The following is a 72,089-nucleotide window of genomic DNA, read 5'->3' as shown; positions in this document are numbered from 1 at the left end:
TCGCGCCACTCCGCCATTCCTGTTCCCAACATATTCAACAACTCATATATAACACCATCTTTGAACTTACCAGCACTTGAAAAATGCTTTCTGCAAAGAAGGTACATTGAATTGTAGCGCTCATTATATTTTAATTAAGTTACAGGTCGTCACTTTGAGTCGAACAGTGAGATCATGCTGAGATGTACTGTATATGAACCCTTAACTGTGAACCCTGAACAAGTGCGACAAAATTGATAATCATAACAACTGTAAAATATGGAGTCTGATTGGATTTTCGAATTCCACTTATTCCGAAAGTTGAAAACCTCTGCAGTAAGATAATATCATAGATCTTTTGCGGAAATAATTTTTCGTTTGTTTCACACCAAAAAGCCCCTTTCCTGTAGATGTATCTCGTATAAATATACGGTTTCTATTCAGACAAAGTTAGAAAGCGATTCCGGAGTGGATTTCCTAAAAAGAAAAACATTCACTTGGACAAATTTTCCCAATTAGAGAACTCTAACTTTTAATTCCAACTTTGTATACTGTCTAGTAATAAAAACTAAATTAATCAATATGTACTAAGGTCCAATTTTCGTATGTAAAGTCATAGCGGTTTTGTTTACTCAAACAGTTAACTGGATATTTTCGAGAATGAAATTGTGTTGCGGGAAACAAAGACACGCTTTATTCTCCGTTCTTGACCCGCACTGAAGGCCATTAATTGTTTCCCTGGATTAAGCTGTAGCAATTGCTGCAGACCACAACGGCATGGGATTCGCTCGTACGGGTTTGAAACAGAAGTAGATTGGGTACCACACAAATCAATAGGCCCAAATGAGGATATAGGTCAAGTTGTGGCTCTGTTTCTCTATCTTTTTAATTAGCGAAGGACATGTTAAAGTGTTACATAAATAAAAGGAATACGTTAACAAAGGGGAATTTTTTTTTAAATTAGGGATGGTTCTAGTAGTTACGGTTAGTTAATGTTTCCAGACAAAACTATCTGTATTATTTATTTCTTTTCAATGCTAAATAATTACGGTTGCATAACAAATAATATTTGTCACTCTGTTAGCAGTATGTGTGTCGTCGTTAGAAGGAGCAAATAACACCAGATATAAATAAATTTTTAAAAAATGGTGCAGATTAAGAATAGTCCGTCAAATTTTAAAAAAAAAGCATGTTTCTTTCAAATTTCTTACATTAAGGAATTCTGTAAGGAGTTCTGGACTGTTTTTACACTAACTCATGCCCAAATAATTATGTACAGATTGGTAATATGCATGCTAACTGATATGCACTGGAAATGACTATCCTAGTACCTGCTACCCTAATATATGCAATTATTTCATCACGAAAGTTATTCGCAGTGTTCTAGAAGATTGCTTACGGTAGGAGTGGCATTCATGGGCGCAGATAAGGGATTCCGCTAGCCCCCCAATGGGGTATTTCACCCTCTAAACTTCCAGTAACATCCCGTAAAACTTCGTCCTTGATGCGTCTGAATACGGAATTTTTCAAAATTATGTCATGTTTTGCGCGAAGGAGTCCTATTTGAATATAGAACCCTCAAACGATTGAAAGAAGAACTTTCTTCAAGGGATTTCTAACTGAAACGTTCCTGTGAAGAATATAAATGCATTATATTTTCTAATTTGTCAGCTCTGGCAACAAAACGTGTGCTTCTTCCAATCGGTACCGCTTCAGTGGAGAGATCATCTTCAACAATGAATAAAATTTTAACTTCAGAACGGTGCTGGCTCACTCCAGAACACGTTAATAATTTGATGAAGGTGCCCTTGGAAGGACCTTGTTTACCAGATGTTTGAAGTGAAAATAAAAGTGTTGAGGCTGATTTTAAAAATTTTATAAGTTGTGCATACGATGAATTGTTCAGAAGTCCTATGCGAGTGGCATCGGTTCAGTTGCGCCATAAATGGATCAAAATTTACATTTCAAAGAACATTAAAAACTTGGAAACAGTGATTTTCAATCTCTGTAAGACTGCGCCGCGGTTCACAAATATGCTTCTAAATATATTTCCAATTTTTTCCGCACGCTGTTGCACACGGCTGGTCATATCTAACCTAACCTAACTCTTTTTAGTACATTTCTTACATAAGGTAGTACATTATTGCTGCTTTCGGATTTTCTGGAAAAGTTTTCACACCTCTGTTTTGAAGCTCTAACCTAACCTGATCTAATTAAACCTACTTTAGTAAATTTCTTACTCGATTTAGTACATTTTAGTACTGTTTTTTTATTTTCGTGTGGTCCAACGATACAGCAGCAACGCCGAAAGAAAAATTAATTTTTAAGAATTAATCAGAATTTCAGGACACGGGAATACTATCTCATTAATTATACTGTTAAATTTGACATCTTATTATTATCATAATAAAACGTCCAATGAGAGATGGCGCCATACAACGTATTTGTTTATGATTGGCAGTGGCGTATTTACAATTTTGTTTCGGGAGGGGCTTTGCTAACTTTCGGGGGGGGGGGGGCTTTGCCTGGAAATGTGAAAATTCTGCAAGATATTTCATTTACTTTACTATACTAACTAAGATTTCGGGGGGGCTTAAGCCCGGAAGCCACCCCCCTAAATACGCCACTGATGATTGGTATTATTAGAAAGCAAATAGTTATTTCTGGATTTCTTAAAACAGAATTTATTGAAAGTAATTAAGGTAACAGTATAGAGATGAGGGGCAAAAGTAGCCAAACCTAACCTACCCTACCTTATAATAGCTTAATTTAACGCAGTGAACCATAAAACGACCGAATGTGAGCAGAAAACCGAAAAAAATAGGTGAAAAAACTGGCCCCTCGTAATTAGACAAAGGCAGTAATTAATTACTTTTTAATACGACTAATCGCCTAAGATGTTAAATCAAATAAATCGAGGCTGGGGATCATATCGAAGCTACTTGTATTTAATGTTTCTCTCGAATATATACAGAGGGCAGAAAATTTATTTTCAACTTTGTCACTAAGAATTCGATTAATTTAATGACCTTCCGAATTATCTTTAGTCAGAAAATGGGCAAACATTTATATACATGATTTTTGGAAACATGGCAAGAAAATTTTCTTTGTTATTATTTACCATGAGGTTGTACTTTTTCTGGACTCACGGATAGGAAATTTCTGTTCTACATTATCTTAAGGTATGATGTATTCTTAATAAGTTATTTTAAAATTACATACTCTTTATAAAATGTCGACCTGTAAATTATAGTGTAACTCAGGTATGAAAAAGTATAGTTCAATCTCAAGCAGTGATGCCAAATTGTGAGAGAAATTCCATATCCTGGGAGTGTTTGACCTTATTTTCTTGGAAAGGGATAATAAGCAGCATATATGGGATTTTTCAAGAAGATCGAAATTTACGGCTTATTCATTTAGATGTTGTAAAAAGTGACTAACACAGAGAAATTTAATTTGTAATATTATAGCATACTTTTAATTAGTATAACTTGGGAAATTTACATGTAAAATGGGATTTTTTTTTGCCTCTCGACATGGGATTTCATATTGTTTCAGGTTGGCATCACTGGTCTAAAGGGCATTTCAGAGAACTTCGGTTGAGCATTTCTGCTCATATTTTTCCTAGGATACTTTGCGGTCGGTGACGTCACGTGGAGGCAAGAGCGCCCATGTTGTGGTTTCCAAGGAAGGGGGGGGCAAATATAAGCGAGGTTTCAAATATAGTTTCAAATTTTGCTATAATTAATGTAAAAATTCTATTGGGCTTTCGATATTCCCAGGTACAATTTCCTCTTAGGGGGAGCGAGCGCACCACCTTGCCCCCCCTGATGGTCGCTCTTGCGTCGAGGTATCGCCAAGGATGTTTAAAGAGGACCTGCTCATACCACAAAATCGTGAAGCCATACGTACAAAAATGTCCTATGATTGGTGATTTTCTTACCTGTGAAAAGTTATTCCAGGTAATTTTTTCTCCCTTATATTTGTATACCCATTTGTAACCATTATATAATATAAATCTGAAGTAATAACTTAAAAAAAAATAAATGACAGACACACTACATGTCTACATATGAAGATGGCAATATGAAGATGGGCAATATTTTGAGGCAACATATATGGCGGAAACGAGAGTAACCAATCAGATGTGCCAATGTTAGGTTGTCATTTGGTTTTATTCAGTTAATAGGATGAAGATAAATATGGGTAGATCCTCTATTTTATAACATCCTTGGGCATCGCGAGATATCGTTCAAGAGAACAACTGAAATACTGCTTATGCAATTCTGCTAGTCTGTATGCATATTTTTTTCACACTCGATCCTAGACATAGGAACTAAATACACGTTTCTGATTGGTTGCAGTTTGCGAGTCTCCAAACCTTCCGGTGCATGTATTGTGTATTATGGTAATATAAGGAACTTGTCACTTTGTGTGTTGATAAAAATAAAAAAAATAAAATAGTTTTGGATTACATTTCGTAAAAACATAAGGCATATTTTTTCCAAGCGCTACCCTAAAAAATAATATGCATTTTGATCATAAGGAAGCGGGTAAGGTTCCGAGTTGGGTCACTCGAGTATGACGTAATGTCACGCGATATTATCATGGAGGTAAAGGTGGAACAAAAGGAGCCTTGAGGGGCTTCTAGTCCCCTTCGCTCGCTGACGCTCACTCAACTGTTTCGTAACGTAAATAAATAACGTTTTATGCATTATCTATTGCGTACAAGACAAGTGAGCATTATTGTTATCTTATTTAAATGATAAAAGTGTTATGAAAATTTAAAAAAATAAAATAAAAACTTTCCTTTGGCCTGATTTTTAACCCAAAAGCGATTACTATTATTAATACGTTCGGCCACGAGGGCCCACAGCAGCAGGCTTTTGATTTCTGCTATATTTACGGTACGTGATGACAAATTTCAACCAATCAGAAAGACGTATTTAGCTCCTATAACTAGAGTCGAGCGTGATTTAAAAATATGCAGTTCGTATACTGTTTCAAATTGGATAAAATTCCCTCCACATGACGTCACGGACAGAGAGGTAATCAGAACGCTAACGGCGAACTGGGGCTAAGTGTTCGCGGCCGGGAAAATCGTTCAGCAGTAGTGTCTAGAAAAGGGAAAACATTTCTGAGAAAGCGCCTTAATTTTGAGAAAAATGCGAAAGAGTCAAGCACAGAGGATGAAAACAGCGTATCCTCAGGAGTATCTAAATTGGAGTTTTCCCCGGGAGTTTCCCCATCCAAAGATGATAACGCCTGGTGTATGTTTTGTGATAGGAAATTTTCCGACGATTCTAGAGGAGAACTTTGGGAGATGTGCGTTCTATGTTTTCTGTGGGCTCATGTGGATTGTGCTGGGGCTGAAAACGACGTGTACATCTGTGATTTTTGTCGCTAAAAGATTTAATTCATTTTCATATTTTCTGTGTCTTCATATACACAGATACATGTGTGCTGCATATTTTTATTAAAACTAAACCATGTGTTTGTTTTATTGCACTTATACTTTAAAACTAGATTATGTTTGCTGAGATTTAATACATTTTTCTAATTTTGTTTAGTGTTATTTCGATAATTTTTGCAAGGGGGCCGGTTTTAGCAACTATTTTTCAAATAACCAAAGTGTAATATTTTCGAAAACATTTTTTAAAATAACAATTGTTAATGATTTTTTGTGAAAGTAGAATGTAAATGGTGCATAATCTTATAAAGTAAATATTTCATGTTTTTAAAATAGTTTCCTTAAGTAATTTATATTTTTAAAAAATTATAAACAAAATGGGGGTTCGATTTTGGGTACTTTCCTCTACGTATTAAATCAAAACTGGTGAATAGGTGTCGAACAGGGCGCACCCACCGAGTTGGAATCTTCTCAAAACTTCCAGAGGCGGATCTAGAAAGTGAAAACTTGTGGGGTGGGAAAGTCAGAATCCAGACTTTGCTAGGTATATCATAGAAACCTCAGCGAGTTTACAATACGCTTCCAAAAATATATAAATAATAGCTTAAGTTATTTTTGTCACTTCAAAAACTGGTGCCCTAGATCCCCCTGGCCCCAGACTAGATCCTCCACTGAAAACTTCCTAACTTTTAAAATAATATATTGTGTTTAATCTGAGGCAAAGGCTCACTCACGAGACCTTCACCTCGCCCTGAGCTTCTCTTTCTCTGGACCTTGTTATCTTTACCAGAGAGAGAATATGATTGTTCGTACTACACTGAAGTCTATTTTTTCAGCAAGTTATTACTAAGTAATTACCAAGTAAATGCAGAGAAAACTAAATACATGGAAGTTCGTCGGGACCGGAATACAGCAAATTATGGATGCGTTAAAATATTAAATAATGCTTTTGATAAAGTGGATAGTTTCAAAAATCTAGAATCAGTATTAACAGAGGAAAATCATATTCACGAAGAAATTAAATGTCGACTAAAAGCAGGGAATTCGTGTTACTATTCGGTTCAAAATCTCTTGTCGTCGCGAATTCTGTCAAGGAATTTGAAGCTTAAAATATACAAAACGATAATCATACCTGTTGTTTTGTATGGCTGCGAAACATGGTCACTTACTCTGAAGGAGGAACACAGACTGAAAGTATTTGAGAACAAGATCCTGAGACGAATATTCGGACCTAAGAGGAACAGGAATGGGGAATGGCGGAAACTTCATAACGAGGAACTACATAATTTATACGGTTTACCCAACATTGTTAGGGTCGTCAAGTCTAGGAGGCTTAGGTGGGCAGGTCATGTAGCTAGAATGGAAGAAAGTAGAAACGCTTTCAAAGTCTTGACTGGAAGACCAATCGGAAAACGACCATTAGGAATACCTAGGCGCAGATGGGAGGACAATATTAAGATGGATCTCGCAGAGATTGGAATACAAAGTAGAAACTGGATTTAGTTAGCTAAAGATAGAAGTCAGTGGAGAGCTTTTGTGAACGCGGCATTGAACCTCCGGGTTTCGTAGGCCATAGAGTTAGCTAGTTAGTTAATTATCAACGATTGAAGCTAGAAGTTTTTAAAAATTGTTGGAATTGTTAGAATGAGACAAGGGAACTGTGGCGTGACGACAAGTAAACGTTCTGCAAAACGACGTTACATTTTGCAATTTTATTTCCATAAAGGCGCAAATCCTACGCAGGTCCGTGAAGAAATTTGTGTGGTTTATGGGTAAGATCCATTATCAAAAGCCAACAGCCAAAAGATGGTTCAGTTGTTTTTGTTTCGAAAATTGCGATATCCAAGATACTCCTGGTAGCATGCAACCAATCACAGCAAAGGCGGATGATATTCTGACAAAAGACGAGCAAGAACGCCATGTAAACAGTTATCACATCACCAACGACAAACATCGATCACCAAGCAGTGTTAATTCATCTTTAAAAAAAAGTAGCTACAAAAAGAAGCTTGAGGTTTGGGTCCCACATGAATTGACTCAAAAATACTTACCCGAACGAGGTTTAGAATTTAGGATTTAGATTTCTAGGCTTCGGGCATCTATGACCATGTACGGTAGCCCGTCAGGTTTGAGAGATGACGTCCCTCGGCGAGCATACTATACGGGGAAAGGAAAAAAAAGAAAGAATTAGGAAAGGAAGGAAGCGACCTGGGACCTAGAAGTTAGTTACCATCCCGGCATTTGCCTGGTGTGAATGAGGGAAAAACCTATGAAAACCTCATTCACGGTGGCTGGTCTGAGAAAGGATTTTACACTTTTTGGACCGAGTGCCCCCACAGAGAATCGAAGCCGAGACTGCTTGCACCGAAGGCGATAGCGTTAGCGATTACGCTACGTGCATCCACATTTACCCTATCGAATTTGTATCTGCAAATCTCTACTGTAACATAACGAATTCGAGACATTTTTGAAGCAGCTGGTCACAAGTGCTGAAAATTGATAAATTAAACTACATTGTGCAAACAGATCAACTGAGTTAACCGATAATTTGAGTTTTTCTACACTGTATGTAGGTCTTCAGATATTAAGGCCTACAAGAAAATTTTTGATTGAAATATATTGGATCTTTTGATTAAAAAAAAAACGACCGGAACTGGTCAACAGAAAGGTAATCAAATACCACGCTAACAATTCCAGATCGCGTACATGTTCAACGATTCGTCAGAAATTGAGAGAGCTTGACTGGGAAGTTTTAATGCATCCACCGTATATTACAGACCTGACACCGTTAGATTATTACTTGATTCAGTGCCTGCAAAAACCCTCTGAATGTTGTTAAGGTAATTTCAAAAGAGGCCTGTAAAAGTCACAAATACGTAGTTTGGGTTGTATAAGCAACAGGAGATAGATAAATAAAGCAAAATACAGTATAGCCCGGTTTTTCCGGATTAATTGGGACCAAAGGCAATCCGGAAAATAGAAAATCTGGATAATCCGAGTAATACGGGTAATAAGCAAAAGAAAATCTGGATAATCCGAGTAATACGGGTAATAAGCAAAAGAAAATCTGGATAATCCAAGTAATACGGGTAATAAGCAAAAGAAAATCTGGATAATCCAAGTAATACGGATAATACGCAAAAGAAAATCTGGTTAATTCAAGTAATACGGGTAATAAGCAAAAGAAAATTTGGATAATCCGAGTAATACGGGTGAAAAGCAAAAGAAAATCTGGTTAATCCAAGTAATACGGATAATAAGCAAAAGAAAATCTGGATAATCCGAGTAATACGGGTAATAAGCAAAAGAAAATCTGGTTAATCCAAGTAATACGGATAATAAGCAAAAGAAAATCTGGATAATCCGAGTAATACGGGTAATAAGCAAAAGAAATCCTCAAATAACCAGACTTCCGTTTATTACGATAACTTTTTCACATCATTTCTTAACAAAGAATCGATCCACTATCTCCTGTTTCAAACACGTGTGGTGTTTGAATGAAACACCCCACCCAACCAGGTACATTCTAGGAACGTGCCATTTAAGTTCCATATGTACCGTTTACGTACTTGGTACTTGAAAAATGTACATTTCATATGCATAGCACGTGTCGCTAGGTACGTGCCTTTCGAGGAATTTCTGACACTTGAAAGGTACTTTTACATGCTTCACTGGAATGTGAGGAATGTGAATGGCACATACCCCATGTACCATGGCATGGTTGTGCGTAAGTTGCTTCGTATTGCGACTAGGGTTGCAAATTTAGCCACTTTGTGATGAGATCTGGCCATTTTGAGAACGTCGTTAGTCACATAATTTCCAAAGAGCCAATAGTGGCTTTTTAGCCATATGCTTTTCACTTCTATAGCCACTTTCTGTGTTTAGCCACATTGTAATATATTGTGTGTGTCATTTTGCAATTTTCTGACGTTTGATGCGTTCTCTAGGTTGTAACATTCTAAACCCCACTGGCAGAATTGTCCTCATAAAATTAGCATTGATGGTTATATTGTGACGTTACACAGCAGAGAATTAGTTCAAAACCTGTACGTTAAAACTAGACGTTAAATAAAATTTTCGGGAAGACGTAAGTTTAAGTATAAACTAACTCCTTAAAGAAATTCAGCCTGATAATATAGACATCCTTCAGGAAATGGTTATCCTTCCTTTTCCATTATTATTTGGCTATGAAACAAATGCCGGAGACATATACAACCGCTATATACAACAGTGTGGTGTTGGAATGTGTAATGATTAGGATGTGATGTTTTATTTTATTTTTGTGGAAGTTCAACACTTCCAATGTACCCGTAAAAATGTACTAAAGAAATAGTGCCCATGTTTTTTAAATATTCAATTAGAACTGGACAATCTACATGAAATTTGCAATCGATCAGTGAAAACGTCATCTTTCTAGAGCCTGTAGTTTCTGAGATCTCATTGTCGAGAAACATATATGTGTATTTTAAAAGAGCTCCAAAGATGGCAGCACAATTCATTTGCATGTATTTCGGAGAAGGCTTACTAAAGGCAAAGGCCTTTGAACAATAATTTAAAAGGATAAACTTTGTGAAAAATATTTATTTCAGTAATTTATTTAAACTACACTCTTTTAAAAATATTTGTCTTTGTTATAAACGTGAAATCACAAATAACCGTAAATCAAAGGTTTGAATGCTAAGATTATAGGTTAGAGCTCGGTCGCTCGTAAAGGCATGGCATATTCTGCTCCAGATCAGGCTGAACTCTTCGCGGCTCATTGGGAAGGCACGTTCGAGGAACATCAGATCCAACCGGATCCAGCCACCTTAGAAGCAGTAGAGGAAAGCCTCCAGCTCATCCAACGACCAACCCAATGCCCAGCAGACCAACTGACCACGCCAAGAGAGGTTCAGCAACTGATCAGAAGAATCCACCCCAAGCGAGCAGCCGGAGCAGACAGGATACCTCCTCTAGCAATCAAGCATGCCCCACGGAAAGTGATAGTCCTCCTATGTAGAATTATCAACGGTATCCTTCAAACAGGCCATTACCCTTCCTGCTGGAAGGAAGCCAGGCTGATCATGATACCGAAAGGAAAAGGATCAAGATCAGAAATCAAGAACCACAGGCCAATAAGCCTCCTGTCACATATCAGCAAGGTGGCCGAAAGGGTCATCCAGCGAAGACTTCTTCAGCAGACAGAAGAATTGAACATTGTGCCGCAGCACCAATTTGGATTCAGATCTGGCCATAGCACGACCCTGCAACTGGTCAGAGTAACAGAAAATATCACGCACCAGTTCAACGCCGGAGGCCACACTCTGGGAATTTTCCTCGACATCGAGAAAGCCTTCGATAGAGTGTGGCACTCCGGACTCATCCACAAACTCCGGATAGCAGGAATTTCGCCATACCTAGTCAAAGTGATCCACAGCTACCTCCAACATCGCACCTTTAAAGTGCACCATGCTGGGGCAACTGCAGCAGCAAGACAGATTAGAGCAGGGGTCCCTCAAGGATCATGCATATCCCCCTTGCTCTACAGTATATACACAGCCGACCTCCCAACGACTGTGCGCACAATGACGGCCACCTTTGCTGATGACACTGCGATCTTCGCGAGTAACCACAACCGGAGGTATGCAGAAGTGGCACTCCAGAGGCACCTGAACTACATAGAGGACTGGACCAAGAAGTGGAAAATCAAAATCAACCCAGTGAAGACAGCGCTCGTCGACTTCGGGAAGCACCGCAAGAGGAGGGACTACCACCTGACGCTGCACGGTACCCATCTCGATCAGCAACCACAGGCCAAATACTTAGGAGTCATCCTAGACAGCAAGTTGACGTTTGCCCAACACATCAACGAAACGACAGCAGCTGCCACAAGAAGATTCAAAGCACTCCTTCCGATTCTCCTCAGTCCCCAACTATCCCATGAAGCACGAAGAAATGTGTACGTGATGTGCATTCGTCCCCTTCTGCTGTACGCGCACCCAGCCTGGCAGCATGCAGCGCAATCCCACCTTCGGCACCTCCAGACACTACAAAACCGAGCAGCAAGAGCGATAACTGGCCATTCCCTGGACACATCAATAGTGCAAATACATGAAGACTTGGAACTGCCTCTCCTCAGCGAGGTAAGGCAAACGCTTTCGACAAGATTCTGGGACAATGTCCGCACACAAACAAATCCAGCAGTCGCCCAGATTGGAAACAGACCACCACCGCCAAGACGAACTTATCCAATGCCAGGCCCGCGTTAGGCTAGAAAGAAGAGAACCCAAAGGACTCGCGACAGTTGCAGTCCTTCAGAACACTTACGTCTGCATCCAGCTGCCAAGTCAATAACACACATGGAAGGCAGGAGCTTCGGCTCGAAACTTCACGCAGAAAACCGTCAAGAAATCTCAATAGCTCAATAGCTCGTAAATGTTACTGTAGTATTTTAATAGATAGTTAAGTTGCCACACAGATGCCGGAGGAGGGCATATATTTTCAGAGTTAGTTGCTTGGCTTTTTTTTTAAAAGTACAAGCTTCTAAATTCGAACGTAAAAATGAAGCGTTAAGGGTTTAGTATTTAAGTACTCGCACCCCCAGTTGCATAGCACTGCCCTAAGGAACATTACTGACATGCCTAGTACATTCCTGGCACATGCCAATGCCAAGTAAATGTGTCAAGTACATACACGGTACGTGATATACACATAATAGATACATTCCTCGGTATGTGTCATGCACGTACTTTTGGGCGGAAGTAACCTTATTCCTTACATGTGTATTTCACATGATTGCTCTATTCACGTACCTATCATGTACATTCCAATGTACCTCGAGGAACATTCTTTACATATGATCAGTATGTACTTGTGTTGGGTGGGACGGTCACGCAAAAGCTTTAGACCTATTATTAATAGTTCAACTGGAGTGGTGTTGGGCTCACGCTTCAAGTACGCAATGATATTTGTCAGCTTGTGATTGTGAGCAGTATCTGCATGTGTACTCTGCTGTTGCGCTGTGATCGCTAACTCCTCGTCCAGGTCAAAATTATTATCTATGTGAACATTAAATCTTAAAAAAAAAAATGTTTACAAATCTGATCCGGATTATCTGGACATCCGGATCAATGAGGACCGGATAAAGGAGGTTGTACTGTAATGAAATCTTTGAGTTTTACGTCCCACGGTTATGCCGGTTACACTAAAGGAGACGGTGATGATGAGAGATGAGTGAAATGGTGGAATGAAGAAAGTGGGAGGAAACGGGAGAACCCCGAGAAAACCCACGAGCGGTGTTTGTCCACCACAAAGTTCACTTGGCGAGGGCTGGGATCGACCCGGGACCACACGCACCAGAGGTGAACGCTTTACCACTGAGCCACCGCGCCCCCCGTACTGTAATTAATTTCACACTAGAGCGATAAGGTGCAGCAAACAATATGTGCTAGTTGTATTTGTTATCGAGTTTACACATGTCTACAAAATTTCAGTGAGTAAAATTTGAGTTATAAGATTTGATTCTAACGAATAAACAAACCGGAAACTAATCTACTAAAATCATTCTAGAAACAACGTTCTAATGTTTGTTCCAATGTGAACGCTGTGGAAATTCCAGTATAAAGTTGTTTTAACGCATTGTTATATGACCATTTGTCAATTAGCTCTTGGAATTTGCATCTCACAATACGTGTTGTCATAGCACTGGAAAATATTTTCTGCGATGTGCAAAAAGCCTGTTTGATTGTTTTCTTTTCTCACTGTCCAATAGGTGGCAGAGAAAGGCCAATGGTAAACACGTTTCTCAGTGGCCATTACAAATAACACAAACATTAAGGTACTTTCGGAACAGATTAGTTTACTCAGTGGCTAGTTAAGCACGATTTAATTACGTGTTTTGTCTCGCGCTGGACGTGTTTTTGGGGGAGCTGGTTGTTGAAAACTAGACGACATTTCCATACGTTTTACAACGACTATGTACTATATATTCGTCCGCACTGAATAAACAGTTTTGCTTAAAATTGAAAATTGTCTTTGAAACTTGACATAAAATCATACTACAGTACAGGAAATGAATATTTTGTTCTAATTTTGATTGAGCATAGAAATAAGTATAATATTTTCGTAGATTGGATTGAGATTGATTGTAATCTTTTTCAGCACCAAATCCATATAAAACGTGGATCTACAGTTTAAGGGGGAATCCGAAACACCATAATACATTGAAATTTAAAGGCTCTCACACCATGAATCAAACCCACGACCCCGTGCACCGAAGACTGCGCTACATACTAGACCAAAAAGGAGAGAAAGTGCAACATTCTATGAGAAAACTTGTATCTTTTATAGCAGTCTTATTTAGGATTGACTGTAGGTCTGCCAAAAAAAATGGTGTTCCTTTCTCATTGTAGGGAGATTTTTATTTTATTTTTTTAATGACAAAAAATGAAATGAAATGAAATCTGTATGTCTCACGGTTACGTCGGCTAGACTAAAGGACACTATGATGAGAAATGAATGGAATGGTGGAATGAAGAAAGTGGGAGGAAACGGGGAGAACCCCGAGAAAACCCATGCACACGGTGCTTGACCACTATAAGGTTCACTTGCAGTAGATCGAACCAGGCGCCCATGCACCTGAGGTGAACCCTCTACCACTAAGCCACCGCGGCCCCTTTAAATAGCAAATACGATACAAAATACATTGGGAACATAGGAGATTATTCTCTGATTATTCGACTTGTCTTTGGGCATAATCAGAGAACAACATTGGTCTCTTGAATGTCATTGAATTACTTTGAACATTTGTCGCTTTTTATAAAATACATTACAAAGATAGGTATAACATCTTGTCAATTATTGGTTATTATCGCTACTTTAAACTTTCCATAATCTATCTTCGTCAAACTCTGACTGTTATCTATGGTGCATAGGGTCCCTGGCCTAAGTGAATTTTGTGGTGGACAAACACCATGTGTATGGGTTTCCTCAGGGCTCACCCATTTCCTCCCACTTTCTCTCATTCCAACATTTCATTCATTTCTCATTATCACTGTCTCCTTTAGCCTGCCCGACATAACCGTGGGACCTATAACTCAAAGACTTCATTTCATTTTTTCTGACGGTCATCTTGATAGTAGAACATCAAATGATACAAATTGATATCCCGAGCAATTCCGTGCTGTCCATTAAACAATGGCATTAGTACTATACACAGCACAAATTATTTCGCAGCTCCTGCAACATTTAGCCCTCGATTAAACTTGTTAAATCCAACAACAACAATAATAATAATAATAATAATAATAATAATAATAATAATAATAATAATAATAATAATAATAATAATAATAATAATAAAGGTTAATTCACATAGTGTGTCGTGCCCCTGCCATTCGCCTGCCATGCTTCGTCCATGCCACGGTGGCGACCATTCACACATTCCTTGATATGCCTTGTCCTGCCGCAACTGCTTATTTCCGTTGGTTCTGGTCAACTTCGTGTCACTTCGTGTGCTCCGATGATAATCGAATGATCAAGGTCGACGAGCCATGACCAGGCTAGTTTCTCTTCGAAGCGACCTGTCGGGACATGGCACAGGCAAGGCACGTCATGTGGAAATTAAAAAAAGATAACTCCATTAATTTTTAGTGTCAAAGTCCGTAAAGAAACTTTGTATTCCGCGGCACGCGATGGGAACGGGACACTATGTGTGAATTAACCTTAACAGCGCCCGAGACATTCGCCTTTTAGTTGCAAACGTACCAAGCGTAGAACGAAGTAAAATATTACTGATTCGCGTTGAGAGTTCTACCACTGAGTCAGTGGCAGATCTAGCCCGGGACCGTGGGTCCTTGTCCCCCAGTTTTTTTAATGACAAAAATAATTTAAGCTATTATTTAAATATTTCTGAAATGTTATAGTAATCTCATGATATACTTATTATAGTCTGTGTTCTGGCTGTCCCCCTAGTTTTTCTGCCACTGCATCCGCCACTGCACTGAGCCACCCTTAAACGTACTCTTGCCATGATATTTTTTAATAAATTACTTCATTTTTTGGTAAGCCCATGTAAATCGCAGTTTAACCTTGAAGATGGAGCTACAAGTATCTACGTACAAACACAGTTTAAGTCTGCATGTTTTTGATCCTAAACGTTTAAAATTATTGATTTTGTATTTTCGTTTTTAAACAATATTCCACGTGATTACATCATACACGTGTATACAGTTTTATAATTAATGAATTGCACACAACATATCGTGGGAATACATAGCTTAAAGCCATAAGCTGTGCTGAGGGGAGATTATTTTTCCTCTAATGTTTCACGAGTTCATCTAATTGCAGTTGAAAAATAAAAATAAAAAAAAAACGTTTTTTCATATAATTCTCTTTTAAATCTGATTTTCCAAGAGTTTCTGAAAGGTAGTGATCAATTTAAAACGTATGTAAAACATGCGCTGCGTATGAATCATGTATTAATTTTTAAAGGATTATAAGTATACAAAACAGACGAAAGTTAAAAGCAATAAGATTAAAACGTTTTTATCTTCGCGATTAAACTTAAATCTAGTCATGTTACGTATTACTCTGGTTATTTGTATTGAGTTCAATCTTCTAAGTGAACGGTTCCAAACCCAGTGGGGATCTAGCCCGGGGACGGGGAGCTTAGGCCCCCAGTTTTTTGAGCGAAAAAAAATTGAAGATATTATTTATATATTTTTGAAAGTTTCGATAGTAAACTCATAATATATCTATCCTAGTCTGTTTTCTGGCTGTCCTCTCAGTCTTTACTTTCTACATTCGCCACTGTCCTAACATGTATGCATATCATGAGCTGGATAAGTTGTCTTTACTTAACTTCTCTAAAACAGCGGTTCCCAACCTGTAGTATATGTACTCCTGGGTAAGTAAACTGTGTTGAACCATAGCCGTCTTTAGCGAGCCATAGCAACGCTGTTTCCCACACCACTCGACGTCCATCGCGAGCAATACCAGGACAAATATTTTTCTGCAGATTGTTTTTTTTTTTCACTTCCTTTTGTCAATTTTTTGTGATAGTTTTGTCCAATAAACAAATGGAATATTCTTGTTGAATGTAATAAGCAAGAGCGAAGGCTACCTAAGTTAGTAATAAGTAATCAAAGCGTGATTGACTAATACAATATAATTAGTAAGATACGTTTAAAATATAAGGATCATGACAACAAATTGACTAAAATAATATAAAATCCATTCATAAAATAAGATTACAAAATATATTGAAAGATGTAAGTCAAAGCAAGAAAGAATAAACGAACAGTACGATAGGCTTCTATAACTAAATTGACAATTAAATTGAAATTTAGCGTCCTTTTCAGCACTGAGGCTATCCATATGAGTGACGATATATGCATAAATTCCTATTCTAGTTTTATATACGTTTACATAAGTATTCATAAAACACGCGCACGAAGGTGGGGCAGGGGTCCGGTGTCCCCTGGTTCACGAAAATTTGTATTATAACAACAACTTAAATTTCTTAAGAGGCCGCGATGGCTCAGTGGTTGAGCGTTCATCTCTGGTGTTTGGGGTTCTAGGTTCGATCTCAGCTCGCACCAAGTGAACTTTGTGAAGGACAAACACCGTGTGCGTGAGTTTTCTCGGGGTTCTCCCGTTTCCTCCCACTTTCTTCATTCCACCATTTCATTCATTAGATATCATCACCGTCTCCTTTAGCCTAACCGGCATAAACATGGGACGTAAAACTCAGATTTCATATCATTTCATTTTCGATTGCCCCATTGCTTCATTCTGAGAAATTTACTTACAGGAAAGAAACATTTGTTTCCGAAACAAATATACATGTATTGTAGTTACTCATCCGAAATGTAATGCAAAAAAGTGACGCAAATTAGGTACGTAACTTAAAAAAATTGTAACGCGTTACTGTTACAGTTACTTTGGAAAAAATGTAACACGTTATACTGGGAAACGTTACTTAAAAATAATGCGTTACTTCCGTTACGTTACTTCCCAAGATTGCTTTAAACTTAATCTATTATGTCAGTAGTTTCCAATATAAGGTACTCACAAGGCAGGATTACTTGTGTTCAGTGGCGTATTTACGATTTTGTTTCGGGGGGGCTCTGCTAACTTTCGGGAGGGGCTTTGCCTGAAAATGTGAAAATTCTACAAGATATTTCATATACTTTACTATAGTAAGTGAGATTTCGGGGGAGGGGTTTAAGCCCGGAAGACTCCCCCTAAATACGCCACTGGTTGTGTTTAATTGAAAAATGAAATGAAATCTTCCAGTTGTACGTCCCACGATTGTGTCGGCTAGCCTAAAAAAAATGGTGCTGATGAGAAATGAGTTCGATAGTGGAATGAATAAAGTGGAAGGAAACGGGAGAACCCCGAGAAAACTCACGCAAAAAGTGTTTGTCAAACACGAAGTCCACTTGGTGCGAGCTGGGATCGAACCAGGACCCTGCACACCAGAGCCATTGCGATCCCTTTGTGTTTAACTAAATCCCCTAAATTAACGTTTCCCAATCTAGGGCACATGTTCCTTTATGCATACGCGTTAAACCGTTCATGACTCGGAAAATACTTAGGGCTAGTGCTTTTTCTGGCGGTTCGCAACGGTATACAGTTCTGGCACCTGTTTCTTAACTTGATTATATATTTATGAAATGAAAATTATTCTAGGAATTTACGTACTAATGAAATAAATGTGTGTTTATGACATCATGTTGTTAATTTAAATCGATTTGACGGCTGAAACAACTGTACATTATATATACATTTAAAAAGTGTTTTACAGAGTGTCAACTTTTTCAAACTTGAGATTCCAAAATAACTGAGGTAATAATCATCTGACGGAAATCATGTTTGAAACAAGAATTTTGTGAATTATAAAAAAATACATAAAAAATTTGGGATCTTGGGCGATAATTAGTTTTTGGATCAGCGAACACAAAATTTTTGAAGGACCCCTAAATCGAGTTTTTGTATTTTCTACGAATTAAGCACATCATACTGAATTAAGTAATAATTTGAGATTGGTTTGTACATTATGTAGTTCTCTCGATATAAGGGTTACAAGAAAATTTTTGTTGAAATATTGAACCTTTTGATCCAATTGGATCAGGATCCACAAAATTTTAGAACGGCGACCAAATCGAGTTTTTCTTCGGAATAAGCACATCACACTAAGTTAAGTGATAGTTTGGGTTTGGCCACAATATATGTATGTAGCTCTCCAGATATAAGGCCTACAAGAAATTTTTTACCTGAAATGTGTTGAATCTTTTGATCCAATAAAAAGGTATTATGGAGTAGGAAATGTTTCTGTGATAAAATATCCCGCCCCGCCAACGGAGAAAGAATTTGAAAACTTAAATTGGAAACCCCCATTTTTTAATAGCAGATTCAGATTCAACGGGAAAAATAATTTCAATCATCTTTTCGATTCCATATATGGGGCCGCGGTGACTCAGTGGTAGAGCGTTCACCTCTGGTGCTTGGGGTCCTGGGTTCGATCTCAGCCCCCGCCAAGTAAACTTTGTGGTGGACAAACACCGTGTGCGTGGGTTTTCTCGGGGTTCTCCCGTTTCCTCCCATTTTCTTCATTCCACCATTTCATTCATTAGACACCATCACCGTCTCCTTTAGCCTAACCGGCATAACCGTGGGACGTAAAACTCAGATTTCATTTCACTTCATTTTCGATTCCGTATAGATGGCGCTGAATCTGTACAACTAGTTTCATTAAGATTTCTTCAATTAGGAGGCGACATGTTTCATTCCAGAATAAACCTGCGATACTTTTAATGAAGTGTCTATGTACGCAGTTTAATCTTTCTAACTTGACGAACTTGTAAGATACTAAACTTTTCGTAAATTATGATTCGCGCTCCTCCCTTAGTATATGAGACTTTATAAAAGTAAGATAATAATAACGCAGCCAGGACAAAAACACTCTCTCAACAGCTAGACGTACCATACGTCACGAGCTGTATTTTGTACCAAGCCTAGCCTAGCTGAGAATCGTTAACGTGCTTTCGAGGACATTGTGTAGCATACGCACAATAGAGACCAGCACGCATACGCTCTCTCTGGGATTGACAGTACTTTTCAGTGCTGGAGGGTAAAACCTATCATCATCGTTGTACACCGTTTCATCATATCATCGACATCATCCTGACTGATCATTGTTATTCACTTCTCATATTGTACTGGCTTCGGCCACTCCGCAGTCTTCGCGATCCGTGGGTGTGTCCCCTGTGAACTCGATGGAGTGCAAGGGGGCCAAACCCAGAACGGGTCCCAATTCCCAAAAACGATCAGGTGAAACACTACAATCACAAAATCAGAAAAAGCAACCTCGTCCTCGATCAAGATCTCCTGTCAGTCAGGCTTCCGAAAGTGACCTATATGATCTAGCTATGGACATCGCTTCAAACCAACCTCCAGCAACCTTCAATTATCTTCTCACTAATGCTGACAACAAATACTCTAATCCAAAACACATTCTAATTCAACTTATGAAATACTATCCGCGAGCTAATGTTTCAGAAATCATCTTCACTAGAAACGGAATAATTATAAAATCTCCAGATCAAAACTTCCTTACTACAATAAGAAACAAAGCAGGATTTCACATCTTTGGCGACAAAGCTAACATCCAAGCTCTCTCTCCAACCAGAAAAAAGCAACCACCGCCACCTCGACGCCAACCCATGTTTTCAGTGGTGATAAAAGGCGTTCCACCAGCATATTCCGATGAAGAAATCCTTGACGAATTAAGACTCGAATGTTATGAAGTTCACAAATGCATTCGCATCAAGTGTCAGTCCGGTCCCACCTATCTCGTTCGAGTTCTTACAACATCCAAGGAAACAGTAGACGATCTGCTGCAAAACGGTGCTTATATCTATCGCAGACGTCATAGAGTAGAACCATCCCGCACTTCACCACCACTCCCAATCCGCTGCGAAAGATGCCAAACATATGCCTCACATCTGACTAAAAACTGTCCAAACTCACCCCGCTGTGGACACTGCAATGAGGACCATTCCACTAACAACTGTCCTAACCTGAAAAAACCACCTCTATGCAATACCTGCCATCAACAACACCCAACCTATAGTTATAAATGCCATCAAAAACCTGCTCCACCTACTGATAAACCTGAACTATCCGTTCCCATCCGCACCACCGATTCCGCTACACCACCTGCTAACTCCTTACGAGAACCCATCACAGCTGAGGACTTGCTCCGTTTCACCACTCTTGTTCTTCAAAATATCCAGCCCTTCTTACGCCCACACATTCTTATGCAGGTCGATCACATAGCCCAACAATTATTTGGCCTACAACTTTCTGCCACTTACACCGGTCCACATGCCCACTTTTCCATCACATCTACTAAAACAGATCCAGAATGGCCATCTCTATAATTTACAACCATCGCCCAACAACTTCTAAAACACTATCAATCTTCATGGCAGTCACTTTCCTCTTCATTAATATCCGATCTCTTCTCACTCACAAAGCAGTTTTTGAACAACTCCTAAGGGAGAAACAAATACAGGCTTTTGCGTTGAACGAAACCTATCTCAAACCTACACATCATGTCCGTTTTCCACAGTTTCAACTACACCGTCATGATTGCTCTAGACCATACCAACGAGCAAATGGAGGCACTGCAATTGGAACATATCACAATATCCCTGTACGCACTCACTATTTTCCAAAGCCACATAACCTTCCCGAATATTCCATAGTCACACTATATTTTCGCACCAAAATCATCACTCTATGCACTATCTACATTCGACCAGGCCACCCCATACCATATGAATTTTTTCAATACATTGACAATACTTTTCGGCATTACATCATCATGGCAGACATAAATATTCATTGCCGCCCGCAGGCTGAGAAACAACAGTTTCACAACTACATATCTAATATCATTGCCGCCGATTTTCATCATCTCCCATCGCCATCTCGCCCCATCAGCAACACTTCCCCAGATATAGTTATCAGCTCTGCGTCTCTGAATATTCAAAATCTTAGGGTTCTCCCACCTTTCGGCAGCGATCATGCTCCGATACTTCTCGATATTATTCTCACCCATTCAGCTCAAACACAACCACCGCCCATTCACTACTTTGATTATAAGCATGCAAATTGGGCTAATTTCCAAGCGGATCTTACAAATTCGATACAGCATCTTCCAGAGCCTACCTCAGAGCACGAACTCTATGACCTTGTTGACCAACTCACAGCATCTCTTGACACAGCCACCCACAATAACATACCCTTACGTATACGTCATCCACACAAACCTCCGATCCCTCCACAATACCTTTCCATCCTTGCTGCTTCTCGTCGCTCTTTCCGTGACTTTCAACGTACTCATAATCCTATATCCTTAGCACAGCATCGTCGTTGGACCCGCATGCTTCATAATTACCTTACTGCCTATAAAAGAAAACGTTGGATCTCCACCTGCAACTCCCTCTCAACTACATCACATCCTACCAAATTCTGGCAAAAATTCCATCAGTTAACTGGTCAAACTCGACATACATCATACCCTATCATCTCTCATCATCATCCTCTCCAAACCGATACTGATAAAGCAAATGCTTTTGCCTCCTTCTTCCAAGAAATATTTACCCCTACCGTACAACTACCACATCCAACTATCACCCGACGTGTCGAACGCCTTGCAAATCCGCACTCCCCCCTCCTACAACCCAACATTCACCATCAACTCACCGATTCACCTCTTAATGATCCCATTACTCCTGCAGATATCTCAGCCTCCATCAAATCGAAACGTACCACGGCGCCTGGATTTGACCATATTACTTATAAACTCATAAAAGCCTCTCCTCCCGTCTTATATACACTTCTTGCAGCCATATACAACTTCATTCTCCGCACCGGCTTTTATCCACCGCAATGGAAAGTCTCAAAAACTCTACTTTTCACCAAACCCAATAAATCTCCTACAGAACTCTCATCATACCGTCCTATACAACTGACATCAGTACTCAGCAAAATCTTTGAACGCATTCTTGTCAGTCGCCTTCATAACCATCTTTCTGAACGAAACCTCATTCCTCTTCATCAAGCTGGTTTTCGCCCAAACATCAGTATTTCCGATCAACTCTTACGCCTCACGACTGCCATAACTAATCATTACAATACCTCCAAACCTTCCTGCCTGTTACTGTTCGATCTTGAAAAAGCTTTTGACAAAGTTTGGCATGCCGGCCTCATCGCAAAACTTCTCTCTTTTCATCTTCCTTTCTCCTACATCAGATGTATCCATTCTTTCCTTTCAAATCGTATGACTTACATTACCGTCAACCAATCACTTTCACATCCGATCTTTCTTCACTGTGGTGTTCCTCAAGGCTCTGTTCTTTCACCCCTTCTTTATGTATTATACGTAGCAGACATGCCCCCTCTACCACCAAATGTCTCATTATATCAATATGCCGACGATACAGCTTTTTTCACCACAGCCAACACTGTTCAACAGATAAATCGAACACTTCAACAAGCAATTGATGCCTTCAGTTCCTGGTGTGACAAGTGGCGCCTAACAATAAATCCCCTCAAAACACAGGCTATCATTTTTCTTCCACCTCGCTGCCGATCACGAATTCATCGCAATCCTGCTCTTCTTCATATTCACGTCAATGGCACTTTCATACGCCCATCATCACAAGCAACATACCTCGGAATCATCTTTGACTCAAAACTCAGCTGGAAACCTCACTTACAGAAAATCCGATCACAGGCTACAAATCGATTAAACCTTCTCCGGCGGCTAGTGGGCACCACTTGGGGCTTACATACTGACACTGTTATTAAGACTTATAAGGTTTTCCTTCGACCTGCTCTCACACATGGCCATATATGCTGGATCTCTGCCCCTGACACACTATATACTAGACTTGCAATATCCGAACGTCATGCTCTCCGCCTTGCCTATCGCATAAGACTACCAGCACCAACTGCCGATCTCTATCGCCGTATCAACTTTCCCACCATCTTACAACACTTGGAAACACTCCGCACAAAATACATAACAAAAGTCATTGCCGAAGGTAATCCGCTCTTCCTCGACACCTTTCACCAGGACATCATTCATGATACCCCTCCTCAACATCAAGCCACACCTCTTCAACATCTTCTTACTCTGTACCATACGACTTTAGACGATAATGACCCCCACAAGGCCGATTTTGCTATATACCGTCCACCTCATCTTAGTCCATGCATTTATCCATCTCTGCACTAGTGTTCCATCAATGTTGCTAGCAGCGGGCTTCATCTGTCCTCATCAGCCCTGTGACGCCCCAGGGCAGAAGATAACCATTCACTCGTCCATACTAACATTACCCTCGTGTTTGTGACGTCCATCAGCACTTCACCTCATCTCTCATAAAAAAAAAAAAAAATAAAAATAAAAAAAAAAAAAAAAAATAAATAAATAAAAAAAAAAAAATAAAAATAAAAAAAAAAAAATAAAATAAAAAAATAAATAAATAAAAAATAATAAAAAATAAAAAAAAAAGATGCCCACAAATAAGAATGAAATGAAATAAAATAAAATAATGCTCCTAACCCTCAATGCCCCCCTATAAATAAAGAAAATTCCCCATACCTATAACTCTCGTCCCGAAGAAAGGGCATAACCCTTTGACCGGCTTAACCCTTAAAAAAAAAAAAAAAAAAAAAAAAAAAAAAAAAAAAAAAAAACGCAGCCAGGAATAATTTATAACGATATCTGAAAGCTCACTTCAAACGATTAAGTGATTTGCTTGTAATTCGATCACATGCAAGGTAACGTTTTCATAATGTATACGGGAGTTTCAAAAAGAATGACATTATTTGACATCTCAATAACGTTAGTGAAAACCAAGAAAAACAATCGAGCAAGTCACTGGCGTCGTTAGCTTTTGAAATCTGGGAGGGGTCAGATGAAACAAAATCAAAATCCTCTTTCAGACAAAAGTTATATATACTAAGTTGTTTTAGTTTCTTTAAATACATTTGACTAAAACCTGGGGGGCGCGTCCCCCCGACTCCCATCCCCGCTGTCGATGTCCATAGAGCCAAGCGTAGAATAATCACAAAACATCAATTTTTTATACAACTATACAAAAATATCTTTATCGCCACGAGATGGCTCTGACTTGGATCCTGACATTCAAGATCTCCAGATAAAGAGCCGGACCTTGCTCGGGGCAGAGGAACGTACCCCCAGCTTTTAAGTGACAAAAACAATTTAAGCTATTATGTATACAGTTTTGAAATTTTATAATAAACTCATGGTATACTCATCATACGCCCCCACTGGGTAGCCCCCACTTTTTACCTTCGAGATCCGCCACTGTCCAGACATTACCGGTACCCTTTCTGGCTTTATCTTGTAGTGTTACGCCAAAGACTGTGTTGTTGTGCGACAGCTACCAACGGAGCTCGCCGAAATGCATGATAGGATCTCAGTAGCTGTGAATTCCATTGATGCCAATACCTTGGTCATGGTGAACTCCTCCGTGGCCAAGCAGTTAGCATACGCGCCTTTGGGCGCGATGGGAGATCCGAGTTCGATTCCTGGCGGGAGCTCACGTGGTTCGGATTCCACGTTAATCAGTAGGTCCAAGTCTCATGTAGCCTCGCGGCTGAACAAAACGTTAAACTCAACTCAACTCAACCTTGGTCACGGAAGATTTATCTCTCGTATTCATGTTATCCGTGCTTCTGGCGGTGGACACATAGAACATTTATGATAATACTGCTGAAACTTCGCTACTTTTTGAGCATACTGTTCTTTGTTCGACTTTTGAGGCCGCGGTTGCTCAGTGGTAGAGTTTTTACATCTGTGCATGGGGTCCCTGGTTCGATCCCAGCTCGATCCAAGTGAACTTTGTGATGAACAAACACCGGTGCGAGGGTTCTCCAACTTTCTTCATTCCACCATTTCATTCATTTCTTATCACCATTTTCTTTAGCCTGCCCAGCATAATTGTGTGTCGTAAAATTCAAAGATTTCATTTCATTTGGTCAACATTTCCTTGGTTTTTATTTATAGTTATTAGAATTTCAAACTGGGGCCCTTTTTCTTGAAACATCCTGTATATAAGATCAGTATACATAATTTTGCAGCTTATTGTGTGTTTTGATATGTATATTATAAATGTTTATTTGTCATAATTATTATTGATAAATAAGCACAACGTTTTGCTTGTAATTCAAATTAGCTAATGTAAACAAAATGTAGCTGCACACACACACACACACACACACACACACACACACACACACACGCGCGCGCGCGCGCGCGCGCGCGGGCGAGGAAGGGAGAGAGAGAGAGACAATATTCAGAAACAATAAATCTCATGAAATATGCTTTGAACAACAGAACTACATAAACTACTATACTTTTCATAACATGTTCAAGCTAGTAGGGTTGCCAATCGTCCGGTATTTTACCTAACAGTTCGGCTTTTGACCGGTGTCCGGTACGACCTTAAAACCGGATGTTAAATAAATGTTCTTTAATTTTTCCTCTTTCTAGTTTTATTCTCTGTTTTATTCAGATTATTTTGGGGTGACGAAAGGAATCCAGGGGGCGTCATTTAGGTGGGGCAGAGAGGGGCACTTGCCCCCCCCCTGAGTTTGAGATTTATATAGATTTTATCAATAAATAGTAGTAAATCAGTGAAAAACGCGAATTTTTACTTATAGGAAGGGGTCTTGAACCCCCCTCCCCCCCGAAGCAAAATCTGAAATGACGCTCCTGGAGGAATCATTTCTCGATTAACATGGTTAAAGGAGAGCTTATTATTTACTTTGATATCAACCTGTCGTGCGCGGATTTAGCTGAAGGGAAGAAGATTGGAAAATTTACTGAAATTATCAAAACTACTAAAGGTGAACAAAAGTATATTTTGAAGAGCGCAGCTAACACTGCTTCATCTTCAGCTACATCTTCCAGTTAAACAGTGTATCCAGATCCCGTAAAAGTATGTAAGCATTATGAAAGATTACCAGCGAAACGTATGGCAAGATGCCCACCACTTTAGAAAATTGAAACAATGACTAGGTCATTCGTTTGTACTACGTTTGTACCGGTTTGTACCGAAAATATTTTCGTTTGTACCATTTTCCTTATAGGGTTACTCGAGAGGTCAACTGGGGGGGTTATCTTGGCGCCAAGATAGCCCCCCGTATCACAGCACAAAAAATTGAAATACACCATTCAAAAGCAAATCGTTTGTAACCGTTTGTACTCAACAAAGTTTTGTTTGTACCCTGATAGTTTTCGAGAAACAGGGGATGACATTTGCGGGGGGGCTATCTTGGCGCCAAGATAGCCCTCTCTCCAGTTAACCACTCAAGTAACCCTATAAGGAAAATGATACAAACGAAAATATTTTCGGTACAAACCGGTACAAACGTAGTACAAACGAATGACCTAGTCATTGTTTCAATTTTCTAAAGTCAAGGGGGGGGGAGCTATCTTGCCAGACGTTCCAGCGAAGCTAGTAAGACTTATTTTTTCAAGTATATTTTCTGCTACCATAATTATATTGGCAATTATATTTGCTATTCTGTTTTAAATATGATGTATTATTGATGGTAGAATACAAAAATTATATGCGTCGACTGAAATAAAACTGGAATAAGCAAATTTAATAAGTGTTTCAAAAGTAAATAAAATTTTTAAATTCGAACTCTGAATCGATCAATTTTATGTGAAGTAACAATCTTCAGTTTGTTGACCTCTTTGAAGAGCAATGATGTCACCGTCTTAAGAGTATATGTACTCCAGGATGGTGTCCGTATTTCCATTATCAGCAGTTGGCAACCCTACAAGCTAGGAGTAATGTAAACAATAACAAGCCTACAGAACAGATCAGGTGAGAAATGAACAATTGTTTGTAGCACAATAACACTATTAATCTTTCCTCCAGCAACGAAAAATCTCATCCAGTCTCACTGCTTTCTTCCCATCCTGATGCTGATAAATCTTCCTGTTGTTCCTGGCGTTAAAGTACGTATACCTTAGGCAATTGATGGGAACTAGACTATTTGTTGTTCGTTCTTACTAGTGAGCATATTATGTTGTTTAAATATAAATGTAGATACTAAATTGACATTTAAGTATCTTCTCCAGGATTCTTCCCTCCCCGCCTCCTCCTCTAATTAAAATACACTAAAATGTGTTTTCAAACACTGATAAAGAGTTTATGTAAATATAAACTCTTTACATTCTAATTTCTCCCATACGAGGGTCTCTACAAAAGTTTTGAGATACGAATTGTTATGGCACAGTATTTGAATTCAAACAATTGCGTTCGGTAGTGGTATCAACACTTGAAGAAAAAGACTGGCAACAGTGCTTCCAAAAGTGGTTTTCGAAGATGCAAAAGAGTGTAGAGTGTAATGGTGAATACTTTGAGAAAATGTAAGTGTTAAACTGATTTTAAGTATGTAGGTTATTTCACATCTGAAAACTTTCGTAGTGGCCCTCGTATTTTAAACCAATTTTTAGAATAAAGGCATTCTAAGTTTTCCTCATGGATCCCTTTATGACTTTTACCTTACAGAATTCTAGAATGTCCCAAGTGATAACTGTAAATAGACTCATATTTGCCTAGGTACGTGTAATATGTACACTGTAAGTCCATGGAATGAAATGAAATCTTTCAGTTTTACGTCCCATGGTTATGCGGGTTAGGCGAAAGGAGACGATGACGATGAGAAATGAATGAAATAGTGGAATGAAGAAAGTGGGAGGAAACGGGAGAGCACCGAGAAAATCCACGTACAAGGTCTTTGTCCAACACAAAGCTCACTTGACGTGACGCCAGGAATATCACGCATCAGAGGTGAACGCTGTATAATTGAGACACCACGACCTCCTAAGTCCAAGAATTATTTGAAGTTTGATAAGTGAGAAAATGGTCATCACTCAGACTATCCAGACTATACCCTTCCTTTTCTGTAAAATGTCCTAATAATCTAAAATGTTCATAAATTTGAAATTTGATTATGATAGAAAACTACGCATACTTACCCTAGAGCAAACTCAGGAGAGGGGGCTATTGCCCTTCATGGCCTCCGTAAGTGACGCTCCAGCTTCGCAACGACTGAAAATCAGCTTAAATGGAAGAGAAGCAGTTCGTGGTTCCCCTCAGCATATTCAGGAAGTTAACGCTCCTGGCATACTGTTTCTTCTAAAGCACACTTTGGTTGCAATTACAATATTTTCCAGCCAGTGTTAACAGCGAATTCTTCTCAGATAAACTTTATAGCGAATTTCTCCTAAGTGATTATACTTAGGAGAAATTTTGCATTTGTTGTAGGACCTCCTCGCACACAGTATTAAGTCTTATCTCAAGTTTCTAAAATTTTTTACTTGTCTCGTCTCGATACTCGGGAAAATTTTCTCGTTTCGCCCTCGTCTCGTTTTTTTTTTAAAAATATGTTAACGAATTTATGCCCTGTTTATTTTCTGAATTTCATTCAGAAGTTATCAGAACTATTCCACGCCAAGAGAAGTTTCACAATGGGTAAGATATAATTAAGGACGCCAATCCTGGGAGGACGAGGGGGCCGGGCCCCTCCAAAGCACATGTGAGCCCCTCTATGGTATTTATGAATATACAATATTTGGCATAATTTGAATGCAATTTGTCTTAAAATCCTAATATATATATACCTTCTGCATCTGAAAGCCTCCCCCAAATTTACAAAGAAATCGGCGCCCTTGGATATAACCACATATAAACCATATTTATTATTGGAGAATATTGCGTAACGAGATGCGTTATCATTAAACGTTAAGAAATATTCTTCATGGTGTTCGTAGAATCACTTTGTCAATTTCTTGTGTTATGATTGGAATCATTGATTGGAGCGAGCTGGGATCGACCCAAGGAACCCATGCACCAGAAGTGAACTCTCTACCACTGAGGCACCACGTCCTTTAGCTTCGAAAACGAGAAAAAAAATAATTATCACGTTTCTTGTCTGATCTTGTATTTAAAAATGTACTTCTAAGAGATGATCAAATCTTCATGCCTCATCAGCTAGACAAGTATACTGTTTACTAAGAAAGTGTACAACTATAGACTATATTGAGTTTTAAAGGGGGTTTCAGACCAGGTGGTCACCCGTGTTGGTGCCGCTCCCCTGTCAAGGACATTGTATATAGTACAATTTGAAACGAATTTATCCAATGTGAATCAAACTTGGTATGATGGAAGATTATCACTTGCTATAGAGGCACGTGAAATATCTTGATGTGGCTGGCTTACGAGATATGGGCCACATCAAACGTGGCATTTGAATTTGATTTTGTTTGCAAAAATATTTTAATAAAGATTTCCTTATTCGCGTTATTGATAAATGAAATGAAATGAAATCTTTGAGTTTTACGTCCCACGATTATACCGGTTAGGCTAAAGGAGACGGTGATGATGAGTAATGAATGAAATGGTGCACTGAGAGAAATGCATACTCCAGTCGGCATGTAAATGCTGTTTTTACCAGGTTACGCGCGTCACCTCATTAAGTAATGTTGTTTCATCCGTAGTACTGTCTACACCACCGTCCAGCGAAAATTTTGTATTGTAGGACCACCATTTCAAATCTAGAATTAACGCCATACCCATTCCGAAGGTGGTAACTTACGTATATAGTGTTGTTACCACCTTCCTACGATTGTTCCCTCCTGCTTCTTTCTAAATCTGTGACTCCCTACCTTACGAGAGTAATAGTTTTTAACACGAAACCAATCATGTGAATAAAATTATCCAATCACAGTGAGTCTAGTTCGACGCCGAACTCCAGACTAAGCATGGTGTTCCCACTTGCTGTACTTTTATACATGAAATTACATTACTTAAGGAGCGCACACGCGTAAATACGATGTATCCACACGGAAATCCTAGTCCTTTTTTTCCCAGTGTGGAATGAAGAAAGTGGGAGGAAACGGGAGAACCACGAGGAAACCCACGCACACGGTGTTTGTCCACCACAAAGTTCACTTGGTGGAGGCTGGGATCGAACCCGGGACCCCAAGCACCAGAACGCGTTATTGAATGAAAGAGTGATTGAGAAATAAAACTGTTCTGCATAAATAAACATACATTTTGTACCACCACTAACAAATTTACAATATATATATATATCTCAAGGAGCCCAGTGGCGGATCCATCCTGGGACCGAGGGGCCTAGGCCCCCAGTTTTTGGTGCAATAAAAATAATTTAAGCTATTATTTATATATTTTTGGGAACTATGATATATCTATCATAGTTTGGATGGTTGCTAGTCACCTCAGTTCTTACCTTCTAGATTCTTCACTGGAGGAGCCAACAAGACTAGTTTTCTGACAGGTCACAGCGGCGTTGTTACTACTCACGTGTCATGGCATCTTTGGTGCATCTGTAATAGCAGTATTCTTAATGATGTAAAAGAGAGTGACCATGGTTGGGTCACTCTGTTTTACACTAGCAGAATTTTCCCTTCGAACATGGTAAGAAATTTTAAAAACCACCTCCTGATGGCCTCTTACAGTAAAATTCGATTATATTAGACATTAGTAAGCAGTGTGTAATGATCTGTTACAATGGTAACACGATTTTGTATCTAAATTATTTCGGTACGGAGTATCTTGCTCAATATTTCAACTTAGAACAACTAAAATATTGATACGGACATTGTAATGCAATTCTCAATTATAATTATTGTGCTCTTTTAATACATAAGTTTAGTGAAGAAAACAACTACATAGTTTGTTGAAATAGACTAATTTTCATTTCACGTTCCTTATAAAAAATGTGGTAGAGACATCTATTGCGAAAATTTAAGTATTGTTATGTTATACTTCCCTGCTAGACTTCGAAGTTAGTTGGGTTGTATTAGGTGTAATGTTCGTGACTGTACAAGTGTGTTCATTGGCATTATTCATGTCAAATTGCAAGATGTTCTTTTCTGCAAGTTTCAGGTGATACAGAGCAGTTTTTTTTTTTTTTTTTTTTGTTTTAATTTCTCAGCTCCGACACCAATGAACTAACTACTAAAGATAGTGTCCTACTTGTATGGTTATTTTCTCTGTACACATTAAGTTATTTTTCTACGAGTTGTTTTAAACATTTATCATAGCGTTCGACGTTGTACGTTATGCTAGGGATCACGTGACACTAAAAATATGCTAGAAATGTAAGGCATGAGTGAGCTGATGTTACTCATAGATTCGAGTAATATCTGCTCTACTCGCTAAAACGAGAAAGGAATCATTGTAATGTTTCTTGTGTTCGTCCTGCATTTAAAAGTGTACTTCGCTACTGGACGAGACGAAAAGTTCCTCGCCTCATAGGTTAACCTTTTGATCTTATTGGCTGTTCTGACGTAGCAACTCTGTAGTTAATTACCATAAACAAGGAAACAATTTAGAGACTACAGAAGGTACGTCGGAAGAAAGTTAAAAGTACGGCCGCTGCTGGACTAACATATTCATACTTGTTACAGGCACCTTTTCTTCGAAAAGTATATCTAAAAAACAGTGCAAACGGGAAAGAGGTTTAACTTTTGTTTACTTTGTAAACAATGTATAATCATTAGAAGTAGGCTTAAAAAGTTTCAATGCAGAACAAAATCTACTGAAACTTTAAAAAGGATCACGCGAAAACGTATATTTGTTTCTAATTCTCGAAGTTCAACTTCGTTCGATAGATGTCACCGGTTAGAGGATGTTTGATGCCATTTAAGGTGTAATATGCATTTTCTAGTAATCAGTGTTCTAGAATCACACATCTTTGTTTCAACAGTGGAAAGTGGGATATGAATAGCAACCGTTACACCTGAAAATGTTAAAGAATTCACTTCACTAACGACCCCCGCCGAGACAATCGATCAAGATTTCTAGTGCAAAAGCAAATTTTAAAAAAATCGCTTTTGTTCGATAGTTTTCGTGTACAGTAACACTCATCAGCATTGTCAGATCTAGCATAATGATGCTAGATCTAGCATAATTTGCATGTCTCTAGCATCTAGCATCTTGCTTTTAGCATCCTGTCCAAATCTAGCATAATTTCAGCAAGTTTATCAAAAAGCCGTAAAACCTGGAGATGAGAAAGGAGATCGTTGTGGGAAGAAAAAGAACGGCACAAATGTATCCTCTTCCATTAATTCATACAGTCGGTAAACCATACAGGCAGTCAGTCTTATTTTCCGAAGTAGGTTAGAAACGTCTTTGGGCTTTTTTTTTTTTTTTTGGCTCCACTGCGAGGCATGGCGGAGCTATGGGGGCTGGGGGCCATTCTTCCCCCAACTTTTTGACAACTTCACCATCTTTATTTCTGACTTCATGCCCATCTTTATTCCTGAAATGAAAGGTCCGAGACCGACCAAAAATCTCACCCCCCCTCCCTCAGCAGACAATTCCCAACTTCGCTTATGCTGCGAGGTAATTTTCTTTTTAAAATATGTAAAGAAACACTTTGCATTCATTTATACGATATATACGCCATTGAGTCTGGCAACGATTGCACTAGTTTAGTTGAGTTAAAGCTTTGGTGCGTGAAGTATTGAGTTCTATCCACGCATTCTTGCGCTTGGCGTATTTTAAGTTACGTTATCGTATCTCAACTAGTTTTTTTTTTTTTCTTTTTAAAACTCCTGAATTAGTAATTATGAGGATCTAGCATAATTTGACCGAATCTAGCATAATTTCGATCAGGTTTTGGAATAATTCCGAACTGTGAGTCTGGCAACGCTGACACTCATCATTACAGTCTTCGTTCTCTACTAACATGTTAAAGGACCAACTCTATTTAAGTACTCGGTCAAGATGTCTCTAGTCTTCTGTTCCAAGAAACAGAATTCATCAATTCATTTTCGTTCATGAATTATCCTGTAGATTAACTGATATACATACGTATTATATACATACTAATATTAACTAACTAACTCTATGGCCTATGGAACCCGGAGGTTCAATGCTCTGTATTCCAATCTCTGCGAGATCCATTTAATATTGTCCTCTCATCTACACCTAGGTCTTCCTAATGGTCGTTTCCCAATTGGTCTTCCAGTTAAGACTTTGAAAGCGTTTCTACTTTCTTCCATCATAGATACATAACCTGCCCACCTAAACCTCCTAGACTTGATGACCCTAACAATGTTTGGTAAACCGTATAAATTATGTAGTTCCTCTTCACACATACTTTCATATGTTATATTTAGAACAATAATTCACAATGGTTTTCATTCACCTGTGATTTGTTTTTCTAAAACTATCAAGAACACTATTTATATCGCATGAGTTCAATCGAAACGAAACTTAGCATCATGCTAGAGACACGTGAAATACTGTGTGTGTTTAGTTTACGAGATATGTGCCAGATCAAGCACTAAGTGATTTTTCTTTTCTGCAAAAATATTTTAATACTGACTTGGTTCTCCGTGTTATTGAATGAAATGATAATTGAGGAACAAAAACTGTTGTACATAAATAAATGTACATAATTTTAAAACTACTTACAAATCCACGAAAATCAGTAAAAATTAAATAACGTTATTAACTGAAATCAGCAATTGGTAGTTGCCTGTTGCAAATGTTTTCTTTAACGTAACTTCATCCCCATGATTCAGAAGGTAAAGCCTTGAGTATTTATTTGTTTGTAGTTTGCGTTGGAAGATGGATTAAAGGATCCATTCATTGATCGATTTTGGTTGTTTACAACATAAAATTGCAAAATACAAAAGTACAGAACAGTACAACTAAAACAAGAAAACGCTTTCTACCAGCAATGAAGCGCTGATGTGGTGCATAGTGTTGAAGTTCTGAAAAGGCTTTCCTTCTCTACGGTAATAGTTCAGAGCGCTGAAGCGCAGAAGTACTGAAACGGCTTCTTGACTTTACAGTAATAGTTCAGAAAAGAAATCCGTGAGTACGGTGAATTTTATGAGCAGATCTGGGACGGCTTTCAGCTTTGAGATGTAGGTGCGTAGCGTGTGTACTATGTTAGTCAGGTTTAAATCCTTCAGAAGTGAAGATTTTTTTATAATATTTTGAATGGTGTCTTCAGAGAATGAGTTATCATCAGGGGACGTCTTCGGTATTGAAGCTTCGACAGTAGGTAATATTGTAGGCTCAGGTCTTAAAACGGATGTGGCAGCGGTGTCTTGAAGAGGACTGGACGTGAGATTATGCTTGCTGGTGTGGTTTTCCTTTTTGCATGTAGAATTTGTTGTATTCATGGACATCCGGAATAATTAGTAGGATGAGCGCTTTTACAGTGACACATTTCGTTCGTGTGTCTCTGGTCTTCTTTTCGCATTGGTACGTCCAATGAGAGCCAGCGAATTTAACGCTCTAAGGCACACCTTGGTAAGTTGCTTCCGAATGCCCACATCTTTGGCATTTGAAGCATTGCAAATAATGTTTCTTTTGCAGTAGTTCTATGATAACTTTCATGTGTAGCAATAAGTTTTATTTGAAGATTCTGGTAGCTTGTAGAGTTTTATTCAATGTAATTAAAAATAGTAGGATGGGGAGCTTTCCTTTTCTCATTTTCACGATTCTGGGTTCGCATTTGTGAAATGGAGAATATTGGGTAATCGTTCTTTTTAAGTGCTGTTGTGATGTCTTCAATACTGTTATTAATTGGAAGATGGCGAATAACTGCTTCGATGGTCTTAGTTTTCTTCTTGATTTCGGTGGCATATTCTAGTTTGTTGTAGGAACAAAAGTTTTGCACGACTTTGTAATCTTCCTGAAGCTCGCCCTTAATTTTTGTGTATCCTTTCATGAATAGTAAAGTAAGTTATTTGCTGCAATCTTCAGGTATTACTTGTAATTTATAACTCAGAGTAGGAGAGAAATCGTATATGTATCTCCAAGTATTGATAACAACGGAGGTAGTCTTCATATAATCTATTTTCTTATCGTTCTCAAGTTCAGTGTTTGGAGTGGAAGCTTTTTCTGCGTCATCCGGCATATAGCCTGTTGTGTTGACAATAAATAAATAAATAAATAAATAAATAAATGAAAATACCTCATAGGTAGTTGATGTTGGTATAGGTGCAGGCGTCTGTGATGGTCTCGAGTTTATTCTTGATTTTGGTGACATATTGTAGTTCATTGTAAGAATAAATCTTTTTAAACCTTCCTTCCTTCTTCTTCGGTATACATATTTTTTGATTATTAGTAAATTTAGTTCTTAAGTAAACTACAGGAGCATACAGATATACTTTTTATTGCTTAGTAAATCTAATTATGTATCTAGAATTCTTTCATTCAACAGAATTTTGACATTTAATTTGCATATTCCTTGTGTTCAACCATACAAATATATTCGGCATGACGTCACCATTCTCTCTGCCTGTCTTTGCCCATTGTATTTTTTTTTAAGAAACTGGGGGGACGCCGTACATATTTATTCGAAGTAGGGAGACGACGTCAGCCCGCGTTCCCCTTCACTTTTACCCATGATTGTACTACGATTGTGTATTTAAACTATTTTCTAGCGGTGTATCTTGCCAAATGTTTTACCTTAAAAAAAAAACAACTTAAATATTAATACGCAAGTTATACAACAAATCTCACTTTTAATTGTCTGCAATTTTAATATTTCAGTATAGTGAAGAAAATAATTACATAGTTTGTTGAAAGCTGTACATAAGTTTTACGTTCCTCACAAAAAAAAAAAAAAAAAAAAAAAGTGAAATAGAGACATCTGTTGCGAAAATATAAAGTATTTGCGTATGTTATACTTCCCTGCTATACTTTGAAGTTGGTTGGGTTGTATACAGTGTGCAAGTGTATCCGTACACATTATTCGTATATATTTACAAGGTGTTCTTTTTTTTTTTTTTTTTAAAAAAAAAAAAGTTTCAGGTAACAGAGCAGTATTTCATAAAAAATTCTGAGTTCCGATAGCAATGAACTAACTACGAGGGTTACTTATTAAGTAAGATCCTATTTGTCAATAGATGCAAAGCTAGTAAAGATGTTATCATACATTTTTGGTTATGTCCTTTTTACATACTAAGCTACTTTTCTACATTACATAGTTATCATATTTACTGAAATATTTTACATAGCACTCGACAAGTTTTTGTACACCAAGGTCGTAAAAGTCACCCTGGCTGTGACCGAAGCCAATTTTGAACCGTTGTTTTCACTATGACTATTGACTACTGGCCATGAGACGACATCGGTTGTAATCGTAGCGTCATTGTATATGGTTCAGTATGGGCAGTTGAAATATTTCTTCAAATCGAGCATCCAGCAAAATCTTCTACCAAATCGTTTGGTTGAGAGTTACTGTACCACGCACCGTACAGCTTAGACCTTGCGCCAAGCTATTATCATCTGTTGACGTACCTGAAGCAGTTTTTCACTTTGAGACCGATGAAGAACTGAAAACAACGGCTGAAGATTGGCTTCGTTCACAGGCGTGTGATTTCTACGACATACAAAAACATGTTGAGCGTTATGATAAATGCTTAAAGAAACATGATAGCTATACAGAGAAAATAACCAGAAATGTATGGCACTATCTTCACTAGCTTTATTTCTATTGACAATCGGATCGTACTTAAAAAATAGTCCTCGTACGTCTTGTGTCTCAGTAGAGCCAGGCAGAATAACGTTTGCGTACTAAATCGATCTGTGGTCGACTTGTCCATTAAATGGTGTTTATCATTTTAGCTCTTCCTCTTTCCCTTTATGTTTCAGGTTACGTAAAGTCTGTATTTTATGGCTGGATTACATATAAGATTTCGTTGCCAATATTCCATGAATAGATTGACTGAAAAAAAACACCAAGAGTTAGCGGTGAACTAGATATTTCCTCACTTTCTTAAAGTCAAAGTGAAACCTGGATAGAGGATGAAATATTAAACATTGAAGATGCAGGACACAGACTGTGAATTTTACTGAGATTATCCGTTATGTGCATTGTCGCGTGGCAATGTAACCTTGTAATTCTAAAAGTAAAATTACATTTAGAATTACAAGATTACATTGTCAAGCTGTCATTGTGTATGGCACGAAAAGGAATTTGATTTGTCACAGAACATGGAAATCGAAGATTGAATTTCTTAACGGCTCAACAACAGAAGTTCCCCTGCTGTTGTATACACGCTAACAATATTCTGCGTTCCTTCCTGTCCATTACTCATCACACAAAAACTATGATATACTTAAAGATGAGAATTGAGGCTGCAGTACAAATACAAACTGACGCCCTCTTCAGTCTAGTCTCAACAATGCATTTCTCTTCACTCTAGATTCCATACTCAGAAAGTTTAGTGTTGTCATGGCAACCGATCTTTATTATATTATAATTAATCTTTAGTAATGGTGTTATAGGGAATAATACAGTTTCTGTGGATGAGTTGTTTCCAGCAATTTCAAACATACAACATATTTATCAATCAACCAGTTTTGATGAAAGAAAGCGATCGGTACCGTAATGCGTCACTTCCGGTACAAAGTACCTAACACAGTTTCCGTAGGTGGACTTATACGTGAATATATATATAAATGAACTCGTCTTGATGGAAGAAATTCTTCGGTATCTGCCTGTATGTTGCGAGGTGAAATCGATGGAAGTACCCAATCCTCGGTAACTGTATTAGGTACTGTTTATTGGAAGTGATCACTTCGGGTACCGATTGCTTTCTTTCGTCAAGATGAATTGATTGACACATATGTTGTATGTATGAAATCGCTAGAAACATCCCACATCCAGAAACTGTATTAGATACTGTGTGCCGGAAATGGTTGACCAGAAGTGACCAATTATGTTATCAATCACTCCCTTTAGTCCAGATTAGTTAATTGTTATACTGTATATGTTGCTTGTGTGCAATCATTGGAAATACCCCCCCCCCCGCGGAAACTGTATTATTTCCGTCTGATATTTTCTGTGCAAAATAAAGCTACAGTGAATTTGTGAAATCGGATCGATCACTTGTAAGAGTCATGTAATAAAAATAACAGAAACAGTTGCCTGTGTGGTAGACAGAAGTGTGAGAACTGTTATTAAAATTGGCATATTTTATCCAACCAAATGTATGCATAAATCCACACCGTAGAGATGGCATAGAAAAGAAGCTGATGCGCTTAAGCCGAGCCAAGTTCTGTCAGCATACTGACGTCACAAATTGATTCTGCTAATATGCAGCATATTGCATTTGTGATTTATTTGCAATAATTGTAAAAAAAAAAAAAGTATGCGTTCCAAAATTATCGTATATTCACCTATTACTGCAAAGGTATTATCATATATAGCATTGAGGTTTAAATTATCGCATATCACAACAAATTATCATATAGTTGGAAAGCCTGGTTGATTCTGAAAACGCGTATCTGTCGTATAATAATACATTTCCTTTAAATAAACTATTGTTGACGTATAAAGATTGCAGTGATATAGTTTACATAAATCAAAATGAAATGAAATCTTCAAGTTTTACGTCCCACGTTTATACCGGCTAGCCTAAAGGAGACGGCGATGATGAAAAATGAATGAAATGGTGGCATGAAGAAAGTAGGAGGAAACGGGAGAACCCAGAGAAAACTCACGTACACGGTCATTGTCCACCATAAAATTAACTTAGTGTGAGCTTCCTGGGATCGAACCAAGGACCGCATGCACCAGAAGTGAACGCTCTACCACTGAGCCACCGGCGGCCCTTTTACATAAATCAAGTTTATCGCAGTGATGGGAAAACAGAGTAATTAACATTTCAACAATAGATGAAAAAAAACTACTATATATTTCGTTTGTACCTCTTTTCCTATGAATTTTGGATTCCTTTCTGAGCAATAGAGAGCCGAAAACAAAATTAAAACTGCCCTCGCAATGACAAAAGAATGCCAACAATACCTTTTATATTTCTTTCCTTTCACTTCTTTTAGCTGAACTGGCTTCGTAGAAAATTCTTTTCGCTGGAAATAGAACAGCGGAATGCGAGACATGTGAAAGGTCAAAATGAGGATATTTTCTAAGAACCTTGCTGGTTGGAGTTCTTCTTGCTGTAGAGAACAAAAGTTGCATAATTTTCTATATAAAACAGTAGGGACAAGGACATAGTGGGTCAGTTAAAGTCCAGTACCCTCTAAAACTGGTTCCCCAACTTATTTTATATCAGGAACCCTATTTATCACAATATCTTGACAGCTATATCCATAAGTAATTTTTAGTTTCTAATAAGTTTTTTTTTTTTATTATCCCTGTTTATAGTTCATTTGTGTAAGCCTTATACACATACATACAACTATCCTAAGAATAATGTAAAAAAATGTTCTAAACAAAAGCATCCCATTTCCAGTTGTAGACGAAATAATAATTTGTCCACTGTCAGTGGGGTATTTACGGGGGGGCTTCCGGGCTTAAGCCCCCCCGAAATATTACTTACTTAGTAAAGTATATGAAATATCATGCAGAATTTTCACAATTTCAGGCAAAGCCCCCCCCCCGAAAGTTAGCAAAGCCCCTCCCGAAACAAAATCGTAAATACGCCATTGTCCACTGTTGATATATTTTCAAAAGCACATTTATTTAGTCTTTGTAATTTCCTTCGGCACTGCCGAGAAAATAATACATTTTTCAATTATATTTCTCACCTCTCGTCGTGACCCCCATTTATTTCTCTCGCAACCACCTAGGGATCCACCTCAGGTTGAGCAATCTCCTCTAGAAGGTAAGTTTCTTGGTTATATGCTACTCCATGAATTTTGTTGTGCTGTTTTGAACCAAAGACTCCATGCACCAGAAATAAGATCTATACTACTGAGTCACCGTGCCCCTTCTTTCGTTTAAAACTTATTGTGTGGAGTAACGGATAAACGGACAGGCATATTAATATGAGAATCTTCTAAGGACCCATAGCGTGACTCTAATAACTAGTCATTAAAGAATAACAGGCACTAAATTATTATACTTAAGAAATCAAATCAAATGAGGCAATATATAAAGAGCTTGTCGTTAGCTGCAGTCTGATTACCTTTGAGCGCTGATCTCATATTCATGTTTTTAAATGAACTATTGGCAATCCTGTTGGCCAACGGTTTTCTGTAGATCGGTTCTTACATTGAGGAGCCCTTATATCCATTGAAAAAATGAAATGAAATCTTTGAGTTTCACGTCCCACGTTTATGCCGGTTAGGCTAAAGGAGACGGTGATGATGAATAATGAATGAAATGGTGGAATGAAGAAAGTGGAAGGACCCCGAGAAAATCCACGCACACGGTGTTTGTCTACCACAAAGCTCACTTGGCGGGGACTGGGGTCGAACCCGGGACCCCAAGCACCAGAGGTGAACGTTCTACCACTGAACCTCCGCGGCCCCGTTATACCAATTGATCTCGTCCTTTTCTGCTTATAGCGGAATCTAATTCCTTGAGCATACCCGCATCATACTGAGGTATATGTTGGCAACACCGTAGCACCTTATATAATTATGCCTCATGCGATACATTAAATCTTGCAGAACATTAGTGTGCAGCGGGACACTGCTGAAGAAACCTGAATTAGGGAAAAATACCACGATATCTTTCCCAATAGTTCACAGCATCAAAATGGAAACCATTAAACCAGCGTTTCCCAACCGGTGTGCCGCGAGAAAATCGAAACAAAATTATTAATTCTATAGCAACCAAATTGCAAGACATAGGAAAAAAATGTATATTTTTGTATTTCCCATTACTATGAATTTCTACCATGGAAAAAATTAATGTAATTGTAATATATTGTTCTACATCCATTACTGTGTAGCAGACAGTATTTCGGCTCGTACACATTTCCACGGTTAGCTGCTATGTTACGCTTCAATTGAGAGTCATACTAACACCGAGAAATGGAAGCAATGGTACGGTACGCGTCAAGTGAACGTTCGTAGAACACTCATTCGCACGTGAATAACAGAACAACACTTTGTTCAACAGCTGTGTTTTAACTTTGACGCATCCCGAGCTGTGTCATTGCAATAATATGCACCGGTTTTGGTTAAAACAACAAAGTTAAAAGTACAAGACATTTGTTTGTTCATTCGTTATTTAGTGATCTTTGTTCTTAGTGAAAGGTTGGATACAGATTTCGAAAAAAAAAGAACGTATTTTTAAAAATCTGAGTCCTATATTTCATTGCAATTGTTTTCTATTTTAAAATTAGAATAAAAAATAAGCATAATGAATTAGCGCAGGGGAAAACCAGTGATCGAGCTTTCATCTCTGTGAGAAGGAGATCAGTAATCACAGAAAAAAATTACCATGGTATTTTATATTTTCAAATAATAATAATAATAATATCTATGAGTGTGTCGCGAGAATTCAAGTTACACTCGTAGTGTGCCGCAAGTTGAAAAAGGTTGGGAAATGCTGCATTAGACATTCAAAATAATGAAACGAAAACAAATTAGCAACTATTCGATTTTCTCACATGTTTATCCTTATTTTATGCTGTTGCTAGGATCTTTGTGATCGCACCATGTTATTCGGCAACTAATAACTAGTGCTTCAAACGAGCGAGACGAGAAATAACTTTTATAAATTTGTGAGTCTTTTCTAGTAGACATCTTGTTTCGTCTTGATTCTGGAGAAGCATTTCTCGACTCGGCCCAAAAGTTGTTCGTCTCGTTTATGCGCAAATATGCCTTGATTTTTTCTCTAATTTTATCTAGGAGTTATAAAGAAGCTCTCCGTGTCATAAGAGTTCAGCGAAGGTTGTGATATAGCTAGGTAACAACTTTTAAACCACCTTTAATATTGGATATAACAACTTTTAAACCAGCTGAATTGTGTAATAACTTCTTCATCTTCAAACGTTGAGAAATGTCCTTCATTATGTTCGTACAATTACTTCATCAGTTACCAGATATATCTATATCTATCTACCTATCTATATCTATCTACCTATCTATATCTATCTACCTATCTATATCTATATCTATATCTCTATATATATACAGGGTATTTCAAAGCAACACCGAAACGTTTGGAACGTGATTCCTGATATCAAGGTAACACAAAACGTATAGACCAACCTGGGTGCACAAATGCTTCCTTTCGGAGTTACAGGCTGTAGAAAACATGAAAAAAGGAATTTTAAGAGTCCATTCACTATGGAACCTACCGTAGTCGGGTCAAGAATTCACTTAGGAACTAATATGTGCGTTATCCAAAACTACAAATTTTCAGAATCCTACAGTACTCACACAATAATTTTTATAGAGAGAGCTTGGTTGCAGATATACTGTATAATTTGAAGTACTCATCAACTACCTCCCCCCCCCCTCTCTCTCTCTCTCTAAGACTTAAACAGTGCTTGAAATCTAGGATTCGAATGAACTATTGTTGCCCACGACACCTGTCAAATTTCTTATCTCTTGTATAAAGCGAGATGAAAATTTGTTGTATTTCTTGCATTGTCTTGAATTTAAACATGTATGATACTTCTCGTCTTGACTTGTTTCATGGGAAACAATGTTAGTCTGTTAAAAAAAAAAAAAGGTACATTTAAAGTATTTATTTCTAAAGAACGACAACAGAAATGAAAAATGAAATCTTTGAGTTTTACGTCCCACGGTTATGCCGGTTAGGCTAAAGGAGACCGTGATGATGAGTAATGAATGAAATGGTGGAATGAAGAAAGTGGGAGGAAACGGGAGAACCCCGAGAAAACCCACGCACAAACGACAATAGATATACACACTTACAATACATTATTGGATAGAGGAACGTTCAAAGCTTTGTTTTGTTCTTTTAACATGAGTATCATTTGTTACGCGAGAAACATCGAATTGGTAGTAAATTTCCTACTACACAGGAATTAACTGGTCACGGGTTATTGCACTCGCTCACGGGTTATTGCAGTAACAATTAGATCTCGCAGAACTTGACGAACAGCAGGCACAGGTGGTACATACCTGCTGCCTTTTATGTACCTCTCCTACAGATAAAAATCGCAGATTACAAGAGATGGTGACCTTGGAGACCACTTAAGATAAACAAGATAATGTTGTACACCTTTTCCAATCCATCGTTTTGGGCCGTACTACGTGGTGGAAGTGAGGTGGAGCGCCGTCTTACATAAAGATAAAATCATCTCAATCTTGTTGGATTTGTAGAAAGAACCAGTCTTGGAGCATGTCCAGATATGAGAATCCAGACACAGTTTTTTCCATAAAAAGAGAAAGGGCCATAAACATTGTTGATGGAAATCGCGCAAAAAGCATTCAGTTTTGGAGAGTCTCTTTCATGTTTGATAGCTATGCCGGGATTTTCATTCTTCCAAATTCTGACATTGTGGCGATTCACTTTACCAGAGATGTGAATGTTGATTCATCGGGAAAAATTAGCCTTTCAGAAAAAATATCATCTTTCAAATCTACCAAAATTGTAGTGCAATATTCTAATCTTTTTTCCGTAATCGTTACGATATAATGATTGGAGTAAAATGTAACATATACATCTTAGGATGCAGATGTTTTCTAGGCACATGTCTTACCGTTGGTTGTGAATTCCAAGTTCTCTGCTTCCTCGGCTTGTGGATTTGATAGGGCTACGTTCGAAAGCAATTTGGATAAGTTCAATAATTTCATTTGACGTGTGAGGACGACCAGTATTTAACTTTTGCATATGCAACCATCTTCTACGAATTTCTTATACTAATTGTAAATCTGTTTATAATGAGACAGTTCTTTGTTGAATTTACGATGAAATGCACTCTGCACTGCTACAATGGAATCCTCTTTGCATACAGCAGCACACAAAATGACTTTTCTTTGTGCGTCGCCATGTTCTCGTAAACTAACCATAACACCGCGCTGTAGGCATTGAATGGAACTAATAGATTGTGGCAGTGGCGTATTTATGATTTTGTTTCGGGAGGGGCTTTCCTAACTTTATTCCTCGAAAATATGAAAATTCTGCAAGATATTTCATTTACTTTAAAATAGTAAATAACATTTCGGAGGGGGCTTAAGCCACCCCCTTAAATACGCCAATTTGTTGTGGTTTAAAAATTTGAACTTTCTTCTGCCTAATGATGTATAGTGTCTTTATCTATTGTCGCCCATTAGAAATGAACACTTTAAATTTATTTATTTTTATTTTTTTTAATAAGACGGTACTAATAACCTTCTAAGAAGTCAAAGATTTCGTTGAATGTTGTTTTATAGATTTGGAAGTATATTCATGCATACTTATATCAACTGTTAACTGCATTTTTAAGTATTGTGTAGAATTTAATTGTTATTATAATAATTATTAGTCTTAATCATTATTAATTTTAAAATTCTATTTAAACTATTTTTCGTTTCCTTTTAGGTAAGACCGAGTTAAATTCTGGGCAAGAAAAAAAATCCTTGTGTATTGCCATTCACACTTAACAAGCTAAGGTAAGTCCTTTACTAGGAATATACTAACTAATTTGTCATGAACATAGATAGATGTATGAAGGAATTCGTAACATAATAATAATTATTTCTATTTAAAAGAAAGAATACGTAAACGAGTTTTGGAGAATGAATTAGAATTTCCCTACATAAGCTCTGCTCAGAATCCAATAGTGTGGCACTGGGTGGATAACGTCTTTGTGGAAATTCTGTGCCACCTATGTTTAAAGTGATTCACCACAGGCATGATGCCATCAATAATAATCGAGACATCTTAAGTGGAAGTGCTTATTTAATTCTTGAATTAAGAAAAATTTGCTGGGTGTGAAATCCCGGAAATACGCAAGGTGAGAATGAAGTCGAAGTGCAAAGTGGATAAATGATTAGGCAGCGATTATAACAAGTGGAGAACTGGAGAGAAATCCCACCTGGAGCAACGATAACCCTCTTCCAAGACCATATTTCCAATTGTGTTCATTGTGAATCCCCGATATTTTCGCTTTGCTAGTTTTTGGAAATAATTGAAAATTTTTATTTTAGTGATATTGTTAAATACAGTAGAGCGTCGTTTATCCGAAGTAATTGGGGGACATGGGTGTTCGGAAAACTGGTTTGTTCGGATAATCGAACTGTACTGTACTGTACTTCTACAGCCAGTGCCAAACCGACAGAAGTGTGCTGATTGTTGAAACACAGCGACTGGCGGCTTGGCCGGTCAGCAGCGCCTTATGAAGGCTCCATTAGAAGCAATGTTCCGCCAGCGGTGGCTCAGTGCGGCGACTACTGTGGGAAACTTGGTTTGGGAGTGAGGGGGATGATGGACGGTAGGGTGGGAGACTAACAGGTGCGAGCGAGTACACAGTTCGGTTAAGCGGTCGTTCGGTTGACCGACGTTCGGATAATCGGCGCTCTACTGTAGTCTTAAAAAAAAGGTAGAAGCATACCAAATTTCAAGTTAGTTTGTGATGGACAACATATCCATGGTTTTCCTCGGGTACTCTCGCTTCCTCCCACATTAACATTACATAAATTCTACCAACATCATTCCATTGCCTTATTATTCATCTTCCTTAGTCTAAAGGGCCAAAATGTGTGATGTTAAACTCAAAGATTTCGTTTCACTTCATTTAGGATACGGAAAATTTACAGGAAGAAATCTCAAAAAAAAAAAAAAAAAAAAAAAAAAAATGAACAGAATTTGGATACAGGATTTAGATTTCTGGGCTTTCCGCATTTATGGCAAATGTAAGCCCGTCACTAGAATTAGGATTAGGAATTAGATTTCTGGGCTTTCGGCTTCTGTGGTCATGTTAGCCCGTCACTAGGGTTAGGATTAGGAATTAGATTTCTGGGCTTTCGGCTTCTGTGGTCATGTTAGCCCGTCACTAGGATTAGGATTAGGAATTAAATTTCTGGGCTTTCAGCATCTATGGCCATGTTAGCCCGTCACTAGGATTAGGATTAGGAATTAGATTTCTGGGCTTTCAGCATCTGTGGCCATGTTAGCCCGTCACTAGGATTAGGATTAGGAATTAGATTTCTGTACTTTCGGCATTTATGGCCATGTTAGCCCGTCACTAGGATTAGGATTAGGAATTAGATTTCTGGGCTTTCGGCATCTGTGGCCATGTTAGCCCGTCACTAGGATTAGGATTAGGAATTAATTTCTGTGTTTTCCGCATCTATGGCCATGTTAGCCCGTCACGTATGAGGGATGTCGTCCCTCGGCGATCACACTATCCGAGCAAAGGGAAGGAAGGAGACGGCCTGGGAAATGTATGTTAGGTATCATCCCGGCATTTATCTGGTGCGAATGAGGAAAAAAAACAGGAATACCTCACTCAGGATGGCTGACCTGAAAAAGCATTTTACACTTTTTCGGCCGAGTGCCCCCAATGGAAATCGAACCCTGGATCGCTCGCACCGAATGTGAGAGTGTTAGCGACTACGGTACGTCGGGCCATCGAATTTGGAAAACACTTGGACAGTTATCAGATTATCACGTCTGCTATTGAGCTACCTTTGTCTAATTACATAATATTACAAATTATCAATTTGCATATACATAATTATCAAAATCCGCATATTCTCGGATGAATGAGTTTGTCGTTTGAAATGTTTAATGAACGGCACAGCCTTATTCACAATGTAACCCAATCCCACGCTTCAGAACTTAAAAGTATTCATGTATTTGGAAAATTTTAAATGCACGATATTCACGGTAACAGCTAATAAATAATCCAGCACCCAGCTTCCTAACTCCAGCAGTTGACGAAAATAAACGCCACACTATTTCTAGCGCCATCTAATGGCTTTCTCATGTAGCAATCACATGTAATGTCCACTGCACTCTGTACTAAGCACTTCGAGTGTCAGGTGTTAGAATTTCTCATCTCGGGTAATAGAATTTTTAAGTGACCCAAGGTGGGAAGCTCGGTTAGATTTTTATGTACTTTTTTTGGTAACCTTTTGCATGTTTAATTACCAAATCTCAGTAAGTAAAAAGAAAAAGGTTTCGTTCGCAGTAACATTCATTTTCTGAGAATTATTTTACAGCAGTTTTTCGACCCAAACATCTCTTCGATCGATAATCAATATATAAATGTCTTGGGTGTGGGATCCTCCCATCTGTCCATCTTCATGTTAATCAATCATTCGAAGGGAGTTTCTTTTAGCCAAATAAACGATCATGTTATAAATAGAAGCTATGCCATTTATGTATCCCTGGCTTTGTATCGTTATTTCATATTCGTGTTTCTCTTAACTACAAGATGTTTTTATAAGTCTGAAATTAGAGACTTCCAAATGTTATTGTGTAAGCATCTAAGTCGTCATTAGTGCGACATTTGGTTATATTTGATTAGATTACATTACCTTACGTCAGTAATTCTCACACAGTGCAAATCACACAAACCAACCTGTGCTAGGTGGCCACAAAAATGCATGAATGCTATCTAACCTAGTCAGGGCAGGCCAAAGCTGGTTGGACCGTGAAATAGCGTCGGGTTGCGTTCGAAGGGAACAGGCGCGTCAACGGCGGTGAGTATGAGCGTGAGCGACGGTAGTGAAAAAGGTGGGTTTTAACAATGATACGAGTTTCAATAGCACTTGTAGTCGTTTCATACTAGTGTCCTGTAAACAGTGCCCGTGTCTTTCACACAATTTGAACAATTGACGCTCTCTCTCTCTCTCTCTCTCTTTTTTTTTTTTTTTTTTTTTTTTTTGTATAATTCTATGAAGCTCAAACACGATTTGTCACAATCTTGACTTACGCGCCATTTACACACTGCCTTTCTCACTACTAATCATAAAAAAGTGTACGTCTCCGCCAAATAGTCCCTTTCTCCTCCATATACAGTGCCTCTTACTACATCAAATACAGCCTACAATAACCACTTTATTAACTTCTGTTATTCCCCTCACTTCACTATTCCTTACAAACCAAAATAAATTCTCCAATTCACCTGGTAAATTTTCAAAAATTGGTTTGGCGACAGGCCGGTAGCGAGCCCAAAAATTTAGGGGGCCCCGGCTGAACTTAGGGGGGGGGGCGATCCAACAATATTATAGTTCATCACCATATTATAATTCATTTGCAAGCCTACCGTGAAAAATTTAGAGGGAGCCAGCAAAAATTTAGGGGGGGCCGCCCTCTAGACCCCTCTGGATACGGGCCTGTCTGGAGATACTGCACTTGACCCTCGAAGTTTTATAGAACGGTCACGTACGTCATTGTGTTCATCGGCAGATACCAGATGAAAAACTGGTAAAAGATAGTGTTTTATTCTTTTTGTTCTTGAAATCGATTCAGCGACCCAAGAATATGACCCAACTCACCCCTTTAACCTTCTAGTCAAACCGGAACTGATGCAAATAGACTCTTTTCAGTTTTAACGTTGATTCTTATAGAGGAAAAGACGGTAACAAACAAAAAGTGGTTTCTGCAATAGAGATTCAGAATCTGAAGAAAATATTTTGACTCCACCTTTATCTTCCTACTAGAACCGGAAATGATATAAATCCATTACAATTTCCGGTTTCAATAGTGAGAGCGTTCTTTTTTTATATTTGGATACTAACTAACTATGGCCTATGTAATCCGAAGTTTCAATGCCGTGTTCACAAAAGTTCTCCTTTGACGTCTGTCCTCACCCAACTGGATCCAGTTTCTACTTTGTATTTCTATTTCTGCGAGATCTATCTTAATATTGTCTGCCCAACTGCGCCTAGACATTCTTAATGGTCGCTTTCCGATTGGACTTCAAGTCCAAATTTTCAAAGCGTTCCTACTTTCTTCCATTTTGGCTACATGACCTGCCTACCTAAGACTCCTAGATTTGATGACCCTAACAATGTTTAGTAAACGGTATATTTTATGCAATTCCTCGTTATGAAATTTTATATTTATACAGTAATGCAGAAATACTTTCTTTTTAATTTCCCTATTCCAACTGAAAGTGGCAGAAATTTACTACCAGCTCTGTAGGGTTGCCATAATTTTTTGATTTAAAATACAGACAAGTCTTAAAATGACGATCCATCAAAGAAACACAGAATAAATATTTTGAAATTTCTTACCTAAAAATCACTTTTTTTTTTTAGGTTATCACGCAATTGCTTACTGCAATACTTAAAACACTATTGGAAACTAACATGTTTTATAATTTTTTTTCATTACACGAATATAATAAATCATGCCATTAAGTTTACGAATATTAAATCTAATCAAAAGAACCTTGGAATGGAAAAATGATACATTTATTAAAACATAACCTGCTTTATTAATAGTAACTAAAATATAAGTTACCGGTATATTATGAAAATCCAATTCTTTTCGCCCGAGATTTTAGTGATTCCCGACTCAGAAATTTTCGGTCAGCTCTAAAAGCTGTCAAATACGGACATTTTCCTATTTCATGGTTTGTGCGATACAGACACGGACACGGACCAAAAATACAAACAGTCCATACAAAATACGGACATATGGCAAGACTATAGCTTTGGCTTCAATATTGATCTCCACAAAGAAAAGCGGTAGAAGATAGCTTCTAATGGGCATTCGTGCGAAGAATAAATTTCGTCTGGATATTTTATCCCTTCACTCAAACCAGAACTGGTAGAAACCGGTTCGAGCACTGATCGTCATGCTGATAAAAGGGTAATAGATAACACTAAAGCAGATTTTTATATGTCTTCAGTACCGCATGGATAGGTTTCATCTGTGACGTTATTCTTGTATAGAAACCGGAAGTGATAGAATCCGCTACCACATCCTGTTTCAGTATTCAGTTTGTACAATCTTTGAAAGTCTACCGAGTTTCGCAATGTGAAACCAAGCTCATTTGTTATAATAAAATGAATTTTCTGAAAAATATGCGTTCAAGGAGCGCTGAAGTATTCTGGGGCAAAGCATTCGTTTAATAGAGGTTTTCTGAGGTCTGGAAGAGTTTTGAAACTGAGTGACAAGCCACAATCCTCCTTCACAAGACGTTTTACATATGATTAATGGGGTTGAGCTCCAGAGAACGATCAGGACACGGAATCCGTCCAGCATTCTATTTTTCCAAAAAATCATCCATTAACTATGAAAAATGGGGACAAGAGTTATTGACCATAACCCAGAACGTGATACATCTGTCGTAAAGCTGTTTTTCCTAATGCATTTAAATGAACTTCACAGAGATACTATTTTTACTGCTGTGCTGAATGATTTCCCTTTAATTTATCTGTATGTTCATCAATGTTACCCTCAACCCAGTGAATTGTTTTTGGCCGAAAACAGTATTTGTTCTCAGGGAGATGTAGAACAAGATGATTCCCTGCACCCAGCACTCTTTGCTATAACTATTCATTCCTTAGTTATAATCATTTGACATCCAATTAACCATTTGCTACTTACAAACGTTGAAACAATTGACGGTATATTTAAGGTGGTTCTTTAGTCCTTAATACAAATAAATGAAAATGCATCTGTTCTTGGCTTACATCTTAATTTTTCTAAATGCGAGGTTGGTTGTCTTGAGCCAGATGAGACCATATTCGAGAGAATCTTTAGAAGATTTAATTTTTCTAAATACAAGGCTGGTTGTATTGTCAGATGAGACCATATTCGACAGAATCTTTAGAAGGTTTAATGAGGTTGCTCCAGGCATATGTCTTTTAATAACTCTGAATACTTCTCTTCTGGCTGCTGCTCTCACCTCGGAGGCACCTACTAATGCGCTATTGAATAAAATTCTAATTTAGAATTGTTCTTGTCTCGACTTCCCTCAATTTCAGCCCATTCAGCCTTTTACAGTCGTTTTTGTCATTCCTTTGCTTAACCTATTTTTTTTACAATGCTTTTCATCTAGGTAGCACACTTAACCTACATGGATCCCTTATACTTCTGCAATGTACCGTTGTTCGGACGTATATAACATATAGCTAACATGTGTAACATACGTATACGTGTGGAATATGCGGAGGATTGTGAGATGACAGACATTCTGCAGCTGCATAATGTAACATGTAAACGGGAAAAAGACAGTACGTATGTAGCATATGGATAACGTATGCTCCTCACACATTTCCGTAGTAAACTTATGGATCCCTTATATTTGTGCAATGTACCGCTGTCTGGATAACGGATTTTTTTTCAATGTGCCCACACAGAGAAAAAATGTAGGTGGCGTACTTAAAAAGATGGGTTACATGCGTAATTCCTGTAGTTTTTGGACTTAACGTACAGCACACGTATAACTGAAAACGCATGTTTTATAATATTTTCTGTATAAGTGTTCCATCTATACGTACTTTCCGCATGAAACAATGTAGGCGGTCAGGATCTCACATACAAATGGACGTATATAACATATAGCTAGAAGTGAAGTCTTTCTGACGAAGGGACTTCTACATGTCAGACATCCTGCAACGGCATTATGTAACATCTAAGGGCAGTGCCTATGTAGCATACGGATAACGTATGCTCCGTATTGATTTCTATAGTAAGCAAGAGGATACCGTATATTTGTACAATATAGTATACCGCTGTCTGGAGAACGAATGTTCTCTGTGCATTCGAATATGATTAGTTCCAGGCCCGCAACCAGCCTCAGAGGTTTGGGGGGGGGGGGGGCATGAATATGTTAGGAAGGGCCAAGTCATTAAAAATTATCCTACAAATTATTATTTTTTTTTTGTATTAATAATAGCATTTTGTATTGAGGTCTGGATGGGCCACGAAAAGTCTAGGAGGGAGGCAGGCCCTCCTCTGGTTGCAGGCCTGATTGGTTCTTTCCCAAACTGAGAATCAAATCCAATAATCAAGTGACTTAGTTCGTTAGTTGACAAAGATTTGGGTACGTGTTAACAAGTGTACAATAATTTGTGATCATATTGGCTTATATAATCTGTGAGTATGACACTTAAAGTATTAAGAATAGTACAATTAATTTAGATGTATTTATTTTTGACATGCGAAAATGGTAGATTGACCTCTTAACAGAAATATTTCAAGCTTTCTAACTGAAATATCTTTTGCACTGTTAATTTTTTGTACGTTATTTTATTTTGTTGTTGGTTTAGAATAGAACTATTAATACAGATGTTAAAAACTGGATTCTCCATTACAGAGATACCAGCATCAGTTCTGAATTAAATTTTAATATTTCAGATGCTTATCTCCCGTTTATAGATCCACTCTAGCGACCTTTGATTAGAGTATCAGTTCACTTCTTCTGAACTGTTATTTGGAGATGTGGGTTTTCATTCTGTTAAAAATAAAACTTAGTGTTGCACCATCGCAAATAGTGTCTGCATAGCACTGAAGGTAACCTAAAAAAAAAGTAAGAAAATCGTTGCCCAACAGATTGGGGATGTTGTCTCCACCACCAGCTTTTATGAAAACCTGGAAACATGAATAACTAAATTGTGTAATTCATTCATGAAATGCAAAAGATGCTAAATTCATGATGTAGCTTTAACAGAGCTAATATTGTAATTATAAATGAAATACACAAAATATATATTTCAAAAGATGCAGCAGAATTTCGGTAGGTAAACTAGAATGTTAGGTCTGTAAAACTGTAATGATTTTGTAATGTAAAGCCCCTTCAATATCTCAGCTGATTACAATACCTTCAAGTATTGAAGTAGCTCAACCACCTATCGTCCAATGAAGCTTCTCCTTCAAAATCTTATTAACACTTCCCCGACAAACTCGGTGTTCGTGGTTTTATTCAAAGTCTGGTTTTACAAAATCGAACCCCTTTTCTTCTTCTGTCCATAAAAGGTAACAAAACTTCAAATGTTCGGGAACACCTATAATCACATTGTCTTGACGTAAAATCGAAAGTTCTAGAAGGTTTAGGACAAAAACCTCCAATGTTCAGTACCACAAGCATTACCCTCAAGCGACCTCACAGGAGGAGGCATCGTCCAACGTAAACTTACCAATATAGCTGATAAAGTAGAACATAAGTATTCCCACAATGAAATAATGTCCTAATAAATCACTTCACTCACTAGAAAGAGCATAATCTGGCATGTTAGTCAATATCAAAATATTGACTCAACAAAGTGACAAAACAAAATATAGCTGGCTGATTATTTTGCAAAAGAAGAAATAAGTCCCGCAGAAATGATGCAGGAATCCCTGCTTCTGAGATATAGTTTTGCACAGAACGTTCACCAGCAACGATGACACGTTCCTTGGGCTTCCAATAGAAATGTCTGTGCAACGTGGGCACCGACCAGTGGCGTATTTAGGGGGGTGGCTTCCGAGCTTAAGCCCCCCCCCGAAATCTTACTTACTATGTTAAAGTATATGAAATATCTTACAGAATTTTCACATTTTTAGGCAAGCCCCCCCCCCCGAAAGTTAGCAAAGCCCCTCCCGAAACAAAATCGTAAATACGCCACTGGCACCGACAAATACGTATTAGTTTTCACGCTGAGAAAGGTGTAGCGCCGAACAAAGTTGGGAGCCAAAACAAAGATAGAAATTTGAGATGAATCAGCAATAACTAGTATCTTTGTTGTTATCGCCACACTGGGAACTGGTTTTGTTCACAAGATGAGAGGAGACGAGAAATAAGGTTTGTAGACATTTTGCCTCGTCTCGATTATTGTAAAGCTTTTTTCCTCTACTTTTGTAAATTTATGCACAAAATTTATGAACTTCTTGATTTGATCTAAATGTTTTCATAATCCTTCCCCGTCTCGGAAAGTTCACGAAGGATGTGAAGGGCTACTGTATAACAACATTTACTCAAAATTTATTATTCCAGTGTACTGTGTAATGACTTTAAACGTTGATAAATGCTTTTCATTGTATTTATACAAACAGTTAATTAATTTATAGTTATGATTTGATACTAATTTCAAGAGTAAAAATGACTGTTAATTTGGAGTTGAGCGGTCCGCTAAGCACCGAGACTATGTGAGACGTAGACCTGCAGCTAGACATGGGATCTGAACCACAAAATCTCCCACCGGGAATCGAGTTCAGAGCAGGCCCGTATTCACGGGGGGCAAGAGGAGGACCTCCCCCGTAAATTTTGGATGGCCCCCATAAAATTTCACGGTAGGCTTGCAAATGAACTATAATATGGTGATGAAGTATAATATGATTGGGTCGGGCCCCCCTAACTTCTACCGCCCCCCCCCAAAAAATTTTGGGCTGTCTACGGGCCTGGTTCAGAGGTACACTAATCATATAACCTCGAGAGGGTTCAGTCCTTCAGTAGATATTTGCTCTATGCTTTTATTTTTATCACTATTTTGCGCGTTCGATATTGCGTGTCTAGCACCAATTTCACCACTTTATTCCTTTCACATTCACGAGAACAAAAGAAATTGAGTAAAGCGTAGGCGTCTACAGGTGGAGATGGTCTTTTACGTGTTTTCGTTTGAGACAGTAGAACTCTCGTTTCACTGGAATGCCTTTGAAACACGTTATCCGTTGAGAATTGGAGCCACACATCGACCGACTGAGCTTTTAACACCTGTAGAGTTTCAAGATTTTTTCCGTGCTGACATCGTTTTAAATTGATAATGGTTTACATACTAGAGGATCTAAAGCTTTACTTGAGATCCGAACCACCTGAACTCCCACTGGAATTCGAATTCAGGTCTCCCAATATTTTTCATGTGCGTATGTGTGTGTGTGTGCGTGTGTAGGGGAGGAGAAAATCATTACGATTTGCGTTGTTATTTGTATATTATATTGTGTATATAATATCTTTGAGGGCGTCCATTTTCAGTATATAAATTTGGTTAGCGGTACGATACATTCCTGGTTTTAAGATTACCGATAAAAGCATAACTCCTCTATATAGAAGGCTCCCGTTAGCAATCAATTAGATGAAGAAATATTTGATCTAGAAACTCAAAACTAATTGAAGCCTATATGCTAATTATAACACAATTCAGTTCATCAAAATTTTTTGATTTACTACATAGCGCCGTGTTTGCGACTTTTTCTTGGGAGCATGGAAGGGGGAGGAGGAAAAGCATTCATATTTCAGCCCCGTAGAAATACGCATGTTTCACGCTTATATGTGAAAAATATCGTGACAAATTATATCGCACGAGGAATCCTGGAGTTGACGGTTCCTAACACTTCGGACCTCCTGTCTAAGCATTCCGTGTCTAAGTTTTGTTGTCAAAGCATAGCTTTTATGTACTTTGGGTGCACCTTAAAATCTGAGCGTATCTGAGAATTCTATTAAGAGCATGCCTCCGAATTATACTCTGCATTGAATCCTTTACACATCCATTGCACATTGATGAAATATGCATTTTTGGATGGTGTGTGTATGTGTGACTTCCTTTACGCTGATTTGAACCGGATTCTATGATTTCTCAAATTCGAAATAGCGGGTATTGAAATTTCGCTTTTCCACGGTTTTGGATAGCCATATCTTTGTAACTATGAAACCCCCCCCCCCCCATATGTTTAAATGAACTTTTTCTCTTATTTTGACGTCATGAACCACCTCGCACAGTTTGACGGTATATATATAAGGAGTGTTTCAAAACAACACCAACAACGTTTGAGAGACGATTCCTGACACCAAGATAAGACAAAAAATATAGACCAACCTGGGTGCACAAATGCTTCCTTTCGGAGTTATAGGCTGCCAAAACCATGAAAAAATGAGTTTTAAAGGTCCATAGCTCCAACACTATGGAAACTACCGTAGTCAGGTTAAGACTTCACTTAGGAACTCGTATGTGTCCTATCCAAGTATTCAAGTTTCAGAATCCTGCGGTACTTCCGCAACAATTTTTATAGAGGTAGTTGATGGGTACTTCAAATTATATGCTCGTAGTTAAACTGCCTCCATAAAAATTGCTTAGTGAGTACCTTAGGATTCTGAAACGTGTATTTTTGGAATGTTCACATGGAGTCTTGACACGACTACGGTAGGTTTCATAGTTTTGAAGCTATGGACCTTTAAAGTTCATTTTTTTTTTATTTTTGGGCAACCTATGACTTCGAAAAGGAAACATTTGTGTACCAAGGTTGGTCTATACTTTTTTGTTTTATCTTGGTGTCAGGAATCAGCTCCCAAACTTTGTAGGTGTTGTTTTGAAGAAATACTACACACACACACACACACACACACATATATATATATATATATATATATATATATATATATATATATATATATATATATATATATATATATATATATATATATATATATAGAGAGAGAGAGAGAGAGAGAGAGAGAGAGAGAGAGAGAGAGAGAAGGAAAGAAAGAAAGAGACGCACTTTTTCTCCAAAACATGTCCATCTATTTTTAATGAAGAGTTTCATTAAATTTTGACTCCCCCCACATGCTTCTCCCTTAGAATACCCATTTTAACAAAGTAACATGGTAAAATACTAAGTAAAGGTATAGTCCACTCTGTACCAAAAATCATCAAAACCGGATCTAGGTTACTTTTATTTTTATTTATGTAAATTATTCTATGATTTCAGAAACAACATTGAATTTTCATGTCTTCAATGATAATAACAGTAATAATAATAATACAATTCGTGAGTAAGCCATTTTAACTTTGTAAAATGACATGATGAGATACATAAAACCATTGCGGTTGAACCAAAAATGCAGAATTATTTATTGATGTACCGGTACTATATGATAGAGTTCAGATCTTATTTAACTGAGTTTTGTGGCCAAGAGTGGAAACGTCAGATGTTCATAAGCTATATCGATGAAAAGAGGGGGGTAGTTGTGGTGGGGGAGTGTAGGAGGAATTCAAGTTCCCCGCCCCTCTCTTATACAGTAGGTACCTGCCCACTTTTGCGTTCGCTTGCCTTTTCAATTCTATTCAACGGTTTATTGATTAATTGGGTTTTTGCAACAGCAGAGAGGTTGCTTGCAACAGATTAAATCAGAGAGCTTTATCTTTCATTTTAATAAAGAAAAAGGACGGTCGCAAGAAGGGAATGCAAACAATAAACTGAGAGAAGACATGAGTTGTTTTTTTTTTTTTTAACATGATTTCCAGGTAATATTCAATTCTTAAAACTTACATTAATTCTGGAAATGAATGCTAAACCGAATTTTACAGCTGTGTTAACAAGAATTTTAGGAATGATTCAAAAATGGATCAAAATATTGCAACCTCACCAATAATTAGTTTTTGGATGACTTCCAAATCGTGTTTTCGTATTTTCTACTGAATAAGCACATCATACTCAGTTAAGTGATATTTTTTGTTTGGGTAGACTATATGTAGTTCTCCAGATATAAGACCTAGAAGAAAATTTTTGATTTGAATATATTGAATCTTAGATCAGGGTCCACAAAATGTTTGAACGGCCCCTAAATCGAATTTCCGTACTTTTATTGAATAAGTGCATCATAATGAGTTAAGTGATAGTTTCGGTTGGGGAACACTGTTTGATTAAACTAGTGTTTCCTAACCGGGAGCACGGGGGAAGGAGGGAGGGAAGAGCTAGTAAAGAATGATAGAAATAAGCTAAAAGCATAAATTATAAATAAAGCATCACTTAGAATAACCATTTACAATGTAGCTATGATATGCACTACATGTTTGAGATTTTGCCTTTTCTAAGCGACCCATCTTGGCTCTGTGGTTAGCGAATGCGTTTCAGTTTGAAAGACTCGGGTTTGATTCGCAGCAGGAGATCATGTGGTTCTGATCTGACATTTAGTTGTATATCCATGTCTGCTGCTGACAGTCTTTTGATGCTGACAGAGATGCTTAACTTCAATATGCTATAATTTTGCCTTTGTTATCTCTATTCAAGATTAGTACATTACTGAAAACTAACAATGCTAATTAATCTTCTTTCCAAATTATACAATCATCATCATCATCATAAGTATTCTGCCATTATTGGCAGGTCACTTGCCGCAACTGAGAAGCTTCCACGCTCCACGGTCTTCCGCTAACCTCTTCGTGTTTACATACGATTATTTTGTTTTGATATCGTCCATTAATTGTAAATCTCCTTCGACCCCTTCACCTTTTTTCCTGCCACCATATACTCTCTAGCATGTCACTCATGATACAGTTCCTTCTTAGCCAATGTCCTAACCAGTTTCTCTTCCTCTTCTTAATAATATCTAAAATTTTCTTTTCTTCCCTACCATTTCTAACACATTCTCTTTGGTTTTTTCCGGTCGACCCAGTTAATTATCTCCATTCTCCTCCACACCCACATTTCAAAAGCTTCCACTCATTTTTCATCATTTTTGTGTAATGTGCACGTTTATGACAGTACAGTAGCTACAATAGGCCACATAAAATAGTACAAAATGCTATCTCAGTGTAGTCCACTTCAAGAACTCTTTTATTATTATTATTATTATTATTATTATTATTATTATTATTATTATTATTATTATTATTATTATTATTATTATTGAATATTTGACAATTGAAAGCTGCATCTGAAATCGTAAAATTGGGCCAGCCAAAAATCACGTGTAACCAACGAAGGAGAAAGAAAGGGTGTGAATTATGCAGGGTTTACGAAAGGAGCAGGCCCGTATCCAGGGGGGGTTACATGCGTAGGATCGAAACTGCGTAGCGTCGAAACTGCGTACGATCGAAACTGCGTACGATCGAAACTGCGTACGACCGAAACTGCGTACGATCGAAACTGCGTACGATCGAAACTGCGTACGATCGAAACTAAAACCGGCGTAGGATCGAAAACAGATAAGGTCATATGATCAAGCAATAAAAAAACAATTATTTTATAATCACAGAATATTAAGTAATAGTAATTTTTTGAAGTTATATAGGGAAAAACCGGAGTAGGATCAAAACTGTATACGACCGAAACTGCGTAGCGTCGAAACTGCGTAGGATCGAAACTGCGTACGGTCGAAACTGCGTACGGTCGAAACTGCGTAGGATCGAAACTGCGTACGATCGAAACTGCGTAGCGTCGAAACTGCGTAGGATCGAAACTGCGTACGATCGAAACTGCATAGAAACGAAACTGACAAATAAAATAGTGACAAATATAATTAAATAATCATACAGGGGTGTACCCAGGAAGTTTTTCTTGGGGGACTATGACTTATTCAGGAGGACCAAAAAAGCTAAGTCTTGTCTCAGCAGGGAGAAAGGAGAAGCCTCCCCCCAAAAGCCACTACTTCTGATCAAGTTGGCAAATTCCTTGTTCAGAAGATTGCCGTTAAGTTCAATTGACTTAGCTTAACATTTTCTTAGTTACCTAGTTGCTGTGAATTGTCACTTCTTTTATAGACTTTGCAGGTGGCACAATCGAAGGTTCATGTAATTAGTTCAAGTTTTTGCTAGTTTGGGCTTCGTCCCAAATTTACTAACTTCCAGGGTTGTTTTGTTTAAAACAAAATATTTAAAACAAATGATTAAAACTTTTTTTTAAACAATTGATTTTGTTTAAAACAAATTTTGTTTATGTTTTAAACATTTTGTTTTAAACACGTGTATTTTGAAGACTTGTCTTAAACATATGTTTATTTGCATTTTATTTTATGTTCGTAAAAAAAAAAAAAATCTTCCAGAGCAAGAGAACTGTCCAAAAGTGCTCCCCAATCAGAAGACTATTTTCTTCCCATGTGAATGGTTTGATTTCTCGTGGCTACAGCAGGTCAATGTGGTGATCTACAATTTATTTTGTCTCTTTTCCTCCTTATTTTTAACGTATATTGTATTGTTTAAATGCTTCTCAGTTAACTTGCGAGAAAGTGTAGTAGTCAAAGGTTGGACTACTTATAGAACTGATATTAAAAAATAAATAAAATAGTTATCACGGAAACAAACTGTTGTGTTATATTCATTGCGACGTTGAGGTTCTGAAATTAAAATATCGCAAGCATTCGTTTGTACAGTACATGTTAGTTCTGTCTCCGTACAACATGGAATCGTTTAACATGGGTTATACGTGAAGAAAAGGACATGATTTGGTACAAATTTATTAGAGTAACTCAAACTCAATCAGGTAAGTAAACGATCAAACGAGTTTGTTGCAAAACGTGTAAGAAAGAAATGGGTGGTTTAGCTCCAAGAACGAAAATCATTATGAAAAATACAATGCTTGGTAAAAATGGAAACCCAAACAAATGGTAAAAATGTTGATCCGAAAATTGCTTCTGATGAATCTAACGTCAGTGGTGTGGCTGAGATGCAACTAGAAACTTCAGGTAACAATTAATTTTGTATCAACAATATCTTTCACATTATATTATGAAAATTTTATTTCGTACCTCTTCCCCACCACAGTTCTAAATTTTCTTTGAAACTTTACAACTTGGCATAGCTTGTATGAAGAGACCAGGTGAGAAACGCAAGGTATGGCAGTCGATCGTGTAACTAACCAAGTGTGATACTTATTATAACGTTAGTGCTGAACGTCAAGGTCTGGGACAATTTGATCTCAATTTGTTTGTTTGTATGTATGTACCACGCTACAGGGTGCAATATTCAGTCTTTTAACATTAATTTTTGAGGATAGAGACACGAGGCGTCGGAATTTGCTGTATAGATTTTGACTGCGATCCCACGTAAAATTTCAAAATTAGTGGGTCAGATCCCACTTTAAACAAAAAGCCCTGTCTCATATAGCCTTGCTACTGATGCAAGTTGTAATCAATCAAACTAAACAAACTAATTTTATATGTTTCTAACAAACTTGGGTTGCAGGATAAATTTGGCTTCAACTCAACATTTAGAGCACAAGGGATCCAAGTTCATTTTCAGAAAGGTTCACTTTTGCTCAGCAAACGTAATATCTTCGTAGCATAGGGTATGAAATAAATGAAACAAAAACCACGGGAAAGCGTATGGACTAGAGTTTCATAGGACAACCGCTAGACAAGGGCGTTGACGGAATGGGGAGGAGGGCTAATTTTCCCTTCCCCCTCCTTGCTCATACATTTAAGATATTAACATTATACTTGTATTGTGTATGTTGCAGCGTTGGAATGATTAACAAGTCAAGCTCCGAATGTCATAGTCAATGATGCATAATTACGTTACATAAATGCAGAATGTGTTCAAAAGAATACATCGACGTAAAATGTCATATTTTCACAACCACGAATCCGAGATGAAAGAAAGAAAAACTACCTGAAAAAAAGGAATCTAGAATTTTGTATGATTGCCGCTAGATAGGGGCGTTCGTTTAGAAATCATCCGTCTTCTACCCTGAATTTCAGATTTTTGGGGGCAGTAATGCAGATTTAGAAACATTTTGCTTAGCAAAGTCCAACATTTAAAAATTGAAGTCCTTGCACCGAATAAATACGGATTTTGATCATTGGCCGTAAGGAGCTATAGGCCTATATTGCTTTCTTGTATATTTTTTTTACCCAAGGATTTCAAAGGTAGCTCTACTTTCGAGTTTCGGGCCTGCTTAAAATTCAGGAAATTGGACCTAAGCAACTTCCCAGTTTTAATCATCTGTATGTTCTTCGTATTTATTCGGTGTAATTACCTCAGGCTTATTCTGTTGGATTTTGCTTATCAAAAGATTTCTAAAACTGTCTTACCGTCCCCAAAATCTGAAATGCAGGGTGCGGATGAGGGTGGTTGCCCTCCTGTTCCACTGACGCCCTTACTAGCGGCTGTCATATGAAACTATCCCACGCCTTTTCGCATGGTTTTAGTTACATTTGTTTTGGATTCTTGACTGCGAAGTATTATTTTTTGAAATAGAATTCATTTGCTGAGGAAAACTGAAGTTTATTGAAAATGGATTTGGATCTATTGTGCTCTGAACGTCCCATATATTACCTTTCGTCAATAAATTTTTGACTCAAAAAACAACCAATTACATAGACTTGCAGAAAATATAAAGTTAGCACAATATGAAGTGTGCTTCAAACATTACTTTTCGAAAACGTAGCCCTAGTATTATAAAATAATTTTATTAGCACCAGTGTTATGAAATAGTAATCAAATTTTGCAACAAAAATCTCACCCGCCTCCACGAAACGCTAGCTTAGCCCCTAAAGGCATAACTACAAAACTTTTAGAAGCGGTAACTCGAAATGATTTTCTTTATGGTTAAAATAACCGCACAACAGCATTTCTGGTAAAATTCTAGCCCTCATGTAACATGACACCATTTGCATTTGAAATTTCGAATACTAAGCACAGATGTTCGCCATGATGCTTGATAGCACCATCTGATGTGTCAGACCACTTCCAAGATTCATCATTCTCCCTCAACCCGTTGTCAACGCACAAGGATGGTGAGGACTTTTGTTTTGCCATGTATATTGATAGATTGTGTGAAACCTCTATAGTTGGTAAATTTTAAAATCTACCTTAAAAGTTTACTATATCCAAGAAAATACTTACTGTATGAGAGTCGCTGGCAAGAGGGTGTAATAAAAGGGGTCGTTATATGAAATAAGTCCAAAATTACTAATCTATACGGAAATGTTCTGTACCCAACACTGTGTAGTCTTAAAGAGAATAAAATAAATGAAAAGATCGGTTGAAAGAGCAAAAAGTCTTAATAAATACGTGATTACACGATTTTGAAATATGTTTAAAATAATATTTTAAACTGTTCAAAATGTTTAAAACATGTACTTTTTTGTGTGTTTTTTAAAACATCTTTAAAACATTTTAAACACTTTTTTCATGTTTTAAACACGCGTTTTGTTCTTTTTTTTTTAAAAAAAACTGTATTTTTTCCAACCCTGCTAACTTTTGACCAAGTTGGAAAATTATAATGCGTTGTTGCCAATATTTACTTAAAAGACTTCCGTTTCTTTCAATTGACATTTGGATTAGCATTTTCTTACTTACCCAGTTGCTGTGATTTTCAATTTCTTTATGAACTTGGCAATTGGCAAAATTGAATGTTTATATAATCAGTTTAGTTTTAAGTAGGTGGGAATTTGTCGCCAGATACAAAATTTCTCATCCTACGGCCTCGCGCCTCATAAACCTACTAACATACCAAAATTCCTAGTTTTTATTCCGATTTCAATTACGGTACCTAAAATATGAGATTTTGTACATCCAAAAAGTCTATTTAAATTACACAGTTTTTTGTCTCTTTAAAGCTGCTAAAAATGGAAAATATTCACTTTTGGAAATTTTCTATATAGTCCCAGGAGGCTAAAAACTTTGCCAAATTTAATCCTTGTAGTTCTACTGGAAGTGCCTATCTGTAAAAAATCGTTGTATTATTTCAACGACATGCCTATGTGTTAGCACGATTGTGTTAAAATATAACACAAACAAGTGGTTAGAACAACTCACTCTCCGTTTGGAGTTGTGTGTCAAATGCCGCTAGTTGAAATGACACACAGCCTGTGTGTTAATACAAGTGTAGAATCTTCGGTGTTGTTTTCTGCGTGATTGCCAAATATGTTGGGTATCTAATTATAAAGGCTTATGAACTGAAGCTACAGGCAAACACAGTAGAAAGAAATACTTAAACAAATCCAAGTATACGCAAAATTTCAAAATACAAACCGCGCGATGTGTTTTCAATTGTTTTACAAAATGTTTCTGAAGAAACCCTAACAGCACAAGATGTGCTAGGCATGTACCATTTTGGTGTTCTAAATTCATCTCCCACATTTGATGCATTTATTGCTTCTTTTTTCAAAGTGGTTGTGTACTAGAAGCAACAAACGCATCAACTTTATTAGATGGCAACTGGTGCCGATCATTTGAAAGTGAATATGGAAGAACTATAAAATAAAGTAAATAGACAGTCGTCATTTTGTAATAGAAGTCTACATGGCGAGCAGATTTTATCCCGAACGGTTATCGTCGCATATACGCGGGTTAAAGGAGCACTCTGATTAGCCAAATTCAAAAGACCTTAAGAATTTATCCCTCTACAAGCGACGGTTTACGTGTTATAGGCTGCCAAAAACATGAAAAAAGGAATTTTAAAGGTCCATAGCTCCAAAACTATGGGACCTACCGCAGTCGGGTCAAGACTTAACTTAGAAACTAGTATGTGCCCTATCCAAAAATGCGTGTGTGAGAATCCTGAGGTGCTTCCACAACAATTTTTATAGAGGGAGTTTAACTACGGGCCTATGATATAAAGTATTCTCCAACTACCTCCATAAAAATTGTTGCGTGAGTACCTTAGGAATATAAAACATGTATTTTTGGATAGAGCACATACTAGTTCCTTAGTGAAGTCTTGACTCGACAACAGTAGATCCCATAGTTTTGGAGCTATGGACCTTTAGAATTCATTTTTTCATGTTTTCGGCAGCCTTTAACACGTAAAGAAGGAACTGCCATTTCGCCCCGCTGCTACAACCGTCAGCGTCTTGTATCGTGTTTACTGTAGTTTTTCTTTCAGTGGTCGACGGGATTGCAATGATTGTTAGTGACTGAATAGGTAATTATTACTCCTTGTTGCACATTTCATGAGGACTTACGTAACACAAATGAACATACTAATACATACATAAAATAAACTATAAAATTGTATTAGTTTAGCGATGCCACGTTTTTCATACTCGATACATGTGGGGTGAAACCCGATTAGCATGTACACCTGGTCTTACCCCACCATTAGGGTACTTCCGGGTGATTTGCTTTTTTGTGAAAAACATATATGCAAAACAATAGACAGAACCTATCACATTTTTGTAGTATTCACGAATTATAAGTCAAGAGTAATTGTTCTGATCATCATTCCATTTTGTTGCCAATCTTGACTTTGACAACACATCAAACCTTAGTTACCCATTTCTATCCCACTTTCCCCTATATAAAAATTACTTTAATATCCTTTTTCATTCATACATTACAATATCCGACTCAATTTCATTCATATAGTACTTTATAATATATATATATATATATATATATATATATATATATATATATATATATATATATATATATATATATATATAAAGCCTGTCATATTTTTTCCATGATAATAGAAGACACCTTCGATCTCTTCCCCCACTTAAAGAACTTTACAACGCAATACATTTTTTTGAAACATTTTCACTGCAATATTTGAAATGGATACAAAGAAATAGCGAACAATCTAAAGCGTTCTCAGGAAACTTTATGCTTCTGTAGAGTGTTTTTCATTTACATGAGATTTTTATTTGAAAATGCTACACAAATAATGTTATTTAAGAATCTAGCAGACGAAAAAATCATCAATCTACAATGTCCTACATAGACATAATGGTACCCATTCTAGGATGACTCAAGAAAATTGTCTTTACCAAAAAAAAAAAAAAAAAAAAAAAAAAAAAGTTGTTAATGGATTTTCACAAAGAATATTAGTACAAGAAATGCTATCATTTATTATACGAAACATAATTTTCTTTTCTTAAACAATGAACGTTGCATCTTGCTCATATTGATATAGATAAGCTTATATTGAGAGCTGAAATGGGACGGAACTAAAATACGGGACACTTGCCTGTCCCGTCTAAATTGATGGGGACGCAGGACACTTGAGTCCAAAATCGGGACTCCCGTTTTTTACGGGACGTATGGCAGGCATTATATATATATATATATATATATATATATATATATATATATATATATATATATATATATATATGTGTATATATATGTATATATATATATATATATGTGTGTATGGAAATCACTGTAAATATGGATAATTGTAGTAGTGTAATGTTGTTTTAATTTTTAATGGCATCAGTACATCTGTTTGAATTTAAATCTCTTCTACTTATTGTTTGGAACTTCCAGTTGTTTTGTCTTATATGCAGTTTTATAGAAATACATTACATTGGTGTTCTTCATGAACAACCCCCCCCCCCCCCGACTGACTGATCCTCGTACAGGCCAAATCGCTTAAGGTAGGAACTTGAAATGTGCACAGTATGTATAATTTATGACGTAGGGTACCACTAAGGAAGGATTTTTGGAAATTCGATGTGGAAGAGGGGGAGGAAGTGGGGTTCTAAGAATTTCAAAAAATTGAGCGTATCTCCAAATCACTTATCATCAGAAATCACTATGCCAACAGACGTATAGTCAGGCATAACCAGATTGTTCAAATTATTGAAAGACATTGCGCGTTAAGAGGCTATCAGAGGGGTAAAGAGCTAGAGTTTGATATTGAGAATGTACAATTGAAACAAGACCTAATTGTTGAGAATAACTGTGTTAGTATGTAATTGACATTATCATTACGTTTGAAGGAAATGACATGGATGTAAGGGCAAAAGAAGAGAAAATAACTAAGTATGAAAGACTTAAACATTAGGTCCATGACAACAAGCGATTTGAGGTTCTCCCCTTGGTCATAGGGTCCAGGGGAGCTAAAACACATGTTGCAAGAAACGTGTTTACAAAACTTGGGGTGCCTAAATTCACCCAAAAGAAAATTGCTTTTGCTGCTTTGAAGTCTACGATTGAAATGTTAAATTGCCATTTTCATTATGTTAGTGAATGTATATTTTATGTGGATGTTTAAAAAAATTAAGGGACATTTCAATTTATTTTACTTTAATACGTATTTGAATTATGAGTAGGGATGCGCACGAGACAAGATTTGTGGCTGTCTCGTCTCGAAAATGTGCTGTAAAAGTGATGTCTCGACTCGAAAAATGTATATTTCTCTATTAGAAGAGCCGTGTCTCGACTCGAATATTGTAAGGAAAATCCTGTCTCGACTCGTCTCGTGCGCATCCCTAATTATGAGCAATGATGCCGAATGTAATTGGCTATGGTAAATATTGTAAATATGTTTTTTTACACTGCAAATATGGTTAATTATATTGTAAATTTTATTATTTTTTTAATTGACTGGTTTCGTGAACAATATTTTATTAATGTGGTGAATGTAATGCTTTTTTAAATTGAGAAAAGAAAATATGAATTGCACAACTTTTATGTGGAATTTGTGTGTGAGAGGAATATTTTGTACATTTTGAAAATTATTGACAGGCTTTTCAACATTACATTTTGATCGGGAAGAAAAATGTCATTTTCAAAATTTATCGCAACTAGGACTACGTTATTTTAGGAAATATTGGTAACTATAACAATAATTATTATACCTCCAGAACGGTTTGAATTATCAAATTGCCGTAAACAGTATTATGATCCTTACAACCTTTAAAAAGAATCTACGTAATTAGACATGGTACGTATCTAAGCACTATTTTTTTTTCGAAATAGTCCTTGGAAATGCAATTTTCAATTCCTTGCAACTGTTCCGTCCGTCTTACTTCAGTTATTAGCATTGTAGAGGCCTCCAAAATTTTCGCGTTCCTGAATATTGGTGATGCTGTAGCGTCCTCGGTTTGCAACAATGAACAACAAGTTTGGTTTGGTTTGTTTTTGCTTTGAATGTAGATTTGAAATTTATAATAACCTGACGTAGTGCCATTAAAAAAAATAACTTTGTGATGGGTTGGCAACACTGTTAATTTGGTGGTATTGAAGAGTATGCCAGAAAATGTCACCCTGCTGATATTTGTATGTGCAAAATCCCAGCATTATATATCTATTCGCTTAAAAGTTATAAAGGCGTATCAAGATGAATAGTTCACCCCATATCCGAACACAAAGATGCCGCCTGTCGACAAACACAGACTTTTACATGGGAATGGCTGACCCCACGGTTTTTGTGTCCAATAATTTATATAACCTACATGGTTTCATTTAGATTCTTCCGTCCGAGTCCAGATACATCCCTTGTTAGTAAAATTAATTTTCAAGCTTATAAGAGTAAATGGTACTTAAGATGCATCAAAGTGCTTTTTTCGTGATTTTCGGTGATGCAGCGATGTGGATAAATATTTTTTGTACGATGCCCCTGTCGTTCCATTTTGTTATGTCTCATGATGGAGACATATTTCCGAGCCTACATTTAGTTACCTAATAATGACCTAACCACAATTTGTAAATAGAAAATGCACTAGAGAGAGTTTGCGAAAAGATCTTTTCTATTACTCAACACATCCCGTTTAAATATGTCATATACCTAGGCAGTGGCGTACCGAAGAGGGGGGATTGTAGCCCCTCCCATTGAGTCCTTCATATACTACAGATCAGTTCACCCAAGGTGGTTTACAGTGCTGATAACGAGCACAGCGTAGAAGAAGGAACCAGAAGTCAGTAGCCCGTAAATCCAGTAGTGAGTAACGTACACCGCTGTGGAAGTTGTTGTGGTGAGCAGCTAGTATTTCTGTTAAAGTGACACCTTATTGCGAAGGTCACATATGTGCACTTCCCGATGCAAAATGCAATGAGTCAGTGATTGTGAAAATGTGTGCGGCAAGCAGCAACAACATCATCAAGCGTGCAGTAGGAAGGGTAATAGCGCTGTAAAAGCACCAGCCCTAAATGTCAAGATCAAGTCGTGAGAGTGAAGAAAGGAGTCCAGCCAGGAAACCACGCGTTGTGAGAAACATCAGGACAGCAGTTGTGAAGAAGAACCCACCCACCCAAAGCAAACGTGCCATCTCATGCACTTATTTGTATGGCAGCCAGCGACTTCAGGTTTTTACTGTACCTTGTCAACATACCAGAAAATTCTTTTTAGGTGACTTGAACTCCTGTGGCTTCGGTGTTCCCAGCTAGAAAAAATCATGAAATTCGGCTAGGGATTTTTTTTTTAAATTTCACTCCTACATTTTTTCAATAATCCCTCCCGTTAGCAACACTGCAATCTAACTTACACCAAAAAAATAGCCATGTCCCTCTTCTAAAATACAAGACGTAAACGATATCAATCGGGATAACAGTGTTTGGGCAATAAATCATTAACTGAAAGTCTACCAAAAACCCCAAAATCGATTTTGTCCCGAAAGGGTTAATGAGATATGCGCGCCAAAGATTTCGGGCTCTAATTTAACGTGACCCCCCCCCCCAAAGTTTCTGGGCTGGTCCAGAGAATGAATGGCCTACATAGTACTGTCTACGGGCTGGATAGGCTACCAAATTTCAGCTTTCGTTCTCCCATAGTTAATGTGATATAGGCGCCGAAAATTTGGGGGCTAACTTCACCAGAGCCTCCCAACTTTCTGGGCTAGTCGAAATAAAGATCGATGGGCTAACAAATTTCATCTTTTGGGCCAATATAGTTAATAAGGTGTGAAAATCAAAGTTTTGGAGCGTTAACTTAACGTGAGCCCTTAACTTTTTGGGCAAGTTGAGATAATGAGTGTATCAGGTACTAAACTTCATGGGCCTTCCAACCCATTATTATTTAGCATTTGGGGCACTCAAGGAACACAGATACAGGGTCTCCAAATGTGAAAATGAAAATGCAATCTTTAAGTTTTATGTCCGACTGTCATCCTGGGTAGACTAAAGGAGACGCAGATGATGAGAATAAATGGAATGGTGAAATGAAAGAGTTGTGGGAAAGGGAAACTCCGAGAAAACCCTCACACACGGTGTTTGTTCACCACAAACCCCACTTTGCGCAAGTTGGTATAGAACCAGGGCCCCGCAGCATGTGTGAACCCTCTGCCACTAAGCCACTGCGGCCCAGAAGTCCTCGAGACGAGACACATAGGCGTATACCTAACGTGTAATTTGTTCGTAGCGGGAATTTCTGTTATGGTATAGTTAATTACATACAATGAAAAACCGAAAATGTGATGTGGACAATCGCGACCGAAAATGTAATGTGGACAATCTCGAACAAGCAATAAACAATCTGCGTGATTTGTTTTAGATTTCGGAAAATAGGTTCTGCCAGATTTACGCTTATCGACTGTAATCGTTTATTTATTTATTTATTTATTTGGGAGGGAAGCAAAGTATAATACATTTCAGTCATTACACATGCAAAGAGATGTTTTATGGTAATTGTTTTTTGCTGAAATATAACTTCGGTATCTTTTATACGTGTTTAGGAGCTGAGATTATTATCTAATAATTATAAGTAAGATACAAGTTTTTTTTTTTTTTTTTTTTTTACGAAGATACAAGTTTTTCACCTTCGTACAACAATTCATGTTTAATAGGCGTATAGAAGGGGCTCATGCCCAAAACATTGGGACACCATTTCTGGGGCCCCATGTTGGGGGCCCGGTTCCTGACCACCACTGTGCTGAGGGGTATCGGATCTTTCCAACGTCACCATCTGTATGAAACAACTCCATGCTGAAACGAGAAATAGAGTGGACTCAAGCCCAACATTTCGGAACCACATTTTCTGGAGCTTCGAGGCCAGGGCCCAATTTCTGACATTACCGCTTTCGTTAATCGACCCCGACCTTTCAAACGCTAACACTATAGTACAACACCATGTTAAATAGGCAAATAAAAGAGACCTGAACCCAAACTTTTGGGATCTCATTTCTGGAGTCTCAGGTCCCGGAGCTTTCCAACACCACAATATGTATCCAATAACTCCATGCTTAAAAGAAAAATATTGAAGCCAAGCTCAAAATTTCGGGACACCATTTTTGGACCTTTGAGACAAGGGCCCAATTTCTGACGTTAACACTGTGCTCAGACGACCCGAACATTTCCAACTTCACCACCCACATACAATTCCATGTTTAATAGGCGTATAGAAAGAACCCGCGCCCAAAACTTCGGGACCCCATTTTTCTGGAGCCTCATGGCTGGGGCCCGGTTTCTGATATCACCACTGTGCTCGGGAGACCCGGACTTTTCCAATGCCACCATCTGCATCCACTAACTCCATGTCTAACACGGCTTCCCCATTGTAGGAGGATTTTGACGAATTTTCTGCAGGTTCTTTACAACTATTTACAACGTTTCAAACTATTCATAAGAAATGAAATTTCAATACATTAGAAACTATGTTCTTTTAAAATGTTCAAAATGGATGACAGCATTGATTTCCAGTAATAGTTGTAAACTTTCGTAATTTTATTCTCTATTTGAATAGTAGTTTAATTTCGAATCTTTTACGGTTAAAAATATTTTTGTGAAATGTAACGGAATACATTGAAATGCTCCTACTCCCACGGGTACGTGTTCCAATTATAAATCGATTTGAGGTTCAGCGTACAAATGAGAAACTCCCAAAGCGAAATACAATATTGTAACGTTGTTGACATACATATGAATAACTGGTGATTAGGTCGTTAAGCTGTACATAAAATCATATAAATTTTCATTCATATTACGCAGACAAGTACACACAGAACAGCATATGAATCTTTATCTGACTTTTGTTTCTCTAACTTTCTGATAGCCTTTAGAAATAATATCTTTACAATCGAAATATTCGTTAAACATTATTATTATTCTTATCCTTCAATATTCATCATACATCATATTCTTCATTACTTTAAATTCTTCATATTACATAACTATTTTACATTATATTCCGTCGAAGCTGTTTCAAAGTTAGTATTACACTTCTGACATAGTCATCATTACAAATCATAATTGATTCTCAATCCATACGCCTGTAACTTGTCCATCCTACCTGCAGTGTGGATCCTACGCAGTTTCGATCCTACGCAGTTTCGACGCTACGCAGTTTCGACCGAACGCAGTTTCGATCGTACGCAGTTTCGACGCTACGCAGTTTCGACCGTACGCAGTTTCGATCCTACGCAGTTTCGACGCTACGCAGTTTCGATCGTACGCAGTTTCGACGCTACGCAGTTTCGACCGTACGCAGTTTCGATCCTACGCAGTTTAGGTCGTGTGGAGTCCATGGATATAACCCTAATTTATAGCTGCACAGCTTAAACAATTTAAAGAGAGAGAAAAAAATATATATTTTTTGAGCGCATGATTAAAACTTAAATTATTTCAGGGCAACTGCGTAGGATCGAAACTGCGTACGGTCGAAACTGCGTAGCGTCGAAACTGCG

The sequence above is a fragment of the Thermobia domestica genome, chromosome 12, assembly GCF_964235325.1.
Source record: "Thermobia domestica chromosome 12, izTheDome1.hap1.1, whole genome shotgun sequence".
NCBI lineage: Eukaryota > Metazoa > Arthropoda > Insecta > Zygentoma > Lepismatidae > Thermobia > Thermobia domestica.
This window is presented reverse-complemented; position numbering follows the sequence as displayed.